We start from the raw sequence: 72,089 nt of genomic DNA on the forward strand, positions 1-72,089 counted from the left end.
GCCACGAAGGTATCGATAGAGCAGTACAATGCTACCCACATTCCGACGATGTTCAAGAGAAGCAATAGAGTTGGATACTCTACTGTACCCAATCAACACCATCGATCTCCGTTGAACCAGGTCAAGTAGCTCCAAGGATGATTTTGGAGCTCCTGCCCATATATGAGGGTTATATTCCATCCTCGGCCTGATGTAAATAGTATAGATATTGAGAAGATCAGAGGAGGTGAAATACTTCCTGCACTGCTTAACAAAGCCCAAACACTTGAATGCTTCTTTTGACACTTCGAATACGAGTTTTGACCAACGGACATCACATTGTATCTTCATGTATTCTTCCTCAATATCTACACCGTCGATAGATATCGACGATTGTAGTGGGTCAGTGAATCGCTTGTGAGACAAGAAACAGCACTGCGTTCTCTGTATGTTAAAGTCTACTCTGCTCATTCTACCCCATTTGGAATTGGCCAACAAATTCTGGGAGAGCGTCTCATCCATAATGCGCCTTTTGTCCACAATTTCTTGAGGACAGGGCCTATGGTCGAATGATTAAGACAAAAATAACCTTCGTCGCTCTATGGACGAAGCGCGCGATAAACTTTTTTTAACAGAGCACTCATTTTGATCATAAAATTCAATAATTTGCATGCGTTGTTAGTTTGTAAGACGATTTATGATTAAATTATAGACCAAACTGAAGATGTTTAACAGTGAAACAAAACATGAAACGTGTGTAAGCTGTTTAAACCTTACTTTACTTTAATTGGCTATGACTGAATATTTGTTCCACTAGCCGAACGTAGAGTAGCGTTCTAAGCGCCTCGATCTCCTGCGCTCATTCTAAAATCTCTGACACCAAGTTTCGAGGTGTCTCCCACCTCTTGATCTTTCCATAGGGCTTTTGTTCTTCCCGGGCTTGCTTGTACCACCGTGTTTGCCTTCAAAAGACTTCTTTGCTGGAGCTTCTTCATCCATTCTGACAACATGACCTAGCCAACACAGCCGTTGCATTTTGGTGTGTGTAACTATGCTATCGTCGTCATACAGCTCATGTTTCATACGTCGCCTATATTCTCCATTATCGCAAACTGATCCATATATTTTACGAAGAATCTTTCTCTCAAATACTCCAAGAACTGCCTTATCTGCTTTTACAAGTACCCATGCTTCAGAACCATATAACAACACGGGTAGTATCAGTGTCTTGTATAGTGTAATCTTCGTCTGTCGAGAAGTGGGCTTGTTTCTAAACTGCTTACTGAGTCCAAAGTAGCATCTGTTTGCCAGTATTATTCTTCGCTTAATCACATAACTGGTGTCATTCGTTTCGGTTACGGCGGTGTCGAGATAGATAAAGTTACTGGCTGTCTCAATGATGTGGCTCCCAACTTTCTCCATTTTCTGTATCTGCTCGGTTGGGCAAGGCTTTTTGGGAGTTAAAACCATCCATTTCGTCTTATCTCCATTTACTGCTAGACCCATTTTCGCTGACTCTCTTTCGATTCTTTCAAAGGCTGCGTTACTACTTCCGGTGACCGACGATGTCGTCGGCATAGGCGAGTAGCATGTGTTCTCCTGTGATTAGTGTGCCATATCTATTCACATCTGCATCTAGTATATTCTTCAGCAGGATATTAAAGAGATCACACGATAGGCTGTCTTCTTGTCCGAAACCTTGTTTGATATTAAATGGTTCGGAGAGATTATTTCCTATTCTTACTGAGGAACGCAAGTGTCATCCTGCAGAGTCTTATAAATTTTGCAGGGATACCAAACTCAGAAATGGCTTGAAATACCTTTGAACGTAAAGGAGTATCGAAGGCGGCTTTGTAGGCAACAAAGAGATGGAAGGTGTTGATTTGTCCTTCTCGGGTCTTTTCCAGGATTTGGCGCAGTGGTGGATTTACCTGGCCTAAAGCCGCATTGATAGGACCCAATTATCTCATTGACATTAGGTTTTAATCTTTTATACAGTACGCTCGAGAGTATCTTGTATGCGATGGGGAGTAGACTTATTTCTCTGTAGATGGCACATTCCGTCTTGTCTCCTTTTTTGTGTAAGAGACATAGTATGCTAAGGTTCCAATCATCGAGTTATGTTCTTCTAGCCAGATTGCGCAGATAAGCTGTTGCATACGCCTTATCAACGTCTCGCCTCCAATCTTAAATAGTTCAGCGAGTAACCCGTCGGCTCCTGCTGACTTGTTGTTCTATAGTCGGGTCACTGCTACTTGGACCCCATTCTGACCAGGAGGTAAACATTCTATACCATCATCAGGGATTGGTTCTGCGGTATCCTCTTCGTCGCCAATATCGTTAACTAGCAGTTGGGTAAAATGTTCAGTTACCAGATTTCCTTCTTTGTCTCTGAAGGAGGATGTGCCTGCACAATAGCCATCGGTTTGATGTTTAATTCTTTGGTAGAACTTCCGGACTTCATTCTGACTCCTGTTCATCTCAAATTCGCTCACACTCACGTCTTTCCATTTCCTTTTTCTTTCTGCGGAATAGACGTTTCTCCTCTCTCGTTTTCTCTCGATACCTCTGCTTCATCTGGCGCGTTGCTACTGATTGGTAAACTATATGCCGCATTCATGGCTTCAGTAGCATCTCGACACTCTTGGTCGTACCATGGGTTTTTTGGAGGAGGCTTCCGGTACGCAAGTACGGATTTCGCGGGAATTTCCATGGAGTGGGTTATAGTTTGCCACTGCGCCATTATATCATCGGAACAAGGAGTGCTTTCACCAAGCAGTTGGGTCAGTCGAGTGGAGTATGCCGTTGCCATTTGTTGTGTTTGCAGCTTTTCAATGTCCAGCTTCCGTGCAGTGTCAGATCGTACTTTCCTCGCCATGTTCAAACGGGTGCGAAGCTTTGCTGCAACAAGGTAATGAATCTATATTCGCTCCACGGATCGATCGCACATTTACACGCTGGATGAATACCTTCCATCTATCACAACGTGATCAATTTGGTTCCTCTTGTCTTTATCGGGTGACAGCCATGTGGCTTTGTGAATATTTTTATGTTGAAATCTGGTGCTACTAACGACCATGTTTTTTGCCGCGGCGCAATCAATCAACCTCAATCCATTGCAAATGCAAATTTTGCCCATGAACATTCCACTAAGGAACAGAGGCAAACTTCTCACATATCACTGGCATGCCGCAGTGCGACACCTCTGTGGAGAGAAGTTTTTCATGGCATAGTACCTCATAAATGTTGCCAGCATTAGGAGGGGAAAACCACCGCTGAAAATTTTTCTGATGGTCTCACCAGGATTCGAACCCAGGCGTTCAGCGTCATAGGCGGACATGCTAACCTCTGCGCTACGGTGGCCTCCATCAACCATTACTAGACGTTATCTAGTGGAGGCTAAACTTTCCGACTGTTGGACCAAAAATCTCTTCCTTCCATATCTTCGCACTAAAATCTCCCAGAACGATTTTAATGTCATGGGAGGGGCAGCGGTCATATTCTCTCTCTAGGCGCTCGTAGAAAATATCCTTGGTCTGCTCTTCTTTGTCTTTCGTCGGGGCATGGGCACAAATAAGTCTGATGTTGAAGAATATGGCTTTTATGCGGATTGTGGCTAGCCTCTCATCCACAGCCACAATCCGCATAAAAGCCAAATTCTTCAACATCAGACTTATTTATGCCCATGCCCCGACGAAAGACAAAGACCAGCAGACCAAGGATATTTTCTACGAGCGCCTAGAGAGAGAATAAGACGGGAGTAAAACTGGAGACAAGGTGTTTCAGTCTCCGACTAACCACCAATCCACAGTCAAATTCATGTCTCGTGTTATGGCAGCTATAGAATAGTTCGTCACCGTTTGGTGTTGTAGTGTCGCCATTCCCAGTTCATCGCACTTCCTGTAAGGCGGTAATATCTGCCTTGTACTTCTCTAATACATTCGCCAGCGCGTATACTGCACCTTCTCTATAAAGAGTGCGGACATTCCAGGTGCAGATCCGCAAATCAAGGTTATTTTTTTCGTTTTTTGCCAAAAAGATAACGGCTAAAAAATCACCCTTTACATTAGGTAGATTTCGAAGTAAGGCAGTATCCCCATTGCAGTATCGTAGCAGTTTGTTTTTTGACTTGGTAGCACAATGGCAAATTTCTCGGTATTTCAAGTTTTTTTTTTTTTTTTTGCTTTTGCCTTGCGGCAATCGTTTTTCTAGAACATTTTGCGCCTCTGGAACCTTCAAAATGTCCTGCATGGTTTATGTGGCCTTCTTTATTTTTTTAACACATTTAATGGTTTTGATATAATAAAAAAATGTCTTAATGTGATGGCATTATTGCGTTTTTACTATATCTAATACTTATTAATTTTTATTTATCGTCTTGAGCTGTCGTCAATTTTGTTCGGTTATAAAAACTTAAGAACGCTACGATGAAGACAACAAAAAAAAATTAAACAATAAATTTTATAAAATTAATTGTGCGGGCAATTTGAATAGTCTGCAAAATGATTAGCGCGCAGGCATGGCAAAATAAAACAGAACACCACAAACAAAGCTCATTTTTTATGATTCATGGCTTTTGTTGTTGTTTGGTTGGTCTTCACAGATGCTCGCGTTTAAAACAAACCATGAAGCAAATAAATTTTTAATTTTTTGTTCGTTGGGGATTGGTGGTGTATAAAAATCATTAAAACTAAAACAAGCCAAGCCAGGCGAACCAACACTCGTCCAAAAAAATAAAAACATGAACTCCATCAGCCTTAGATTAGTCGATGCAATCGTATGTTGTGTCTACAACGGCCGTGGTGGGCAGGGGGTTGCAGCTGTTGTAAGCTGGCCTAGGAGGTCGAGAAGACCTCCGAAATACGTATGTGTGACTAGAGCTGGTGCTGCTGCTGCTTCTGCTGCTGCTGCTGCCGTTCGAGAATTCCATAGCACACCATATCAAATGCCATCCACGTTTTTGCCCTTTAGTGCTAAGACTGTCAGTTTGACGAAGGGGGCCGGTCACTTCATTAATCAACTAATCGGCTCATTTGATAAATATATAAAATTAACTAATTAATCGTCAAACTAGTCAGCGAGTGATTAATTGATTATGCCATGTTGTGAAAGACTGATTAGGCGGCCCCTTTGATTTGTGCTTGGGATTCGCTTAATACGGGTTATCGATCGATTCAACCCAGTAATCAAAAGATTTCAATTTTTCCACCCAGCCCTAATAGCTTGAAGAGATTAGTAGACTTTAACAGATAGCACTCATCTCAGATCGTCTCCAAATGAGTTACTCAATCATTTGAGTATCAATGTGAAGGGAGTTAAAAACTCAACCATCAAAGGCACAAAGGAGCCTAAGACATTTTCATTATGGATTTCAGCTAAGAGAGAAATCCCGTGGAATTTCGCAGAAAGGAAAGTAATCTAACTGGACGTTATTGAAGAAAGCAAAGTAGAATGATCAAGTAAAAGCTTGCTACGTTCGGTCGGGCCGAATCTTGGGAACCCACCACCATAGATTCTGCTAAAATTTGGGAGCTATATCTAGTTATAGATCGAATTGGATACTACTTGGCGCAGTTATTGAGAGTCATAACAGAACACTATATGCAAAATTTCAGTCAAATCGGAAGAAAATTGAGGCTTGTAAGGACTCACGAAGTCAAATCGGGAGAGATCGGTTTATATGGGATCTAGTTGTTGGAAGTCAAAATAGAAGACTTTGTGCAAAATTTCTGCCAAATCGGACAAATATTTGCGGCTTTCAGGGGCTCAGGAAGTCAAATAGGAAATCGGTTTATATGCGAGTTATAGACCGATTCGGACCGCACTTAGCTTCGTTGTTGGGAGTCATAATATAAAATCGGATGAAAATTGTGGCTTCCAGGGGCTCAAAAAGTCTAACCGGGAGATCGGTTTATATGGAAGCTATATCAGGTTCTTGACCGATTTGAACCGTACTTGAACAATTTTTGGAAGCCACAACATAACACTATCAACAAATTATAACACGCCTATTCCTACTTCGTGATCGTATTCGTAATATACTCCCGAATACCTTTTATTTGAGTCCCATGTTGTCATGATCGTCAAATAAACCTATTTTAATGGGTTTTGGGGCTGGGGCGGCCCCCCAGGTACTTGGGCCCAATTTTTATTATAAAATTCGTACTCTACTCTTGATTGCCTTTCATATGAATCCCATATTGGCCCGATCGGTCCACTTTTATTTTTGGGTAGTACTTTTGGGGTAAGGGGGAGGGTCCGCCCCCCTCCCGATATAAAAAAAAAATATATAGTCTAAAGTCTCTGAAGAAAAAAGCTATCGAGCTAGTCGCGTGCCTCCCAAACTAACTCTATCTTCTTAAATATTGGAAAAGGGTGAGTGGGAGACTAATAGCGACGAACTTCGATAAGGCACAACACGCATACCTCGAAATGGTACATGAGTTCAAAAGAGCATTTAACAACAGCATATAGGGGGCCATCCCCCCTATATGCTATGTTCAGTAGTTTGAGAATTGACTCATATGCAAGATTATGTCTTGAGCCTGCAGTTCATTTTGGGACTCCAGGCTCAAGACATGGACTTACATACGTTGCAAATCTCGAACTACCGAACATAGCATATAGGGTGAATGAGCAGTGCATGAAGGAGGATGAAAGGGCCGATTTAATGTCCGGGCCTAGAAAATAAATGGTTTTCTTCGATCTGGGTGAACTTCCCTGTAAGATGCCTTCACAAATACTTGGAGAAAATGAATTGGTTCGGAACATGGGCCAATTTGAACCATTTACAAATTCGAACAAATTACGCCAACAAATATTGGGTTGCCCAAAAAGTAATTGCAGATTTTTTAAAAGAAAGTAAATGCATTTTTAATAAAACTTAGAATGAACTTTCAAATATATAATTGCCATTTTGTTCGATAACCTTTTGCCATCTTCCTGGCAAATTGAGTATTCCACGCTCATAGAACTTCTGGCCTTTATCTGCAAAAAAATGAACCAAGTGCGATTTTATAGCCTCATCATTGCCGAAAGTTTTACCATTTAAGGAGTTCTGCAAAGATCGAAATAAATGGTTGTCTGATGGTGCAAGGTCAGGGCTATATGGTGGATGCATCAAAAGTTCCCAGCCAAGCTCACTCAGTTTTTGGCGAGTGACCAAAGATGTGTGCGGTCTAGCGTTGTCCTGGTGGAATATGACACCTTTACAATTGACCATTTCTGGTCGCTTCTCCTTGATGGCTGTATTCAATTTGTCCAATTGTTGACAGTAAACATCCGAATTAATCGTTTGGTTCCTTGGAAGCAGCTCAAAATATACCACACCCTTCCAATCACACCAAACAGATAGCATAACCTTCTTTTGGTGGTTATCAGCCTTTAAAGTGGTTTGAGCTGGTTCACCATGCTTGGACCATGATCGTTTTCGACTAACGTTGTTGTAAACAATCCATTTTTCATCTCCAGTTATGATTCGTTTTAAAAACGGATCGAATTCATTGCGTTTAAGGTGCATATCACAAGCGTTGATTCAGTTTGTTAAATGAATTTCTTTCAATAAATGTGGTACCCATATTAAAATTGACGCCAAACAAACAAATATAAACAAAATTTCGCGCACTTTTTTTCTAAAGCAAGCTAAAAGTAACAGCTGATAACTGACAGAAGAAGAAGAAAATTTGTCAACGCCGACTATATTACCGACAATTACTTTTTGGGCAACCCAATAGTTTTTTTGCAAATTCAGGAGGCTAACTAAACGCGAAGCCACCATAGCGCAGAGGTTAGTATGTCCGGCTATGACGCTGAACGCCTGGGTTCAAATCCTGGCGAGATTATCAGAAAAAAATTTTCAGCGGTGGTTTTCCCCCCTAATGCTGGCAACATTTGTGGTACGCCGTTCGGACTCTGCTATAAAAAAGAGGCCCGAAATTTGCATTTGCAACTAAAATCGTTAAAAATCTAGTATGCTGTTGACAAATAGATAGGGGCTAGATCGACTAAAATCTCATGCCGTTCAGGAATGTATTACCTTTTGCGATTATAGAGCATCGCAATTTCGACATGATAAGCGAATATATTAGACGCCATATTTTAGAATCCCGTCTCTGCAGTTTTCGAAGAAACTAATAGGTTCTAACTTTTAAATTTCATTCGAACATCACAGTACATTGCGGAAAAGAAATTACATGAATTGTTTTCGAAGAAATTGCGGAAGTTATTGCCTGATCTTAGGTGATAAAATGGTGCATTCCAAAGGAATTTTTAATTCTCATAATGTCAGTTGGAATGGAGATTTTTCTATCTACATGGCATTTCTTGCAGACTGATCGTTCAATTTATCATAAAACAATGGAGATGACGTTTTTTCCAACATTGTCACCATCGTTTATGGCTTCTAACGGAGTCCAGGTGGCTGGGAGCCTCTGGCAATTCGACAATGGCCACGTAATACCCTATGGCGAAGGCTTCTGTTTGCTAAAAGAAACAGCCTTCTTGGATTCTGTTTGTCGACACATGCAACTGCAAATACAGTCAAGTTCAATTACATTTTAAGTCATAATTACCAAACTATTAATCACTGAACATCGTAAAGTGTTTTTATTTCGTTTGCGTTTCTGTTCTTCGTTTTTCGCAGGTAAGTAAGTGGCTGGTTAGACGGATGGCGATTAATGATGCTTTTCCTCACCCATTTGATGTTTTTGCTCATCATCATCACAGTAAGGCATAGTGTGGCGCTTACAAAAATTTAAAGACAAAGTTTGCTTCATCGGATATTGGCAACCTCAGCTGGATTTTAGAAAATAGGGACATTTCGGAGAACTGCTTAATGTATTGGGTTGCCCAAAAAGTAATTGCGGATTTTTCATGTAGTCGGCGTTGACAAATTTTTTCACAGCTTGTGACTCTGTAATTGCATTCTTTCTTCTGTCAGTTATCTGCTGTTACTTTTAGCTTGCTTTAGAAAAAAAAGTGTAAAAAAAGTACATATATTTGATTAAAGTTCATTCTAAGTTTTATTAAAAATGCATTTACTTTCTTTTAAAAAATCCGCAATTACTTTTTGGGCAACCCAATATTATCTTATAAACTATATAAACAGGCGAGCGTCAGAGAATAAGCGGCTCGCGACAACGACGGATACATTTGCAATCCCACAAAACCCATGCGGTTGGGGGCTGAGCCAGTAACAAGCTCACGGAAAACTATGAGAATCACTGTGAGAAGCACTATGAGCAACAAAGGAATAGTAAAAGCGCACCCCCTAATGTTGACAACCCACGCAAACAAAAAAGAGACCATGATTTGCTGATATGTACCAGAAATGAACGCACTCTCTATAGAGAAGGTGCAGTATATGCGCTGGCGGATGTATTAGAGAAGTAAAGACAGATATTACCGCCTTACAGGAAGTGCGGTGGTCTTGGAACACCACCAAACGGTGACGAACTATTATATAGCTGCCATAACACGAGGCATGAATTTGGCTGCGGATTTGTGGTTAGTCGGAGACTGAAACACCTTGTCCCAAGCTTTACTCCGATGGATGAGAGGCTAGCCACAATCCGCATAAAAGTCAAATTCTTCAACACCAGCCTTATTTGTGCCCATGCCCCGACGGAAGACAAGGACGAGCAGACCAAGGATATTTTCTACGAGAGCCTAGAGAGAGAATATGACCACTGCCCCGCCCATGATATTCAAATCGTTCTGGGAGATTTTAATGCGAAGGTAGAGAAGGAAGACATCTTTGTTTCTACAGTCGGAAAGTTTAGCCTCCACTAGATAACGTCCGGTAATGGGTTGAAGCTGATAGATTTCGCCGCGGCAAAAAACATGGTAGTTAGTAGCACCAGATTTCAACATAAAAGTATTCACAAAGCCACGTGGCTGTCACCCGATCAAAACACGAGGAACCAAATTGATCACGTTGTGAAAGATGGAAGGCATTCATCCAGCATGTTAGATGTAAGATCGATCCGTGGAGCGAATATAGATTCATTATCTTGTTGCAGCAAAGGTTCGCACCCGTTTGAACATGGCGAGGAAAGTACGATCTGACACTGCACGGAAGCTGGACATTGAAAAGCTGCAAACACAACAAATGGCAACGGCATACTCCACTCGACTGACGCAACTGCTTGATGAAAGCACTCCTTGTTCCGATGATATAATGGCGCAGTGGCAAACCATTGCCCTCTCCATGGAAAATGCCGCGAAATACGTACTTGGGTACAGAAAGCCTCCCCCAAGAAACCCATGGTACGACCTAGATTAACGATATAATACTGAAGCGGCATATAGAGCATCCCTGCAATCAGTTGCAACGCGCCAGATGAAGTAGAGAAAAAGGAAATGGAAAGACGTGAGTGTGAGCGAATTGAGATGTACAGGAGTTAGAATCAAGTCCGGAAATTCTACCAAAGAATTAAACATCAAACCGATGGCTATTGTGCAGGCACATCATCCTGCAGAGACAAAGAATTAAATCTGGTACCTTGAAGTTTGCCCCTGTTCCTTAGTGGGATGTTCATGGGCAAAATTTGCATTTGCAACTGACATAATAGCGTGCTAGGGATATGGAAAAACATTTTACCCAACTGCTAGTGTCCGACGTTAGCGGCGAGGAGGATACCGCGGAACCAATCTATGATGATGGCAAAGAATGTTTACTTCTTAGTCAGAATGGGGTCCAAGTAGAAGCGACCCGACTAAAAAACAACAAGGCAGCAGGAGCCGACGGGTTATCCGCTGAACTATTTAAGTCCGGAGGCGGCACGCTGACAAGGCGTATGCATCAGCTTGACTGCGCAATCTGGCTAGAAGAACGCATACCCGATGATTGGAACCTCAGCATGCTATGTCCCGTACACAAGAAAGGAGACAAGACTGAATGTGCCAACTACAGAGGAATAAGTCTGCTCTCCATCGCATACAAGATACTCTCGAGTGTACTGTGTGGAAGATTAAAACCTAAAGTCAATTAGATAATTGGGCCCTATCAATGCGGCTTTAGACCGGGTAAATCCACCCTATACCAGATATTGACACTGCGCCAAATCCTGGAAAAGACCCGAGATGGATAAATCAACACCTACCATCTCTTTGATGACACAAAACCGCTTTCGATACCCCTATACGTTCAAAGGTATTTCAAGTTATGTCTGAGTTTGGTATCCCTGCAGGTTGACACTTTCTGATACGCGTTCCTCAATAAGGAAAGAATCTCTCGGAATCATTTAATACCAAACGAGGTTTCAGACAAGGAGACAGCCTATAGTATGATCTCTTTAATATCCTGCTGGAGAAGATTATACGAGATTCAGATGTGAATAGATATGGCACACTAATCATAAGAGAACACATGCTACTAGCCTATGCCAACTACATCGACATCATAGGTCGGTCACCAGAAGTAGTAACTGCAGCCCTTGATAAAATCGAAAGAGAGTTAGTAAAAATGGGTCTGGCAGTAAATGGAGATAAGATGAATTGGATGGTTTCAACTCCCAAAACCCCTTATATAACCTAGCAGATAAAGAAAATGGAGAAAGTTGGGAACCACGAATGACACCAGTTTTGAAATAAAGCGAAGAATAATTCTTGCAAACAGATGCTACTTTGGATTAAGTAAGCAGTTTGGAAACAAGGCCACCTCTCGACAGACGATGATTACACTATACAAGACGCTGATTCAACCCGTATTGTTATATGGTTCTAATGCATGGGTACTTGTGAAAGCAGAATGGATGAAGAAGCTCCAGCCAAGAGGTCTTTTGAAGGCAAACACGGTGGTTCACGCAAACCGGGACGACCAAAAGCCCGATGGAAAGATCACGTGGTAGGAGACAGCTCGAAACTTGGCGTCAGAGATTGTTGAATGAGCGCAGAAAATCGTGGCACTTATTCTACGTTCGGCTAGTGGAACAAATGTTCTGTCATAGCCAATTGAAGTAAAAGTAAGTCTTATAAACTGAGGAGTCCTCATATCTATGAAGCTTTTTATGATTTACCTCTTACTATAGGAAATATTTTTGAATCTGAAATCTTTCAATCTATACACATAAGCACCATATATGTAGGTACATGTATTGTCCGATCCACACTCATACAGCAGATGTCAACAAATTGGTAGCGTTTATCAGTTACGGAACACCGTGCCGTAATTTTACTCTGTCGGTGGTTAGCTGGAGGCTGTTCGTTAACTTATTTGCACTTTTTTCTTTGTTTTTTTTTCACCTATAATTGATGTAATAATTGTTTAGTGTTTTTCTTCAACTCGACAGCGACATAAAAACGTTGAAATATGAGCCTTAGACGGCAAATTTTTAAAATGTCATTGTAAAACTACAAAATGATTTATACCAGATGCTGATCATGTGTGTGGTCTTCTTAACGCAATTGTTTGCTGTGGCTAATAACCATAATTGCAAGTGTGAATGCAGATGCTTTTATAACTACTCGGAATAATTAACTGAAAGGCATTTCTGTACAGCTTGGAATTCAAGTTTAACGAATTTTTAAACTCTTCATTTAAGTACCATAGTGAGTCTTTACGTTAACAGAACAGAATTTTAACAAAGAGGGTTCAAAGGTTTTACTGACTTATGAAAATGGCTAAAACAATTTTTCAGTTTCAAATTTAGTCTTCCCCTTCTTATAGCGAATGTAGCTATAAAATAATTATTTAGCCATAACATACAGACATGCAAATCAAACTTATGAGCACCACTTCTATACACCTTTAACTTCGAGAGGAAAGTCTTTATGGAGGTACCGAATCTTACTTAAATAGGGATGGTACCGGATAGTGAGTGTCTATGATACTCGAAATGATAAATCGAGTTATTGGCGCCTTTAAATTAACAATGACCGTCATCAAAGCCTGATTCGCAATATCAAGGGATACATATGCGATCGCTCAAAATCCGCATGGGGTTGTTGAGCTAGATTGATAACCTACACTCGTTGAAAATTCAATTACTCTGTTAAAACGAACAAAAGTAAAAAACGGACTCCCCAAATGTTGATGATCCGCGCAAAAGAATTATCGACCATAATTCCTTTGGTATAGCATGTTGTGTTCGGCTTCTCGACATCGCTGTTCAATACGGCTCAGATCGGTCCAGATTTGGATATTGTGAATTTATGAACCGATTTTGCTGAAATTAGGCACAATGAGTTGCATTGGGCCCCTCGACATTCGTACCAAGTATGGTAAAGATCGGTCTATATTTCGATATAACTGCCATATAAACCGATCTTTCAATTTATGGTGCGTATTTATTGTCCAATTACGCTGAAATTTGGTAATTCGAGTTGTGTTAGGCTCCTTAACATCCCTGTTCAATACGACCAGATCGGTTAAAGTGTTAGGCTCTTTGATATTTATGTTCCTATGGTTCAGATCGGTCTATATTTGGATAAAGCAGCTCTTAGGCCCATAAAAGGTGAATTTTTTATCTGATGAATGATGATGAAGAGCAATTTGTGTTTGCCTCTTACACAGCCTTACTGAAAGAGGTGGAGGTCGGACTATATTTAGGCACAGCTGTATGGGTTCATGCAAATGTTGACCGTGACTGCGCCTCATATGGTCCATCCGCTTAGTCCAATTTTGGCATACTCTTTCCAACATTTCGCCCTGTATCTCACGAATAAATGCTTCAATGTTGTTTTCCAATGCGTCAATTGAAGCGGGCTTGCCTGTATAGATATAAGCTTTAATATAGCCAACAAAAAATAGTCTAAAGGCGTTAAATCGAACGATCTATTCGACCAATTGACATGTACCGAACGTGAAATAAAATGTTCACCGAACACGCCTCTCAAGATGTCCATTGTTACATGTGCTGTGTGACATGTGGCACCGTTTTGTTGAAACCACATGTCATGCAAGTCAAGCTCTTGCATTTTGAGGAAAAAAAAAACTTTGATATGATCTCACGATAGCGCTCACCATTCACAGTTACGTTACGATTCGCATCATCTTTGAAGAAGTACGTTCCAATGATGCCACCAGCCCACAAACCACAGCAAATTGTGACTTTTTCTGGATGCATTGGTAGCTCTTGCAATGCTTCTTGCCGATCTTTACTCCAAAATCGACAATTCTGTTTATTTACGTACCCATTAAGCCATAAAATGAGCTTCGACGCTCAACGGAAGAAACGCGCGATGAACTTTCTTAATAGAGCACTCATTTTGATAATAAAATTCAATAATTTGCAGCGTTGTTCGTTTGTAAGACGATTAAAGGTTAATTTTAAGACCAAACTGAAGATGTTTGACAGTGAAACAAAACAAGAAACGAGCGTGAGCTGTTTAAACCAGTGTTGCCAAAAAGATAATAGCTAAAAAATCACCCTTTAGTTGTTCATTATTTGGGCTGTGAATTTCGGAAATCCTAATTTTGGTCAACGTGCCTCTTTTCTTATATGTTTGAAGGATTCATGTTAGAAACATGAAATCAACGAATAAAAAAGCAAGTAAAAAGGCGTTAAGTACGGCAGGGCCGAACTTTGGATACCCACCACCTCGGGAATATATGTAAATCACTTTTCGTCAAAATCCGGTAAAAATTCCATACCTTATGCCCCATAGCAGTTATATCGAAATATGATCCGATTTGGACCAAATACTAATAAGTTGTTCAATTGTGTTAACAAAATATTGGTCTTTTTAGTAGCTATATATAAAAATAAACCGATTTGAACCATATACAACATGGATTTCGAAAACCCTAACATAAGTCAATGTGTCAAATTTCAGATAAATCGGATTATAAATGCGCCTTTTATGCGGCCAAGACTTTAAATCGAGATATCAGTCTATATGGCAGCAATATGCAAATCTTGATCGATCTAGACCATATGCAGAAATATGTGGAGGGGCTTAACTTAACTCTATGTCCTAAATATCGACAACATCGCAAAATAAATGCGCCTTTCATGGGCCCAAAACATTAAATCGAGAGATTGGTCTATATGGCAGCTATATCCAAATCTGGACCGATCTGAGTGAAATTGAAGAAGGATGTCGAGGGGCCTAACACAACTCACTGTCCCAAATTGCGGCGACATCGGACAATAAATGCGCATTTTATGGCTCCAAACCCTAAAACCGAGAGATAGGTCTATATGGCAGCTATATCCAAATCTGGACCGATCTGAGCCAAACTAACGAAGGATGTCGAGGGGCCTAACACAATTCACTGTCCCAAATTTCAGCAAAATCGGATAATAAGTGTGGCTTTTATGGGCCTAAAACCCTAAATCGGCGGATCGTTCATATGGGGGCTATATCAAGATATAGTCCGATATAGCCCATCTTCGAACTTAACCTGCTTATGGACAAAAAATAATCTGTGCAAAGTTTCAGCTCAATATCTTTATTTTTAAAGACTGTAGCGTGATTTCAACGGACGGACATGTCTAGGTCATCTTAGATTTTTACGCTGATCAAGAATATATATACTTTATAGGGTCGGAAATGGATATTTCGATGTGTTGCAAACGGAATGACAAAATGAATGTACCCCCATCCTACGGTGGTGGGTATGAAAAAATTGGAAAAGATGTAGATTATTCTGCCAAAAAGAGCTTAAAGCTTGTTTGACGAACTTAAGCTACATATTCGCTCAAGGTGAAAGTGATGACAATTGACGGCTGGGTAATGCGATTTAGCCATGTCCGTCTGTCCGTTTGTCCGTCAGTGAGTCCATGTATTCTTGTAATCAAAGTGCAGGTCGTATTTGTCGCCCAATCATCACGAAATTTTGCATATATCACTTTTTTGGGCCAAGGACGGACGCTATTGATTTCGGATATAGCTCCCATATATATGTATCGCCCGATTTGCACTTAAATTGCCGTAGTAACAACAATTTTTAACAGATCTGCACAAAATTTGGCATGATCATAGCATTTTTGCAAGATTTCCTCAAAATCTGTTCAGATTTGGATATAGCTCCCATATATATGTATCGCCCGATTTGCACTTAAATGGACGTAGTAACAACAATTTTCAAACGATCTGTTTAAAAGTCGGTTCAGATTTAGATATAGCCCTCATATACATGTATATTTATATATTGCCCGAATTTATAATTGTAGAGTAGATGAAGGTATTATATAGTCGGCTCCGCCCGACTTTTGCCTTTCCTTACTGGTTAGTCTGTATATATGTGGTCTGAAACTTCTAGAATGTAATGTTCAACTCAAATAGTGAAATTGGTGTTTTAATGTATGAGTTATTCAACGGAATGCTAACGAAAATACCCCCAACCTTTCGGTGGTGGAAATAAAAATGTTCTCACTTTTTAAACCCTCTATTACAAGAGTTTAAAAACTTTATAAAAGTACTCACAATAAGAGACTATAGAATAAGCTCACATTATCAAGAAATCCTTACATTCGCAATGACCATTTAATGCCATTACTGCAATGCCAACTTCATACATTTGTAATGTGTTCAACACTTAACATTAACATTTTTGTCCTTAAGAAATATTTGTGGATTGTCGCAGTAGTTACAACAACAAATTGAATTGTAGAAAACGATTCAGAAATCTGAGAAAAAAGAATAAACAAAAAAAAAAATAATTGCCCTCAATGATAATTGCCAAGAATGCCGTAGGAATAAATACAAGTAGGAACGCTGAAGAAACTGTGATAATTCTCATACCTCATAACTGAAGAAGGCGTTGCAATTGAAGCGAAAATAATGCACATAAATTGAATCGTTCTTTGTTATTAAGGGCTGTTTTTACGTACTACCTTTACTCAAGACTAGAAATTTTTGGGTAACAATTTGTTGGTAACCTGTTTTCTTTTAGTACTCGACCCTCTAGGGGCGGAGGAAGTATTGTTGATTAGGGAGTTCTGTTTATATGGGAACTATATCTAATAATGAACAGATTTGACCCCTTTATAAACCTCAACGACGTACATCAATAAGAAGTATCTGTGCAAAATTTCAAGCGAACTGCTTTACTAGTTAGACGCTATCCTGATTTCCACAGACTAAAGGGCGTGACTAAATCGGCTTAAAATGTCATTAAGATTACGAATGTTTAAAATATATTTTATAGGGTAGCAGATCAATTATTTCGATATGTTTTAAACAGATTAAATAGATATGTATGTATACCCCCTGTCGTATGGGGGAGTGTATTTCTTCATCATAAAAAGAGTCCAAACTTGAAATTTAAGTTTATTTAGAAAAAATCACAAATGATAGGCATTCTTGTACAAAGTACCTCCAACTCATTGCCAATAGTTGTAATAATAAAGTAACAATTGCTTATGGAAAATCGCATACAGCCATCATTACTTGCAATGGCTTATTCGTTTACTCTGCATACTAGTTTTTGCTCCCCATTTCGTTGTTTTTTTCGTTTTTTTCCGTTGTTTGCCGTCATAAAGCCAAAAATGTGGAAAAACAAAATGACAACAAACAGCAGACATTGGCTTGGCATGTAATTTGTGTAAATTGACACACCTTTTTTTTGTGGAATTGTAACAAAATAGCGCTGCAAAGGGGCCAAACAAAACTCCAATCCAAGACAAACTAAATTAAGCAATAAATTGTTTTACACAAATTGGCGTAATGTCTCAAACTGAGAAATCAGAAATAACGATAAGGGAGTGATAGTGCTGCATAGGCGAGTGCGCTGTTTCAGTTTGAGTTGAGTTAATTCTGGTCTTTCAAATAATAAATTTTTGTAAAGGGCTGTCACCGCCAATCGCACCGATATCTAACCCATAATTATAAATGTTTTTATACCCTCCACCATAGGATGGGGGTATACTAATTTCGTCATTCTATTTGTAACTACTCGAAATATTCGTTTGAGACCCCATAAAGTAAAGGGTGATTTTTTTGAGGTTAGGATTTTCATGCATTAGTATTTGACAGATCACGTGGGATTTCAGACATGGTGTCAAAGAGAAAGATGCTCAGTATGCTTTGACATTTCATCATGAATAGACTTACTAACGAGCAACGCTTGGAAATCATTGAATTTTATTACCAAAATCAGTGTTCGGTTCGAAATGTGTTCATTCACCGTAACGTTGCGTCCAACAGCATCTTTGAAAAAATACGGTCCAATGATTCCACCAGCGTACAAACCACACCAAACAGTGCATTTTTCGGGATGCATGGGCAGTTCTTGAACGGCTTCTGGTTGCTCTTCACTCCAAATGCGGCAATTTTGCTTATTTACGTAGCCATTCAACCAGAAATGAGCCTCATCGCTGAACAAAATTTGTCGATAAAAAAGCGGATTTTCTGCCAACTTTTCTAGGGCCCATTCACTGAAAATGATTTGCAAGCGTTGCTCGTTAGTAAGTCTATTCATGATGAAATGTCAAAGCATACTGAGCATCTTTCTCTTTGACACCATGTCTGAAATCCCACGTGATCTGTCAAAAACTAATGCATGAAAATCCTAACCTCAAAAAAATCACCCTTTATATATATTCTTGATCGTCGCGACATTTTATGTCGATCTAGCCATGTCCGTCCGTCTGTCCATCCGCCCGTCCGTCCGTCTGTCTGTCGAAAGCACGCTAACTTCCGAAGGAGTAAAGCTCGCCGCTTGAAATTTTGCACAAATACTCTTATTAGTGTAGGTCGGTTGGTATTGTAAATGGACCATATCGGTCCATGTTTTGATATAGCTGCCGTATAAACCGATCTTGGGTCTTGACTTCTTGAGCCTCTAGAGGGCGCAATTCTCATCCGATTGGAATGAAATTTTGCACGTAGTGTTTTAATATCACTTCCAACAAGTACGCTAAGTATGGTTTAAATCGGTCCATATTTTGATTTAGCTGCCATATAAACCGATCATGGATCTTGACTTCTTGAGCCTCCAGAGGGCGCAATTCTTATCCGATTTAACTGAAATTTTGCACGTAATGTTTTGGAATCACTTCCAACAATTGTGCTGAGTATGATTCAAATCGGTTCATAATCTGGTATAGCTGTCATATAAACCGATCTCGAATCTTGACTTCTTGAGCCAATAGACCGCTCATTTCTCATCCGATTTGTCTGAAATTTTGCATGAGGTGTTTTGTTATGACTTCCAATAACTGTGCTAAGTATGGCGTAAATCGGCATAGAACCTGATATAGCTGCTATATAAACCGATCTGGGATCTTGACTTCTTGAACATCTAGAGGGCGCAATCCTCATCCGATTTGGCTGAAATTTTGTACAACGGCTTCTCTCCTGATGTTTAACATACATGTATAATATAGTCTGAATTGATTAATAGCTCGATACAGCACCCATATAATCCTATCTCCCGATTTTGCTTCTTGAGCCCCTACAAGGCGCAATTCTTATCCGAATGAACTGAAATATTACACAATGACTTCTACAATGTTAAGCATTCATTTATGGTCCGAATCGGACTATAACTTGATATAGCTCCAATGGCAGTTCTTATTCAATATTATTTGTTTGCCAAAGAAGAGATACCGCGCATAGAACTCGACAAATGCGAGCCATGGTGGAGGGTATATAAGATTCGGCCCGGCCGAACTTAGCACGCTTTTACTTGTTTGATTTAACTGCATCAACCGCATCTTATTGCGATGTAAGGGCTAAAGCCCTGTTCTTGCCGCTTCTTAATTTTTTGACTGAATATCGATTGTTATTTTTCCGGTACTATCGCAAAAGTTACAATTTTTGCAAAATTAAATAAAAATAAAAAAATCTGATACATTGCGCCTATAGAGGGCGCAATTTTCATCCGATTAGGCTAAAATTTTGTACAATGACTTGCGACGGCAAAACAAGGTGACCAAAGGTTTCCTTTTCGCAGTAGGGGAAAAATGGGCTCTTCCTTCGTGTATTGGCCGTACATCACTCTAGTGCTGCAGGGAATTTAATGGGATTTTTCTCACTTATAGGATTGATTCGATCTAGCAATGTCCGTCCGCCTGTCGAAATCACGAAAGCGGTCGGACGCGTAAATCTAGCTGCTTGAAATTTTGCACAGATACTTAATATCGACGTAGGTCATTGAGGATTACAAATGGGCCAATTCGGTTTAGATTTGGATATGGCTCCCATATAAACCGATCGAGCCCCTGGAAGCCACATTTTTCGTCCGATTTGGGTAAAATTTTCCATGTAGTGTCTTGTTATAACTTACAACATTTGTGTTCAGTATGGTCTAAATTGGTCTATAACTTGGTATCATAAATATAAAAATCAAATTAAAATTTGTGTGTTCCTTATAGACTCAGAAACGGCTGAACCGATTTTCTTGAAATTTTCACAGATGGTGCATAATGATACCGTGGTGAAAATAGGGTACTACATTTTTTGATATCTAATGGGGGGCGGGACCTCTCGCTTAGCCCAATTTTCTGAAAATGCCAGATTTCAGAGATGGGTGGTGCGATATAAGCGAAATTTTGTGTACACTCATATAGTACCCTAAAAATAAAACTTTGGTATCCAAATTTCCACCCCTTTCCCAAAACAACCCCTAAACAGGACTTATTTACTGACCATGGGAATATAGGGCTTAAATAACAGGTATTTAAGTATAGAATTCGAATCTGATATCCAAATATGGGACCAAGAGTTTGGGGGCCGCCTCTCACGAAAACATCCCCCAAAGGGGACAAATTTACGACCATAGCAATATGGGGCACAAATGAAAGGTCTTTGGGAGTAAAGCACGAATTTGATATCAATATTCGGGAAAAGTGTCTACGGGGCCACCCCAACCCCACAACACCACCAAAATAGTAAGTATTTTCTGACTATTGCAATATGAGTCTCAAATAAGAGGGTTTTTTAGAGTATAACACGAATCCGACATATATTTCCAAGGTCAACTCACTGAGTGGCCGCCCATCCCCAAAACACCCTCCAAGCCCGTCATGTTTGCCGACCATAGAAATATGGGGCTCAAATTAAACGTATGTGGGAGTAGACCACGTATTTGATATCAACATTAGGGACCAACTGTCTAGAGGACGTCCCACCACCATAACAACCCCCAAATAGGACGTACTTGCGCATCAAGACAATTTGGGTCTTAAAGAGAGTGGAACTAAATGTTTATAGTTTTTAGGGCCAATACCCTAAACCGGACATATTTGCTGACTTTTGCAATAAGGAGTTTAAGTGAATGGTATTTGAGATGAGAAAACAAATTTGATATTCAAATTTGAGGGCAATGGCAAAATGGGGTTCAAATAAATGATATATAGATATATGAGAATAGAGCACGTCGCTGATATATTTTCCGGGCTTAGTGTTTAGGGGACCACCCCAAACCCCAAAACACCCCTAAATCTGCCATATTTACCAACCATGTCAAAGTGGAGCTTAAATATAAGGTATTGGGGGGTTGAGCAAGAATTGATACCCATTTTCGGGACCAATTGTCTGGGGGTCTACCCCTTTCCCAAAATACCCCACAAACAGTAATTTTTTAGTGGCCATCGCAATATGGGGCTCAAATAAAAGTATTTGGGAGAAGAATACGAATTTGATATCCAAATGTAGGACCATGTATTTAGGGCATCACCCCTTTCCCAAAACAAACTCAAAGGGAAAAAAATTTTCGACCATGCCAATATGTGGCTCAAATGGAAGGTATTTGAGATCAGAAAACGAATTTGATAACCTATTTTGGGGCCATGTGTTTGGGGGACGCCTCATCCTGTAAACTTCTTTTAGTCCAATGGCAATATGGGGTTTAAATAAATGGTATTTGAGAGAAGAGCACGATGCTGATGTTTTTTCAGGGCCAAGTATCGAAAACACCACTAAATCAGACATCATGAGAAAATCGGGCTGAAATGAAGTATTTTAAGAATGGAATACACCTTACATCCAAACTTAAATTCTTAGACCATTGTTTCATATAAAGTAAAAGAAGGCGCAGCGGAGCGGGCACGGGTCAGCTAGTCTTATATATAAAATTCAATTTGTGTTTGTTTGTATCTTTGTTTGTTTGTCGGTTTGTTCCGTATAGGCTCAAAAACGGCTGAACCGATTACCTTGAAAGTTTCACAGATTGTGTAGGTTGGCCTGGAACGAAACAAAGGCTATATATTTTTTTGATATCGAGAGGGGGGCGGACCCTCCACCTTACCGTAAAAGTACTACCCAAAAATAAAAGTGGATTTAAAAGTAGGGTACAAATCTTATATATAAAAATCAATTTGTGTTTGTTTGTTTGTATGTTTGTGTGCTCCTTATAGACTCAGAAACGGCTGAACCGATTTTCTTGAAATTTTCCAAATGGTGCATAATGATCCCGTGGTGAAAATAGGGTACTACAGTTTTTGATTTCCGAAGGGGGGACGGACCCTCTCCTTACCCTTATTTTCAGAAACGCCAGAACTCGGAGATGGGTGGTGCGATTTAAGCGAAATTTTGTGTGCCCTCATATAGTACCCTAAATATAAAAATTTGGTTTTCAAATTTCCTATGGGGTACCTAGGGGGGCCGCCCCACCCTAAAACCTACCAAACACAGATTTAGACCAATCACGACAATATGGGACTCAAATGAAAGGTATTTAGGATAAGAAAACGTATCTGATATGCAATTGTCGAAGCAAGTGCTAGGGGTACCACCCCAACTCCTAAAACACCCCTAAATCGGACATATTTACCGAGCATGGCAATATGGGACTCAAATGACAGGTATTTGCGAGTAGAATACGAATCTGATATCTAAATGTGGGACCACATTTCAGGGGGTCCACCCCTTCCCCAAAACACCCCCCAAATAGGACTTATATACTGACCATGGGAATATGGGATTTAAATAAAAGGTATTTGAGTGTAGAATTTGAATCTGATATTAAAATATCAGACCAAGTGTTTGGGGGCCCGCCTCTCGCCAAAAACATCCCCCAAAGGGGTCACATTTACGACCATAGCACATGTGGCTCAAATGAAAGGTCTTAAGGAGTAAAGCACATTTCTGATATCAATATTCGGGAAAAGTGTCAATGGGGCCACCCCACCCCCACAACACCACCTAACCCCCAAAACACCCATAAATCGGACATATTTACCGACCATGGTAATATGGGATTCAAATGAAAGGTATTTGCGAGTAGGATACGAATCTGATATCCAAATGTGGGACCACGTTTCTGGGGTCCACCCCTTCCCCAAACCGGTCACGTTTGCCAACTATGGAAATATGGAGCTCAAATTAAAGGAATTTGGGAGTAGACCACGTATCTGATATCAATATTAGGGACCAACTGTCTAGAGGACGTCTCACCACCATAACAACCACCATAACAACCCCCAAATACCCCTAATTGCTCACCAAGACAATTTGGGTCATAAAGAGAGTGGAACTAAATATTTATAGTTTTTAGGTCCACTAACCCAAACCGGACATATTTGCTGACTTTTGCAATAAGGAGTTTAAATGAGATTTGAAAACGAATTTGATATCCAATTTTGAGACCAATGGCAATAAGGGGTTCAAATAAATGATATATAGATATATGAGAATAGAGCACGTTGCTGATATATTTTCCTGGCTTAGTGTTTGGGGGACTACCCAAATCACACCTAAATCGGCCATATTTACCGACCATGTCAATGTGGAGATTAAATAAAAGGTATTGGGGGGTTGAGCAAGAATTGATACCCACTTTCGAGACCAATTTTCTGGGGGTCAACCCCTTTCCCAAAATACCCCACAAGCAGCAATTTTTTAGTGACCATCGCAAAATGGGACTCAAATAAAGGTATTTGGTAGTAGAATACGAATTTGATATCCAAATTTAGAACCATGTATTTAGGGCATCACCCCTTTCCCAAAACAACCCCTAAGGGAAAAAAATTTTCGACCATGCCAATATGTGGCTCAAATGGAAGGTATTTGAGATTAGAAAACGAATTTGATAACCTATTTTGGGGCCATGTGTTTGGGAGACGCCTTATCCTGTAAACTCCTCTTAAGCCAATGGCAATATGGGGTTTAAATATTGGGTTGCCCAAAAAGTAATTGTCGGTAATATAGTAGTAATATAGTCGGCGTTGACAAATTTTTTCAACGACTTGTGACTCTGTTATTGCATTCTCACTTCTGTCAGTTATCAGCTATTACTTTTAGCTTGCTTTAGAAAAAAATTGCGCAAAATTTTGTTTACATTTGTTTGTTTGGCGTCAATTTTAATATGGGTACCACATTTATTGAAAGAAATTCATTTAACAAACTGAATCAACGCTTGTGCACCTTATCCACCTATATGCACCTTAAACGCAATGAATTCGATCCGTTTTTAAAACGAATCATAACTGGAGATGAAAAATGGATTGTTTACAACAACGTTAGTCGAAAACGATCATGGTCCAAGCATGGTGAACCAGCTCAAACCACTTCAAAGGCTGATATCCACCAAAAGAAGGTTATGCTGTCTGTTTGGTAGGATTGGAAGGGTGTGGTATATTTTGAGCTGCTTCCAAGAAACCAAACGATTAATTCGGATGTTACTGTCAACAATTGGAAAAATTGTATACAGCCATCAAGGAGAAGCGACCAGAATTGGTCAATCGTAAAGGTGTCATATTCCACCAGGACAATGCTAGACCGCACACATCTTTGGTCACTCGCCAAAAACTGAATGAGCTTGGCTGAGAACTTTTGATGGATCCACCATATAGCCCTGATCTTGCACCATCAGACTACCATTTATTTCGATCTTTGCAGAACTCCTTAAATGTTAAAACTTTCGTCAATGATGAGGCTATAAAATCGCACTTGGTTCAGTTTTTTGCAGATAAAGGCCAGAAGTTCTATGAGCGTGGAATACTAAATTTGCCAGGAAGATGGCAAAAGGTTATCGAACAAAATGGCAATTATATATTTGATTAAATTGATTGAATTGATACCCACTTTCGAAACCAATTTTCTGGGTTTCCAAAATACCCCACAAACACCAATTTTTTACTGACCATCACAATATGGGGCTCAAATAAAGGTATTTGGGAGTGAAATTGATATCCAAATGTAGGACCATGTTTCCAGGACATCACCACTTCCCCAAAACACCACCCAAAGCGTAAAAATTTTTCGACCATGCCAATATTTGGCTCAAATGAAAGGCATTTGAGATTAGAAAAGAAAATTTGATAACCTAGTTTGGGGGACGCCTCATCCTGTAAACTCCTTTTAGGCCAATGACAATACCCCATTAAATGACAATACCATTAAAATAAATGGTATTTGAGAGAAGAGCACGATGCTGATATTTTTCAGGGCCAAGTATCGGGGTGACTACCACTCCCTCGAAAACACCACTAAATCAGACATCATGAGAATATCGGGCTGAAATGAAGTATTTTAAGAATAGAGTACACCTTACATCCAAACTTAAATTCGTAGACCATTGTTTCATATAAAGTAAAAGAAGGCCCAGCGGGCCCGGGTCAGCTAGTCTTATATATAAAATTTAATTTGTGTTTGTTTGTTTGTCGGTTTGTTCCGTATAGGCTCAAAAACGGCTAAACCGATAACCTTGAAATTTTCACAGATTGTGTAGGTTGGCCTGGAAGGAAACATAAGCTATATATTTTTTTGATATCGAGAGGGGGGCGGACCCTCCACCTTACCCTAAAGTACTACCCAAAAATAAAAGTGGACCGATCGGGACAATATGGGATTCGAATGAAAGGAACTCAAAAGTAGAGTACGAATTTCATAATAAAAGTTGGGTCCAAGTACCGGAGGAGCCGCTCCAGCCCCGAAACCCCTTAAAATAGGTTTATTTGACGATCATGACAATATGGGACTCAAATGAAAGGTATTCGGGAGTAGATTACGAATATGGTCCCAAAGTAGGAATAGGCTCTTTAATTTATTGATAACGGAAGGCGTTACCACAAAAACACCACCCAAAATCAAAAGTGGACCGATAGGACAATATTGGTATCAAATGAAAAGTATTCGGGAGTAGATAACGAATCTGGCAAACAAATTCATGTCGAAGTACAGGGGGTCACTCACCCCCACAAAAACGCCCGAATTGGGCACATTTCAACTTTAAACTCAGTGATAAGGGACCTTTTTTACAGCCGATTCCGAACGGCGTCCCGCAGTGCGACACCTCTTTGCGGAAAATGTTTTAAATGACCATACATGGCATTGTACCACGCAAAAGACGCCAACGTGAACACCGTTTTGTTCTCGCCAGGATTCGAAAGCGTTCAGCATCATAGTTTACAATGGCACGAATTTGATATCCGCATTCAGGGCGAGGTATCCCCACCCTTAAAAGATATAAGAGAGTTAAAGAAGCCGCAGCGGAGCGGGACCGGTTCGGCTAGTTCTATATAAAATCTACCATATAAACTAACCATCCTACGAAGAAATCGTTGAAAGAACCTCACTCTTGCCATGCATATCGGAGGTTAAGTAAGATTGGATCCGGCCGTGCTTTACTTACATGTTTATTTTGAACTTGTTCAATAACCTTACATTTGAATCCCATCCAAATTGTTTAAGACACTAAACTAGGATTCGATGAATTTTTATGCTGAATGTTTTGAAACTCTCGCTCTCTCACAACGATCTTTTTCTTAATTTTTATAAAAATGAAATTCAAAGTCTATATTGACAAACGTGATTCGGAGCGAAGCAAGAGCCCCACGATACGAGACCATTAAGCCGGAAAAGTTTACAGCATAAAGATCCTTTAAACTGCAATATATCTACATTTCACACGCACACGAAACACAATTCAAAGGAACCAACTTGTAATTTGCTGGAACAACGGCAAACAACAACCAGTGGCCAACGACATTGGCATTGTAATGTGGCAATTACAAAGACGCCAGAATGACTGGCAGTCTTGAAGAGGTGCTGTTGTAGCTGCATCTATTGATTACTGGGACAAGAGTTACTACCAAGGAAAAAACTTAAGGAAAAATGTAATAAATCTGATAATTTGTTTGCGTGACCGTGACAAAATGTCTACAACAGCACAGTCAACAAAAACATAGGAATTTTAGCAAAAATTCATTGATGACAAAAAACCTACCGCCACAACAGCACCATTGGTAGCACAGAAACGTGGCAAGCCTTTAAGTTGGCTGACTAACAATCAGCGATGGTCGAAACATCATTTTAAGGAACTCGCCAAGAATCAAAGTCGCCATATAACCATTGACTGCCTGCTGATTATTATATGTTGCAGTGTTATTTTGGTTGGCGTTTCTGAAAATAGTTCCTTTTTTCCTAGATTACGATTTCGCTTTTGTTGCTATGTTGGTTCCTGGTGTGGCATGGTTTCGCATTTTTTGTCATTATTGTCGGACAGGAATTACTTGTAAATTACGTGATCTAGGCGATTATCACGTCCGACTATGTCTCCCTCTGACTTTCACAGTTTGATTTCAATGAAAATGCAATATTTCGATTGTTGCATGAATGCGTTCGTTTTACTGTACTTTCTTCCCATGACATATCCAGGACTATCCTCGATGCATAACTATTTTTTAATAAGATTTATTTGGTATGTATGAAATCGTCAATAATCAAATCTTCACGCCAAATATAATTCTTATAGCCATTCAGCTTGACTCCACTTTGGAGAAAGAACAAAGAAAGCAAGTAAAACCATGTTAAGTTCGCATGCGCTGAATCTTATAAAAATTAAATTTTAATGATAATCACTTTTTTGATGGGTATACCACCGAAGGATATATTTTGTTACTCCGTTTGCAACACATCGAAATATCCATTTCCGACGTCATAAAGTTCTATTTTCTTGGTCGTCGTCAAAATCCAAGACAATCTTGTGACGTCGGTCCGCCCATCTGTCTGTCTGTTGAAATCACGTTAGGTTAGGTTAGGCTAGGTTTAAGTGGTAGTCTGCCATCAGACTCACTTAGACGTTTTCGTCCATTTTGATACCACAGAAACAAAAGAAGGAAGATGCCTTCTAGTTCCTACCGTTCAACCATCCAGACCGCTTTAAAAAGTAACTTGCGAATGTTCACAACTGCTAAATCAGACAGGTTCTCAAAGAAATGAGAACCTAATGTGGAACTCCTTCTAACTGCTAGTGCGGGACACACACACAGAAGGTATTCTTCTTCCTCGATGTCCCTACAGCTTCTGCAAAAGTCGTTGCTGACAACCTTCAGTCTGTCAGCATGTTTTCCGATTAGACAGTGACCTGTCATGATGGACACAATGATTGAGACGTCTGTTCTAGCCAATGACAACAAATCAGTAGACCTCTTCAAGTCTAGATGAGGCCACATAGTTTTCTATCACTCGTTGCCCTTCGGGCCTGGTCCTGAAAACTTAGCTTACATGCCGCTAGAGACATACCCACGGATTCTTGTGTCCCTGAAGTGTGTAAGGTAGTTCCCAGTCTCGCAAGCTCGTCCGCTCCAGAATTCCTTGGGATATCTCTGTGTCCCGGCAACCAGAGCAGGTGAATTTTGAACTGTTGAGCCATCTCGTTGAGATATCTGCGACAGTCGAGGGCGATTTAATGGCTGCCTGGCTGTCCGAGAAGATATTTATGCCAATCGTCGTAATGATATTATATTCTAGCCATTCCACCACTTCCTTAATTGCAAGGATCTCTGCTTGATACACACTGCAGTGGTCGGGTAACCTTTTCGATATGACCAGTTCTAGATCTTTAGAGTACACCCCAAAGCCTAACTGGCCGTTTAAGTTGGAACCATCCATATAGAAGTCTATGTAACTTCTTTTACCAGGAATATCGTATTTCCAATCGGTTCCACCAGGAATAGTGGTACAGCAATTTTTATCAAAAACCGGCTCAGGTAGGGTGTAATCCACACTGCCTGGAACATGGGATAATGTGTCAAGTATATCACAGTGTCCGTGGCCGCCACATGGCCAATGAGAAAGCTCGCTTAACCCCACGGCAGTGGTCGCTGCAATTTGGATAGGTCTGACAACTGCAGTATATACCCAATTCATGACACGAGGTCTAAATCCCCAACTTTTGCAAATGGCCCTCTTGCTGGTGTATATTGAAAGAGTGGCCTTTCTTGCCCTTTCCAAAATGTTGAATTTGAAGTCCAGTTTCCTGTCCAGCAAAACACCCAGGTATTTTGCGCTTTCTGTAGATGGAACATTCTCTCCACCCAAGGAGACAGGTTCCACTGTAGGTAATTTGAATCTCCTACTTCTGTCTTGCACGGATTTATACCCACTTTCGGCAGCCCACTTTACTGTTGCACGTAGAGCTTTCTGAAGTATATCTCTTAGAGTGCTGGGAAACTTTCCCCTAACCGCAATTGTCACGTCATCAGCATACGCTGAGACAATAATATATTGTTAATGGCTATATTTTAAAGTCGAGGAGATAGTATACCTCCTTGAGGTGTTCCAACTCCTTGAGGCGTTCCTCTGCTGACCCATCTTTTTAGATTCAGCGATCCCAAGCCTGCCGTAATGAAATTTGGTAAGTAATTTATTAATAAACTTTCTTAAGGTAGAGTTGATGCCTAGAAACTCCAACTCCTGCATGATTGACGTCGGTTTTACATTATTAAAAGCACCTTCAATGTCAAGAAATGCTACCATTGCATATTCCTTGACAGTGTAGCCGACTAGGTCGTGAAGGGATGTTTCAGTGGATTTGCCTTTACTATATGCATGTTTCTGCCGCGACAGGCGATCTCCAGGGAGCTTTGCCCTAAGATAGGTTTCTATGAACATCTCACGAGTCTTCAGCATAAAGGATGACAGACGAATAGGACCAACTTTCGGAATGAAAATGACCTTCGGGTCTCTCCATTCCACAGGTATTAATGACATTCTGATACAAGCAGAGTGTATCTTCCTAAGCCAGGGAACTAGTCTATCAGACATAGCTTGCAATGACGGTGATACATCGTCAGAGCCTAGCGACTTAAAGGAGTCGAAACTTTTTATCGCCCAAAGGATTTTCGGCTTAGACACAATTTCTCTAATGGCCTCTGGCGAATGCATATCAGTGACAACCTCTTCTGGCGCCACGTTGTCCGTTGGAGAATTTCCTGGGAAATGTGTATCAACGAGTTGTTCTAGTGTTTCCTCACTCAACATTTTCCATACGTTTTCTGACTTAAGGATATACCACACCGTAATAGGTCTCGAGGACAGAATCTTCCTTAGCCTATAGGCCTCAGATGTATCCTCCACGGAGCTGCAGACTTCTGTCCAGGATTTGTTCTGAGCCTTTCTAAGCTCGCCCTTATATTTTCTTTGTTCAGCCTTATAGATGCCCCAATCGTGTGGTGCTCTTGTGGCTTTTGCTCTGTTGAAGACCAACCAGTTCTGGGGTCCACCATGGCGGTCACTATTTGCCCCTTGACTTGGCACTAGAACATGCTGACACAAGGGAGTCAATCAGGGCCTTCGTGATGCGCTTGGCCAATGTGTCTATATCCTCCGTAGTTTTCACTTCCTTTTCTAGTCTAGAAGGGATAGTGGTGCAGATTTTGTGCCGAAATTTATCCCAATCCACCTTTCGTCTGTTTAGCCGAGGATCCACTACTCCAGTATTTTCTCCAAGGCTAAAACTAATATAACGAAGATCAGAGAAGCTGTGGTCACCAACACTTCCCAGTCGCATATTCTTCCACTTAGATCTTCAGATACAAAGGTAATAGCTAGTACCTCCTGCCTGTTCCTGGTAATAATGGTCGGTTTATCTTCTTTATTACAAATCGCCAGATTGCAACTTATAATATATTTAATAAGCAGCTCACCCCTTTCGTTGACATCCGAACTTCCCCATATCTGGGGATGTGCATTAGCATCACTTCCTAGAATGAGGCTTTTCTTCCCTACAGAAGCGGCTTCAACCAGCGACTGAAGTTTTGATGGAGGGCATCACTGAATTGTGTGCCATATATAGGGAAGCCAGCCAGTTATGAGACTTGTTTATTTCAAGGCTGGCTACTACTAATGCAGTGCTTAGCGGCGGAAGAAAAAAAACATTTAGACTACTCTTCGCAAGAATACAGGCTCTGTGTCTTCCTTTCCCCGTACCCTTGAGAAGTTTAAATCCCGGAATTCTTAGTCCACGCACCATTCCTCCATACACCCATGGTTCCTGGATAACAACCACGTCCAATCCCCCAGTTATCAAGAAGACCTTTAGTGCCGCCGAAGCGGCCTTACAATGGTGGAGATATATCTGTAGAAACCGGACCATAGTCAGGATTCGGAACTTCCACCACTGTTGTGTTAGCCTTGTCTTCTGACTCCACCAGGAGTTCATCCTCACAAGATTCGTTAGAATTTGCCATGATGAGCTTTCGTACGCATCCAGGAGCAGGTGCGAAAGCTGTAGAACCACTCTTCCTCAGGACACTGAGCACTTGCGGTGTGGACGATTTCTACTTAGATTCTTCACTAACTGCTGCTGTCAAAGTACTTTCTGAGTTTCGTGCTTCCCCGCTGGCGCGCACTTTGAGCCCAGTCCAACTTTGTGACCCACCCACACAGAGCTTGTCGGGTCCCATTTCGATGCCATCCCTTCCTGTATCGATTGTGGCAGGGGGATTTTTAGTCTCTTGCAATCCACCAGACTTTAGCAATGTGGTCGATAGTTCCTTAAGCAAGTATTCAGCAACAACTGCTGAGACGTCTCCGGATTCCCCAACCCCACCGCTTCTATAGACCTTCAGTTTCAACTTGTTGAATCCGTAGGATACAAACCCTTCAGACTTGTTGAGGTCTGCGAGACAGCCGGATTTAGTACGAATGCTGCATGCGAAGCCAATTAGTTTGTATCGGCCTCGATACCAGCCTGCATCGTCACAAACTGGAGGAGACCCAGGAAATTCCGCAAGGACATCGGAGTATACTGATGACAGTCCGTTGACTATCCCACTCCAATTATTCCTAGGCATGCAGCCCTGTTCTTCTCCCTTTATCGACGACTGTCATTACCAAACTGTCCGTAGCAACAAAGGTTCGTGGACCCATCTTACTGTTGTTCGTCTTAGTTCTTTGAGGCATGGGATGCCCTCCAGATGACCGCAGACTTTTGGCTGACTGCGTTGCAGTTTCCGAATGTAGACGTGTATTTTTTGGGGTAGCCTGTGCAGCGAATTTCCGAGCCTAATTTAGGGAATCTCTCTCCCTATTATTGAGAGTCTTAAGATCATTCGCACCAAGCCTCTCAATAAACCTGAGAGCGATGCGTCTTCTATTATTCCAACCTGTTGGTTTGCCGGAGAAGGCCGATGGCCTAGGCAAATTATAGGCATGCGAAGAAAGATTAGGTTCGGCCTTGTCCTTTGGACTCGAAGCAGGTGTCTTTGACAGCCGCTCCACCAGTCGAGGTTTCAGTAGCAGACAACATGCTACGGCCTGATACCACCATAGCAGCTGTTGGGTCTTTGGATTCTATTCTAAGCCTACTCCCGGGCTCAAGATCTGCCGCTCCACTGCAAACAGATGCAGATCATCAACCGCCCAATAGATACCTCTATCGCTGCTATCCTTGAGTGACTTAAATTTTTCTTCCAAAAATTACCTATTACGAGTTACAGGAAAATTCTTGCGGAGTGAAATAACAATACGTCCGCTCCACTCAAAGGTTCAAACAAGAATGAAATCACGTTACAACCTTTGAGTGGTGTTAAGATCTCCAATATGCGCGTCGGGTATGGTCTAGATTGGATTATATTTTAATAGAGTCCCCATATGGACCGATCTTCCCGATTTTAGGAGTCAGGCCCAAAAAGTCGCATTTATGAACCGACTTTCAAGAGGTCGCTGAAAAGGGTACGCCCTCTTACTCTAAAGTGGCCAGGAAGCACAACAGAGACGAGCTTACGAATGCAGTCTTAGATATACACTCAGAGAAATTTGTTAGTAAAATTAGCAAAAACGTTTTCTGCAACAGCAGAAAGTCTGCTATAAACGGGACAGCAGTAATTCGTTACTAAAACACCAAATATTTTCTGCTGTTTTCAAGTGGTAAAAAAAGCAAAAAGGCTCAAAAGCATCATAAATATTTAACAAAACTTTATACTCCATCTTATCTTTAAATTTTACAAGCATTGTAGCAACTGATTAGCTAATTCTACAATTTGGCAATTTTTAAACGAAGCTATACATTTTTTATATGGGAGCTAAATCTGAACCGATTTGGCCCATTTGCAATCTCCAACCACCTATATCAATATTAAGTATCTGTGCAAAATTTCAAGCGGCTAGCTTTACGCGTTCGAACGCTATAGTGATTTCGACAGACGAACGGACGGACGGACATGGCTAAATCGGCTCAGAACGTCGAGACCATCAAGAATATATATACTGTATTCGGTCTTAGACGAATATATCGAGGGGTTACAAACGGAATGACTAGATTAGTATACCCCCATCTTATGGTGGTGGGTATCAAAAGGTCATAAAATCCAACCGGCGTTCTGCCCAATTTTTAGGTTGTCATAATGACCAAAAAAATATTGGCCAAAAATATTTTTGGGTGTTATGACCCCTGGGCGTTATGACCGGTCACCGTGTTGAACTCTAAATTATGAGTTGCGAGCATAGAGGGTGCATCTTGATTTTGCGCTTTGCGTCAGCAGAATGTATTGATACTGCCAAAAACCACGTCGGAAGTATTCACTCTCCATGGGAGGGCGGAAAACCCAATCCGTTGAGAAATATGGATATCCCCCAGCTCACAAAAGCGACGGTCTTCATCTTAGGATGAGGTAGCAAATTCATGAATGAAAGCATGGTGAAAGTCTTCAGCAAGCAAAACCAAGGTTTCGAAGGTCAAAGAGAAATGACAGGTCTTCCACATGGAGGAGAAGGAGGAAGTTACTCTCCTTGTGATGGGTGTTGACCTAGTCTCTACTACAAGTTTGGGTTAGATTAAAGGCACGGCGTTCTACGCCACCGAGGTTATCTTTCTCAAAATTGGGAAGACAAGAATAGACAAAGATCCTTATATCGAGGCATCAGGCAGTGCAGCGACGAGAGATTCAATACTGTCTAACGAATAGGGGCCGAAGACTTAATATTGGCCACTCTTGTTAATAGGATGAGGGAGAAGGTTTTATGTATGACAATATCTTCGGTAATTGGGATGTGTATTACACACGTATCAAGGAATACAACAAGATTAGCAGAGCGGCAAACGTGCCTCTTGGAAGCTTTTCTGCGAACAGGCTTTAATGACGCCGTCAAGATGAAAAAGTTTCTCCCAAAAATCCATCCAACTGAAACATTAGTAGACGACATGGAAGTGAGAGATGGGGCAACAGAGGACATGTTGATGAAAACTCATTTTTCACATGATACGCCGAGACGGACTTACGGAGGCACTGGAATAATAAGGTTGATCGATCGGCCTACTCAAAACGAAGGAACGTTCCTTGGATACCATGATGAAAAGTACGACATCCATCGAACTGCTCAAATGCAAACAGCATGCCTACGTCAAGGAAAGGTCGGTGGAGACTGCATTGCACGAGGTTGCGAACCAGCTATGCAGAAGAGCAGAAAGGGTATTGGAGATGGAATATGACTGGGCTAGACCTACGGTTCTTAATGTTAATCCAGGGAAGACTTAATCTGCCTGTTCACGAGGAAATTGAAGGTTGACCAATTTTTCGCACCACGTTTCCTCAATAAAACGATCTCGATATCTGAAAGGTTATATACTTGGGAGTGATCTTGGACAGGAAACTGAAATGGAAGCGTCACATTCAGGAGCATACCAAGAAGGCTCACAGATGTTGGGCGAAATGGGACCTGAATCCACTGAGTCCACTGACTCAATAGGAGCGGGAACAGACCAATACTTCTTACGCCTTAGTAGTTTGGTCGACAGTGATGGAGAAAAAGTGTAACGTAAGGACAATAGACCAGGTTCGGAGAACACGTTGTCTTGGCATAGGCGAAGGGATGAGGACCACGCCCACTAGGGCTCTGGAGACTATTCTAGATATCCGAAACATAGATATACAGATTAAGTGTGAGGCAGTCACTGCGGCTATGAGACTTATGGCGATGGGAGGATGGATTGAGGATAGAAGCAGATCATACCATCGCGATATAGTCGAGGCGACGATAAGAAACCTGGAAGGAACGTAAGAGATTTCCGGTCAATTGCGAGGCAATTTCATCAACGAGATACTTTTTTTTGGGCTTATATGATCAGTGGTTAAAGTCTTTAAGATATTGTTGTTAGTCATGAGCCGCCATTGTTTACCGATTTGACTGAAGTTTTGCACGTAGATTTCTGTTACGTCTTCCAACAACCGTGCCAAGTACGACCCAAAATCGGTCTATAATCAGATGTAGCTCCTTTATAAATTGATCTTGCGATTTTAGTTCCAGAGTTTGTAGAATTGTAGTCGATTTGGCTGAAATTTTGCACGTATTGCTCTGTTATGACGTTCAACGTCCGTGGGAAGTATGGTCCAAATCGGTCTCTAAGCTGATATTGCTGCCGTATAAATCGATCTATCGTAAATCGTCTACTTCTTCAAGTAGCTTCAATTGTTGGCAGATTTTCTACAACATTCACACCATTCGTAAACATTGATGTTGGTATCAAATGTTTGACCTAAAATAGATTAAGGATCGTCTTCATTTATGTTACACGTATTTTAAATTCATTCAAAGAAAACGATCCCTTTCGACAAAACCCTGTTTTCAATTGATTTTTCCAGCCAACATAGGAGAACGCAATTTTCAATTAACAACAAATATTGAAATACCCTGCCAGAGGGAAACATGTGTAGAAACATTTGCTCTGAGCATATATATGTCCTTAAACTAGCACCAATCATTGTGTCCTGCCATCAACGATGCAGTAGGCCGGTGTTGTTGGGGGAATGCCCACCACATAAGGCCATGAATACTAACGAAAAGTGTTACACTTAAGGTGAAAATGTAATAAAAACAAATGCAAATCCGTGGGAAACCCCACAATACAGGTCTAACACATGCCAGACAATATGACGGTGTACGCAGCATTCATACAAACAAAATGTGTGATGTGTGAATCATACCTAGAAGCGATGGTGCACTTCATCATAAAATCTAGAAATTGGCTTTTTGGCGCGTCCTTATCGATGCAATGATGTTGTGCGTTTGCTCTATCGCACATGTAGATGCCAACATTCTTTGTTGCGATTCTAGGTATTCGTGAATAGCCGCGACGGTTTGTTCTACCTAAAATTTCAACATTGCCTATCAATAGGGCGCGTGAGAAAATCCTTTGAACGACTACTAAGCAGGATTTCCATTTTGCATTCAAGATAAGATTTATGTACACGTATTGGACTTTGTTCGTTTTACTAATCGAGGGGGAAATCCACTTTAATACAACGTTAGGACGGCATAACAAATAATTACGGGTACGCATGCGCCCATGTGTTGTTATTTAAGGTTTTACCATAAATTAATATGAATAGATGAACACCTACACACATAAAAAAGGGACAATTCGAACCATGACATGTGCAGGCGAGAAAAAAGGAAGCAAAATTATCGTAATACCACGTACTGCCCTTGCAGCACATACTAAATGAAAATAGACTGTTAACACTTTAGAATCTATCATGGGAATTCCATTATGAACATTGTCTTTAGGATTATTTTCTAGAAATTTCAGCAATTCCTAGCTGCACCAGTTGTGTACGGCTTCATACAAATTCGTCATGTGCATTTAATTCAAATAATCATCACAAATAGCAGCTTTATCGAAATATGGTCCAATTTGGACCAAATTCGACATGGATATTGAGTGCTCTAATAAATACAAGTCATTGTTCAATTTAGCAAAACAATATATTACTCTTTTTGGTAGCCATATCCAAATATAGACCGATCTGAACCATATACGACACGGATGTTGAAAAGCCTACCATAAGTCACTGTGTCAAATTTGAGCGAAATCGGCTCATAAATGTGAATTTTATGGGGCCACGACTTTAAATCCAAGATCGGTCTATATGGCAGCTATATCAAAATCTGAACCGATCCGGGCCAAGAAGGATGTCGAAGAAGCCAACACAACTCATTGTACCAAATTTCGGCGAAATCGGACAATAAATGCGCCTTTTATGGGCCCAAAACCTTATATCGAGAGATCGGTCAATATGGCAGCTATATTCAAATCTGGACCGATCAGGACCAAACTGAAGGAAGACATCGAAGAGCCTAACACAACTCACTGTCTCAAAATTCAGCGACATAAGACAATAAATGCGCCTTTTATGGCCCTAAAATCTAAAACCGAGAGATCGATCTATATGGCACCTATATTCTAATCTTGACTCAGTGTCCTAAATTTTGGGGAAATCGGACAATAAATGTGGCTTTTATGGGCCTAAGACCATAAATCGGCGGTTCGGTCTATATGGGGGCTATATCAAGATATAATCCGATAAAACTCATCTCCGAACTTAACCTGATTATATTAGTAACACGAGTTTATATGGTTTCCTCCCTTTAAAATAATATAACTGCAAAATAAAGAGATTTTGTTTCAATTATTCGATATTTGGAATTATGCGCAGTTCGTGTAGTTGAAATATGCTTTAATTAAGAGAGGTTTGTATAACATTTTTAAATTAGGCAAACTTTTCATCAGTGCTTTACCCCATCGAAAGTTAGCGTGCTTTCGACAGGCAGACGGACTGAGGTTCAGACGGACGGACATGGCTACATCGACTTAAAATGTCATGACGATGAAGAATATATATACTTTATGGGGTCTTAGACGAATATTTCTAGGAGTTACCAACAGAATGACGAAATAAGTGCACCTCCATCCTATGGTGGAGGGTATAATAATCTTCGGCTTAACAGGCAAAAAAGCTTAAGAAAAATAAAATTCGGCGTAGTCTGGATTCGAACCTGGCCACTCTGAGCAACGGCGAGAGCCGCTGCCGTTGTCCAGCGTTCGAAGCCATTGACACAACTTTCAAAAGATGTACATGTGTATATATGCCTGAGAGTAATGTACTTGAGTAGAAATAAAGTCTGCCAATACCATACACAAACGCATGCATTGAAAAAGGAGAGCTAGCAGACAGGGTGTCGAGCTTTGTTAGTGTAATGTGTCATAATGGCGTTTTCGTAATGAATTCCATATAAGTACAATCTACGAATGATCGTCCCTTGAAGCCTTCACACCTAAAAGTGTCCGAAGATGATCTACCTTAACCATTGCATAGAAAAGTTATTCGATCATTGAGCTCGTTTCGAAAGAGATATAGAAACAAAAATTAAAGCTTTTTAATTAAGGTAATTACAATTATAAAGGGTGATTTTTTAAGAGCTTTAGGAAACTGTTTTCAAAAAATAACACATAAAATGTCATGCAAATGCCGGGCGTGAACGCATGCAAGTCAAACTCTTGCATTTTGAGTAAAAACAAGTAAAAGCGTGCTTAATTCGTTCGGGCCGAATCTTGGGAACCCACCACCATGGATTCTGCTAAAAATTTATACAAAATAAATTTAATTGAAGGCCATAGTTATATTCTACATACCAAACTTCTGTAAAACCAGCAAAGATTAAAGCTTCTAGGAACCGAACAAAGATGATCGAGAGACCGGTTTACATGGGAACTATATCAGGTTATAGACTGATTTGGACCGTTTTTGGCACAGTTGTTAAAACTCACAACAAAGCACTACATGGTCAATTTCAGCCAAATCGGACAAAAATTGCGGCCTGTAAGAGATCAAGAAGTCAAATCGGGACATCAGTTTATATGGGAGCTATAACTAAATCTGAACCGATATGGCCCATTTGAAAACTCCTACGACCTACATCAATATTAAGTATCTGTGCAAAATTTCAAGCGGCTAGCTTTACGCGTTCAACCGCTATCGTGATTTAGACAAACGGACGGACGGACATGGCTAGGTCGATTCAGAACATCGAGAGGATCAACAATATATATACTTTATGGGGTCTTAGACATATATTTCGAGGTGTTACAAACGGAATGACTAGATTAGCATGCCCCCATCCTATGGTGGTGGGTATAAAAAGAAAATCTAGGTTAAAAATTCCGTGCTCCTTACAAAATCCTTAATTTTGTCCACATCCATCTCAAATATTGGGACACAATTTGACTTCATGAGCCCCTAGACGGCGCAATTCTAATCCGATTTGACAAAAGCAAATATGGTGAAGTGTTTAAAAGATTTTATTTCCATTCAATTTTACATATTCCTTCCTCAATAAAATGCAGCATTATCTGAAATTTTCTTAAGCACAAAACCTGTACCCTGTTTAAATGACACCTAGGAATTGAAGAAAGATAGTTTAAGAATTCTTTACGTTCATATATAAATTCAAAATATGAAAGCTATCTGGCTGATTCAACGGTAGGAACTGGAAGGTATCTTCCTTTTCCTATGGTATAACAATGGACAGAAATGTCTAAATGAGTTTGATTGCAGGCTGCAGTCTTAAATCTAATATATGTTGCGGAATTGGCAACCTACAAACCATAGTTTCCAATATGATTAGGTAAATATTGGAAAAAAAAACTTGTGAAACATTCGTTTCAGTTGATACTTACCTTACTTCCGACACTGATCCTAAAATCATGCCATATTATTTAGTTATAAGATTTTTTCTTTAACTTTATGTAAAAAGAATGAACATTCTAGTGATTGTAATGTAGCAAATCGCATTGAAGCGTCGATGCAACATCTCATTTTCCTTTAGATTGCCATGGCTTGCTGTGATATCTGTTCCATCAACGAAACTCGACGTAATATTGCTGATAATAGTCTACCACTGGGTGAAGAATGAACGCGATGAGTCCCATGATAAATGTCTCAATGATGAAACAATTGCTCTCCAGATAATTAATAATTACGCAACATGAAGTTCTTTCGGCCTTTCCCCTACCCTTCTCATTCCATTCAAGTCATTTGAAACCCCAACCAACATAGGCGATGTCCACACCAAAGACAAGTGATTGAGAGAATGTAAACAATAATCAATGATTTTTATCAATCTTATTCGGGTCCCCTCCTGTGGCTGTGTATGTTGTCAGCATTTCAATTAAACCAAATAATTAAGCTGGAACCCTAGAAGAAGGAGCACATCGCAGAAGTGCCCAGTGCAGTCGATTTAACTGAACTGATGGATGCAAAGAGGGAATACTTGAGAAACCACCCATGGATTCGATCATCCTATGATTGTCTACAGATAGCCGTCGAATACAAAACAAACGGCAAAAACATCTTCATTATCATCATCGTCGTAATCATTGTGCCATCGAACAACACCACTTGATGTCCCAGGAATACCAACATCAACGCCCACCCCTTATCCACATGTCCGCGTGTAACCACTTGAGATCAATTAATCCCTTCAACTTATGCATGGAATTCTCGCTGGTGGCTATGTTGTTGGTGATAGTCGTCGATCAGTCCCTCCATCGGCCTGCTGCTGATTGTGTTGTTAAAAAGACCCTCCTCTCCAAACTTCTTGAAATTCCTCAAAGTAATTAGTGGGGAAAATTTATATCGAGTCACACTTTGGCCTCAACCAATTTAATGCGCCCGAATAAGATGGAATATCTCAGCACTAAGTGTTTACTCTCACTCCCGTGGAGATCTTGTCAAATACTAGTCTTAGACTTAGATATGATTTTAGGCTGTGTGTGCATTACGACGAATGCAATGGCTTATGGCACTTCCTACATGCTTTAGATTACTCGTATCATTGGAGTTTGTTGATGGATTTTCATGCCTTGACTAAAAGGATAAATGTTCAAGGGATTTGAGCAGCCACCACATTCTATTATACCCACCACCGAAGGGTGGGGGTATATTCATTTTGTCATTTCGTTTGCAACACATCGAAGCATCCATTTCCGATCCTATAAAGCATATATAATCTTGATCAGCGTAAAAATCTAAGACGATCCAGCCATGTCCGTCCATCTGTCTCCGTCAGTCTGTTGAAATCACCCTACACTCTTTAAGAATAGAGATATTGAGCTGAAACTTTGCACAGATTCTTTTTTTGTCCATAAGCAGGTTAAGTTCGAAGACTGGCTATATCGGACTATACCTTGATATATCCCCCATATAGACCGATCCGCCGATTTAGGGTCTAAGGCCTATAAAAGCCACATTTATTAAGCGATTTTGCTGAAATTTGGGACAGTGAGTTCTGTAAGGCCCTTCGATATTCTTCGTCAATTTGACTCAGATCGGTCCAGATTTGGATATAGCTACCATATAGACTGATCCTCCGATTTAGGGTCTTAGGCCCATAGAAGCCACATTTATTAACCGATTTTGCTGAAATTTGCTACAGTACGTTGCGTTAGGCCCTTCGACATCTTTCTTCAATTTGGCCCAGGTCGGTTTAGATTTGTATATAGCTGCCAGATAGACCGATCTCTTGATTTAAGGTCTTGCGCCCATAAAAGGCGAATTTATTGTCCCATTTCGTCAAAATTTGAGACAGTGAGTTGTGTTTGGCCCTTCGACATCCTTCTTCAATTTAACTCTCAGATCGGTCCAGATTTGAATATAGCTGCCATATAGACCGATCTCTTGATTTAAGGTTTTGGACTCATAAAAGGCGCATTTATCGTCCAATGTCGCTGAAATTTGGGACAGTGAGTTGTGTTAGGCTCTACTGTGTTAGGCATAACACAGCTAAAGCTCTGAAGAAGAAAAAGAGCTCCCCGCTTTCAAGTACTCTGGGAAAACCAAGCCATCCCCCGCAATCGAGACTCCCGACAGTGTCCCGCGGAGATAGACAAAGTCGGAACAGGAACGAAGGAATAGTATGGAGCCGCCCTCTTACGCCAGAGTGGCAAGGAAGCACAACAGAGATGACCTGACTTATGCAGTCATCAATATCGGCAGTGCCTCCGGTAGGATTCCACCAGAACATCGGTCCCAAGTTTGGGATCTGGTTAACGAGCGGATTTTCGAACATGTATGGAACTCTGTAGAGGGTTCACCCATACAAATGATGTGCTGCAAGTATAGAGGGGACATCTTTACGCTGCGCTTTGCGACAGTGAAATGTATTGATTCCTTCAAAAAGCTCTTTGGAAGTATCCACACTCTCTGGAGCGCAAAGTTCGATCTTGTGGGAAAGATGGACATCCCATAGCTCGCAAAGGCGACGGTCTTCATCAAGGGTGTAGACGGCGAAATCGCTACGGAACTTATGATGGAAGTCTTCAACAAGCAAAATCAAGATTTGGTCGTGGAGAAATGGGAGGTTTTCCACAGGGAGGAGAAGGAGGTACGGACTCTTCTTGAGGTAGCCATTGATCAAATCTCCGTAACTAGTTTGGCTAAGACTAAAAACATGGCGTACTACGGGGCAATTGCTGTATTTTTCAAGATTGGGAAGACTAGGATAGGCAAATAACCTCATATTGAGTCATCTGCTGATGCAGTGGCGGGACACTCGATACCGCCAAACTGACAGGGGGGCCGACGACGGGACAACCACCGACTCTCTCAATATTGGGAAGATTAGGATAAGCAAAGATCCTTATACTTAAACATCAGGCAGTGCAGGGGCGAGAAACCCAACACAGCCTGAAGAACAGGGCACCTACGACGGAACAATCAACGACTTTCTCGAGACTAGGAAGACTACGATGGATAAAAATCCTAATGCTGAAACATCAGGTATTGCAATGACAGAGCAGAGAGCAGACGATGAGACCATGACCTACTCCCAAGAAGTCCATTTACTCAAGATTTGGACGACTAGTATAGGCAAAGATCCTTATATTGGAACATCAGGCAGTGCAGGGGCGAGAGACCCAACGCAGCCTAAAAAACAGGGCCCTGATGATGGAACCATTGGCGACTTTCTCAAGATTCGAAAGGTTCAAGATAAATAGGCAAAAATCCCAATATTAAAACATCAGGCAATGTAGTAATGGAAACTCAATGCAACCTAAAGGAAAGGTAGTAGACGACGAGACCATCACCCACTCCAAAGAAGTCCATCTAATGGTGGACCAATAATTGAGGTCATCCAGATAAACCTCCACCGGACCGAGACAGCTACTCGCGCTCTGATGGAGAAAATCAGCAAGGGCAAGATTCATACTGACTTAACTCAGGAGCCATGGACGACCCGGAACAAAGTTTCTGGACTAACACTGGTACTCACCCGCTAACCTGCGTTATTTGTCATACAAATTTAAATTATGTATTTTCTCCACAGTTATCAACGTCGGATGCAACAGTGATCAGACAGGGAGACGGTGGAGCATACCTGGCATTACTTTATCTGCCATTCGACTCTCCAACACCGCCACCTACGTCGGAGCGGGGCCAGGCCCGGCAGAATTTTTGAATACTAACGACCAAATAACTCTTAATATTGGTAACACCGCTACCTTTGTTATTAGAATTAGGAAGGAGGTTTTAGATGTGACAATATGTTCGGAAAATCTAATCGATGAGGTTCAGGGTTGGAGGTCTCCATGTAGCATTCCTTCTCAGACTATCATAACATTAGGTTTAGAGTAGCATGGCTAGCGCTGAATCCGATAAAATTCCGGAAAAAGTTTAAACCAACTGGACAAAATTCGGAAGACTTATCAGAAGAAGACTTGGGAAAGATTATTTAGATTGTCCAGACATAGAAGAAATTGACGACATTATCAACAGGATTACGACTGTAATATTGGGCTCTTTCGAAATAGGAAATCAGTTCAAGAAAACCCCTATATCATCGGAGAGATTCGTAATATTGGGAAATGGTCCGCAGACTTCAAGGAATGTAATAAGATTATCAGAGCAGCAAAACGAATATATGAAGGGACTCACGGAGACACCGGAATCTTGGAATAATGACGTCGATCGAAGGTTTATGGTAACGGAATTTATGGTGAAGGAATCCTTGAGGAGCTTCAAACCATTGAAGTCACCCGGACCTGATGAAATATTACCGGCGTTATTACAGAAAGAGACAGACTATCTGGCGCCTCGTCTGGCTAACATTTTCACAGCGTGCCTAGGACTTGCATATACTCCGCAAGCCTGGCAGGAAGCAAGGGTGGTGTTTACACTCAAGCCCGGCAAGGCAAGTTATGCGACACACAAAGCCTACAGACCCATAAGCCTTACGTCCTTTCTACTCAAACCATGGAACGTATTGTGGACACCATGATAAAGAGCATGACATCCAGCGAATTGCTCAATACAAACAGCATGCCTATATCAAGGGAAGGTCGGTGGAGACTTCTCTGCACGAGCTTATGCATAAAATAGAAGAATCTTTCGATGCCAAAATGAACACAATGTGCGGACCGACACACTGATCCAATCCTTAGACCAGTACCGGGTGGACCCGGTCCTTAGAGACTGGATAAACCATATGCTAAGGAACAGGTGGAAAAATTGTGTGTCCCATGGCATAAATATTAGGGAGAAAGTGGCACAGGGCACGCCACACGCCACTATAAATGAGCTATTACGGATGCTGACTGAGTATTTGAACCCATCTGCTAACAAGACGATGTTATAATACTTCTAAGGGGTAAGGAGACCAATCTAGACATCCGACCCATTGACATACAGATCAAATGTGAGGCAGCCATAGCGGCTATGAGACTTAAGGCGATGGGAGAATGGACTGAGGATGGGAGCAGGAAGGAAGGAGGAAGAAGGAAATCTGGAAGGAAGGAAAGAGGTTTCCGATTGGATACCTGAGACGATACTTGAGGTCGAGTACAAGCCACTGATGCCAGCGGCACTGTCTTGGACTGACGGAATCCTAGAATTGCCATCTGGAAGATCATGTTATATGGATGGATCAAAGCTAAGGGACAGAGTGGGCCTGGGGGTCTACATTGAGAACCCATGGAATGAGATCTGTTTTAGGCTGCCTGACCATAATGCGGTCCTGCAGGCAGAGTTTCGGGCTATCATGGAATGCGTGAGGAGGTGTGGTACTAACGCGAGGACGTCGAGTGTGAACATCTTTACGGACAGTAAAATGGCCATAAGGGCAATAACAACCAGGACGGTAAGATCACGTACAGTCTTGCAGTATAAGAAGAAGATTAACGTCTTCTCTGAGGATGGTAAAATCCGTTTGGGTGCCGGGTCATAGTGGATTAAAGGGGAATAAAAGGGCAGACGATTAGGCAGTGAAGGACAGAGGACTGCCGTCAATAAACTTGGTTAACGTAAGCCTTTCGGTCGAGTCGGAGTTAAGGGCGTGGGCGACGAACGCGCATGTAACACAGTGGAAAAGCGAAACAGTCGGTAGGACGACGGAAGTTATTGGGTTGCCCAAAAAGTAATTGCGGATTTTTCATATAGTCGGCGTTGACAAATTTTTTCACAGCTTGTGACTCTGTAATTGCATTCTTTCTTCTGTCAGTTATGAGCTCCTACTTTTAGCTTGCTTTAGAAAAAAAGTATAAAAAAGTATATTTGATGAAACTTCATTCTAAGTTTTATTAAAAATGCATTTACTTTCTTTTAAAAAATCCGCAATTACTTTTTGGGCAACCCAATATATGGGGTGATCCAGATTGTGAGAGGACTAGGCTATTAGTGAGTGGAAGTAAGAAGGAGGTCAGTATAGCTTTTGGTATCATAAATGGACCCCTAAGACTACGAGCCCATTATGCAAAATCGGCGGTGCAGATGATGAGACGTTGGAGCATTTCCTTTACATTGCCCGGCTTCCGCGGCTAACAGACAGTCGGTACTTAGGAGGGGACACTATACCAGACATGAACCAACTTAGTGGCGTGGCATCGAAAACAATTAAGGATTTTGTAAGTAGCACGGAATTCCTTACTTAGATTTTATTTAAAGCGCACAACAAACCGATTACTGGCTTAGGTGTATATACTAACCTTACCCGACGTGCTAACGATAACCAGTTGCGAAAAGAAGGTCCTAGAATGAAATTCGTAAACAAAGTACACATTTATATGACATTTGTGGCTATAGTATTAACTCTACCCTGCGACTCTACTGTGGGTGTGTTGGAGTGACTGGTCTGATTCAAAAATTTGTCCTGATTCGGTTTGGCCATGTCCTTCTGTCCGTGTCCTTTCTGTACTAATATCCGTCTATGGTTTGAAATCAAGATGTAAATCGTTTTTGTTAACCAATAATCGCAACATTTGTCACATATCACTTTTTTTGGCGCAAAGACAAACCTTATGAGGTTTGATGAAAATCGATTTATCTTGGTTGCTATTATGTACATGCAGTATATTGCTTTGTGGAGAAAAGTTGAAGGTCGGAGGGTGGGAGAGGGAATAGTGTTTATTGACATTTGTTTTGTATTTCTCAGTGTCACTTCTTTAATTTTTACAAAACAATAAAAAAATTTAATTTTTTTTGGAAAAATTTTGGTTATGAAGCGAAAACTTTTAGGAGGAAAGAACAATCTGCACCAGTTTTTATTAAAATGCTTGTAAAATTTTGTAACGCTTCCAATGATGTACAAAAATTTTCTAACAGTTCACAAATACTCCGACAATTTAAAAAAAAACCGACATTAACTTCACTAAAATTTTCAAAAAAAAATGCTGTAAGTCTAGTAACTCATAAACTGTTTGAAATATTCCAAGCATTTCAACAAGCTTTTTGCAAAAAGAGAATCCTTCAAAAAAAGAATCCAGAATAAATGACAGCTGGGCAAAAAATTCAAAATTGGACATGTTCCCCAAGGATCAGCCTCTGGGACCCAAATATTGCATACTTATTGAGAAACACTCAACATTGACTATGTAGAGTTTCGTATGCACATCTATATCCCTTCAAAAGTTCTAGAACTATGCCCAAGATTTGTCCATTTGGCAACACTATGCCACGCCCCTTTGTTTATGTCTGGTATTGTGTTCCCACCAAAGTGCTGGTGTCTGTAAGCCGCGAAAACCGGGCAATGACATAGGAAATGCCCCAACGTCTCATCATCTTCCCCACATGCTCTAAATATGTTATGAATTACTCACAACCTTAACTCGGACTGAATCTCCCCGAAAGTCTTCGTCGGTTTAACCAAATTTATTGAAGGCAGGTCTCTGGCCTTCATTGCCAAATCGTCTGCTCTTCTACTGTCATAAAGACGACCACAGATGACGTCCTCGCGTTAACACCACACCACCTCACGTGATTGCTCGGAAATCCGACTGCAGGACCGTATTATGGTCTGTCAGTCGAAAACAGTTCTCAGCCTCTGGGTTCGCAATGTAGATCCTCTAGCTTTGATCCAACCGTATAGAATGAACTTCCAGATGGCAATACCAAACCAAACAACCGCCGTATATATCCACACTGTTCCTGGCATGATACCCCAGCTCCTTCCTATCGAGTTGCGACAGGAGTAGAGCGCGATTAATTTCATTTTGACACTTTCCTCGAAGTTTCCCCTCCCACTCAATAAAATGGACTGAATGAGTTAGTTAGAGTGCTTGGGCATTCTCCTGTTCTTCTGGTGGATACGGCTTGGTGACATGCAATGTGCATCGTGACTGAGAATATACGAGGGGAGTCCTTCTTTGTTAACGGATTCGAGGTTATTTTCAAGTGAAAGGATCTGTTGGCTGGAGGAAACCCGACCTACCCGATTCCTTTTGTATACACAAATGAGTCTAAATTGGATGGTTGGGTCGAAGCACCAGGCAGGAGTCTTCATTGCATTTCTTGGAGTCAGGGAATCCATGGGGTTCTAAAAGAGCGAATCTTTTCTGCAGTGTGATAACGGGTTTCAAATGGTTAGAGTTGAGGTGCTAGGGAGTTCGTGTGCAAAATTTCAAGGTCCTTGGTTGTACGGGCGCCTTTTGGCAGGCCCCTAAAGTTGGTCTCCTTGGTATTTTGAGAATTTATTCGGGCTGCCAAATCTTTGTTTGTAGTCCGATTCCGAAAATTGTTTTTGCTGGATGGTGGACAAAAATTCCTACAAAAGAGCCCCCTTGATGTCTACAATATCTCGCCTTGTTTCGGGAATATTAAACTTTTAATATTTTTGCAATTTTTACGATGACCTGCTTCGTATTATGCAATTTATGATAGCATTTGTGTTTTTTCCATTCATAATTTGGATTTGTGACAAAATTTACATGACTTTGTTGCAAAAAGTATTCACATCTGATGGTTCAGTTAAAAGTTATGCTGTTTGGAAGTCAAAAAATGAAAAAAAGTAAATTTTTTGGTCAATCAAAAGTATTTTCATTGATTAGCCTTTATTGAAAAAACTTGCTTAAAACCCTTCTTCTTCTTTTTTTTTGTGAAGAAGACATATTGAAGATGCGTTTTAAGTGAAATTTGAACCAAATATGTCAAATAAAACGTGTGCTATATGTACTTCAAAATAAGTAATTTTTTATAAAAAACAAGAAAAATCCATAAAGTTCTCAAAATTCCGAAGTCTAGATCCCGCAGGGGGTCTATATATCCACTAAACCCATGCAAAAAAATCCTTGGACCAAACAATATTTGTAACCTCCACAGCAAATTTACTTACTATGCCGATTTTGAAACTTCTCCCCAAAGAGGTGTCGCACTGCGGCTAGCCGTTCGGCCGTGAAACCATCATTACCCGCAAGGGGTATTTTGGGGACTTTTTGTAAATAAATTCGGGCAAAATTTATTTTTGAACACTTTTGTCTGCAAACTTCAGAAAAAAACTATTCAGATATCTCTACTCGTTTTTTCTTAGAATTTAGAGATATATCTACCCGTTCTCCGTGCAAGACAGAAGTAGTTATAAGTAGTTATATAAAAGCGCAAAATACCTTGGTTTTTGGCAAAAAGTATCTATAGACTTAATAATGAAAACAACGCGTGTCATACACAACTGCAGTATGCAGTTGTCTGATCGATAATGCTATATGGTGTTGTGGTCTGGTGGATGGCGCTTCAATAGTCCACCTACTGTTCAATATTCACCGGATCCAAAGAATGGCTTGTATGTGCATCACAGCCGCACTGAGGACTACACCATCTAATGCACTAAATTAAATCCTATACTTAACGCCTCTGGACATTGTAGCGAAACAAATTGCTACGACCACTGCTGTGAGGATAAGGGAGCTGTGTTATCCTTGATACAATATTCGATGTGCCAGGCAATGTGTGCCTGAGCAGCTTTTTCATATAAAGGTCTGTACCACTCTTCTTGATGGAACCGATTGGAACTACGATATTCCTGGTAATAGAAGTTATAGAGACTTCTACACGGATGGTTTCAAACTAGACGACCAGATGGGCTTTGAGATATACTCTGAAAAACTAGAACTGGTTATACCGAGAATGTTACCTGACCACTGCAGTGTGTATCAAGCGGAGATCCTTGCAATTAAAGAAGTGGTGCAATGGCTAAGATATAATGTCATAACGACCATTGACATAAATATCTTCTCAGACAAGCACTAAATCCCTGGAGAACGTCGCAGATCTCTCAACCAGATGGCTGAATAGTTCAATATTCAACTGTTCTGGATGCCGGGCCACAGAGATAATCCCAGGGAATTGTAAAGCGGAAGAGTTTGCGAGACTAGGAACTACCTTACACATTCTAGGGGAACTGGAATCTGTAGGTATGCCTCTAGCGACATGAAGCTAAATATTCAGGATCAGGCCCGAAGGGCATTCCAAAATTATGAGGCCTAATCTAGAGATGAAGAGGTCTACCGCTTTGCTCTTACTGGCTAGAACAGACTGAAGGTTGCCAGTAACGACTTTTGCAGAACCTGTGAGGACGTCGTTGAAGAAAAGGCTTTAGCACATCTGCTGTGTGTGTGTCCCGCCCTGGCAGTCAAAAGAAGTTCCACCTTAGATTCTCATTTCTTTGAGAACCTGTCTGATTTAGAGGATGTTAACATTCGCTCGTTATTGAGCTTTTTTAAACGATCTGAATGGTTCAACGGCAGGAACTAAATAGAAGGTATATTCCTTCTCCTGTTCCTATGATATCACAATGGACGAAAACGTTTAAGTGAGTCTGATGGCAGGTGGTATTTTAATCTAACCTAACCTACCCGTTCTCACACGTCATATTTTTTACAGTTTTTTTTGCGGTTCTATCCCACTGTGGGTCGGTGCGGTTGTGGCGGCCCAACAGTACTGGACGCTGGGAGAGTTTGACTCCTGTAAGGTATGCGATGACGAGGAGGAGTTGGAGCCGCTCGGGCACCTTTTGTGTCACTGCCACGCTTCGAAGGAGTAAAGCTACCCAACGAGAAAAAGCAGCGACTTTGAGTCTTGATATATGGCCATTAATAAACTGTTCAGTGTGTACAAGCTGTCTCCATCGAGCTCTATCGTTGGCCAAATCTTTGGCTTGATTCCAAGAAATATGGGTTGATTCCAACTCCCTTTTCGTTCAGCAGATCCATGTATTTTTCTGGCGTTCCCTCCCTGACTGCCCTTGCGGGTTCCAGTCTCGGACATTTCACGCTACATCATAGCGCAGTCAGCATAAGATATGACCCAACCATGTCCATTTTCTCTTCCGGATTTCTACATCGACAGGGGAAGTGTTTGTTTTCTGGTCAGAGCAGAGGAGCTAATGTGGTCGGGACAAGAACGTCCTGGCCGAAAATCTGCCGGTTCCTTCCTCAAAACGCTGTCAAGTGCAGCCGAAATATGCTGCAGAAGAAGACTTGCCATCACTTTATTTTTTGCGTTTAGTCCTCCTCCAGTTTTTACTTTGGGATTGTGACCATGATCCCTTTTTTCCATTCCGAGGGGACAGTTAGTATCCTAGACTGCTCTGATTATTGGGATAAGAGCTTGAGCTATGGGGTATGCCCCATACCGCAAAAGTTCAGCAGGTATATTATCAGGGCCGGCTGATTGGCCGTTTTTAAATGAGACCAGAACGGTCTCAATTTCTTCGCAGGTGGGTGGGGCCGTTGATATATCCCTGCGTGGGTTTCGGTGCACAGGAAGATTAAGAGGGTCGGAGCTTACGTCCTCGGTTGCTGGTCCTTCGGAGCTAAAGAAACCGCGTCATCGCTCTAATTGCAGTTGTTAATTCCGATCCGTCCTCATCTTTTATTATTGCCGTTGACCTTGTCGTTGCCACTTATTTATTTAGTGACTCGTAGATACCACGAATATTAGCTGCATTTTAGGCTTGCTCTGCCAGCATATTAAAGTATATTCGCTTATCTCTGCGAACTAGGCGTTTAACCAGCGAGGTAGAGGCGAGTAGTCCTGGCTGCGCTTTTTGCTACATTTGATTTTGTCCGTAGCAGAGGGTTGCCTAGACGCGCCTGGTGTTTTATATCCTCTATAGTTTCGTTGCTTATTCATGGCTTTTAGGTTTAAAAGGTTCAACTTTGTGCTTTTTGTTTGAGTCCTTTTCACGACGGCTGGGCGTAGATGTAGAGCGGCTACTAAGCGCAGGTGGTCACTATCGTTTCGGCTCCTCGTCTAGTTTACCCATCCATCAGCGAACCCTAGAAAGAGTTTGCTGATAAATACGTGGCCGACTTGATTGTGGGTGTTTCCATCTGGTGAGTATACTTTTATGGGCGATATCTTGGGCCTCTACATGCAAAAAACCAACGAGATGTGACCACAATTTTTGGATTTTACTGCCTTAAAAGTCCATATCGGATGAAATATACACATTGGAGCTATATCTAAATAAGTACTGATTTTAATGAAATTTTGCTCACATATTGGAACGTCAATTTAATTGTGGCTTCTATAGCCTTAAAAGGCCATATCGGATGAACGATATATAAGGGAGCTATATCTAAATCTAAACCGATTTTTATGAAATTTCGCACACATGTGAGAATCTTAAATAAAACACTCCTTGCTAAATCTTGTAAAGATCGGACCGATTTTTATGAAATTTCGCACACATGTGAGGATGTTAAATAAAACCCCCCATGCTAAATTTTGTAAAGATCGGACCAGAATTGTGGCTTCTACAGCCTTAAAGGGCCATATCGGATGAAATATATATAAGGGAGCAATTTCTTAATCTGAACCGATTTTTATGAAATTTTGCACACACATGAAGACGTCAAATAAAACACCTCATGCAAAATTTTGTAAAGATCGGACCAAAATTGTGGCTTCTACAGCCTTCAAAGGCTAAATCGGATGAAAGATACATATGGGAGCTATATCTAAATCTGAACCGATTTTGATGAAATTTTACACACATATGAGGATGTTAAATAAAACACTCCTTGCTAAATCTTGTAAAGATCGGACCGATTTTTATGAAATTTCGCACACATGTGAGAATGTTAAATAAAACCCCCCATGCTAAATTTTGTAAAGATCGGACCAAAATTGTGGCTTCTACAGCCTTAAAGGGCCATATCGGATGAAAGATATATAAGGGAGCAATTTCTTAATCTGAACCGATTTTTATGAAATTTTGCACACACATGAAGACGTCAAATAAAACACCTCATGCAAAATTTTGTAAAGATCGGACCAAAATTGTGGTTTCTACAGCCTTAATAGTTCAAATCGGATGAAAGATAGATATGGGAGGTATATCTAAATCTGAACCGATTTTGATAAAAATTTAAGATCAGTAAAAAAACAGTCCGTGCCAAATTTTGTGCAGATCGATTGAAAATTGGAGCTACTACGGTCATTGAAGTCCAATTCGGGCGATATATATAAATATATGGGAGCTATATCTAAATCTAGACCGATTTTTATGAAATGTTGCACGCGTATGGAGACGTCGAATAAAACACCCCATGCCAAATTTTGTAGAGATCGGTAAAAAATTGTGGTTTCTACAGCCTTAAATGGCCATATCGGATGAAAGATATATATGGGAGCTATATCTAAATCTGGACAGATTATCATTAAATTTTCCACACATATTAGGACGTCGAATAAAACACCTCTCGCAAAATTTTGTAAAGATCGGACTAAAACTGTGGTTTCTACAGCCTTAAAAGTCCATATCAGATGAAAGATATATATGGGAACTATATCTAAATCTGGACCGATTTTTTTCAAAACCAATAGCGTTTGTCCTTGGGCCTTAAAAGTGGCATGTGCAAAATTTCGTGACAATCGGACAACAAATACCACCTGCACTTTGATTACAAGAATACATGGACTCACAGACGGACATGGTTAAATCAAATCAGAAAGTGATTCTGAGTCGATCGGTATACTTATTACAAGAATACATGGACTCATAGACGGACAGACGGACATGGCTAAATCAAATCAGAAAGTGATTTTGAGTCGATCGGTATACTTATCAATAGATCTAGCTCTTCTCCTTCTTAGCGTTGCAAACAAATGCACAAATCTACAATATAATACCCTGTACCACAGTGGTGGTGTAGGGTATAAAATCCAATGCGAGCTTGGTTTACGTGTGAGCTACATGGACCGATAAGGCCCATGTCGATATCGAAAAAGGTATTTAACAGCTTTAAATTAAAATCACAATTTCCAATGAACCCTCCATATAGCCATCGAATACAATATTTGCTTCGCTCATAAGCTTTTTCCTCAGACCCTCGTATCATTAGACACATACTCGTAGTGATAAAGAATCCGCCCATTAAGCATTATTATATTTTGAGATGACAGGTTTGCGATTATTTCTATGTTTTAGTTTGGTTTCTTCTTTTTTTTGTGTTCAGGGGCATGAGCACGCCGTTGTGTGCTGGTCTCCTCCCGAAAATTTGGCCACCCATGTGTGTTATTGGTTCATTGCCGTTTTCTTGGGTGCAATTAAAAAGCGAAAAGACATGTTTTTACCATAAAAATTTATTTAAATTTCAACAAATAAACTCATCAATTTTAAATTAAACACATTATAAAACAAATCGTTAACGTGTTTACGGTGGATTGGCGCCAAATGCTTTTTAAATATTTATTTCCATTTCATTTCGGTGTGCTTTTTGCACAAATTTTGTGGCCAGACTTTAAGTATTTGGAGCAAGTATTTCAACGCCTGATCTTCATTAGATATCATGTATTGACGTCTTCAACACCCACATTGTGTATGTTTCCAATTTGATTTGCTTAAATGCCTTATTATGGTTGTTCTTAATTCGCTTTCAATTTCCCGATATTGAAAGTAATCGAAAAACATTTACAAACGATTAAAATGTAGGGTGCAGCGGCAGCAGCCTCTTCATTTTCTTGACGTTGGATGATAGCGAAGATAACACCTCTAAAAAGTGATCGAAGCCCATTACGATAAAAATTGAACATTCATAGAAAGATTACTTGAAATGGGATGTTTAATGCTGGGCTAATTCATCATGCTTCGTCTGTGTAATGTATATTCACATTGGGCAAGAATATTCACATTGGGCAAGAGTTGCGCTCCTGGGGCTAAAGAAATTAAATCGGAAGATAATCTAATGTTTGACCCATTCCAGCAAAAGCTTAGTAAGCACATAAAATCTTTTGTAGCATTACCATTTCTTGATATATCGTTACCCACAGCATCACTAGTGGCCTAAAAATATTGATTTAAGGTACGTTCAGATTAGTCAAATATTTGACCCAGCTTGTTTATCATTTCGCCAAATTCGTACATTCACGATTTTGAATTTATATTAGACACTTTTATTTGACACATTTTGTTTATCCAAAATCAAACCAAACAGCGTTAACCATTAAATAAAAGAAGCCGACTATACTAATCTATTCATTCCGTTTGTAACACCTCCAAAGACTCCAACAACTGTGTTAAGTACGGTCCGAATCAGTCTATAACCTGATATAGCTCCCATATAAACCTATCTCTTTTTAACTTCTTGATTCCCAACAAGCCGCAATTCTTGTCCTGTCATAAAGCTAAGTCTTCAGGATCAGGCCCGAAGGGCAAAAAATTTCCGATGGTCACAAAGTGCGGATTGTGAACACTACAAAATGTCTCAAACTAGACTTGAGGATGGACCGATGGAATCCTTCATCGGCAAGGGCTGCCGCCTCAATGCACGTGTTTGTCCTTTTTTCGTCATGGGGAGTCACATCCCGTAATGTCGTCTCCCCACGCTTCTGGTCCGTGACGGGATTGGCACGGGCCAGATCTAGCCATGTCCGTCCGTCAGTCTGTCGAAATCACGATAGCGGTCGAACGCGTAATTTGAAATTTTACACAGAAACTTAATATTGATGAGGTTCGTTGGGGATTGCAAATGGGCCATATCTGTTCAGATTTAGATGTAGCTCCCATATAAACCGATATTCCGATTTGACTTCTTGAGCCCTTGGAAGCAGCAATTTTTGCCCGATTTGGCTGAAATTTTGTTCGTAGTACAGTCCAAATCAGTCTATAACCTGATATAGCTCCCATATAAACCGATCTCCCGATTTGAATTCTTAAGTCCTTGCAATCCACAATTTTGTCCGATTTGGCTCAAATTTTGTTACGACTTCCAACAATTGTGCCAAGTATGGTCCAAATCAGTCTATAACCTGATATAGCTCCCATATAAACCTATCTCTTTTTGACTTCTTGAGTCCCAACAAGCCGCAATTCTTGTCCTGTCATAAAGCTAAGTCTTCAGGATCAGGCCCGAAGGGCAAAAAATTTCCGATGGTCACAAAGTGCGGATTGTGAACACTACAAAATGTCTCAAACTAGACTTGAGGAAGTTAGAACGGAAGTCTTAGTCATTGTTTCCGTCATGGCATGTCGTTATCTGTTCGGAAAAATGCTGTCAAACTAAAGTTTGCAAATAACGACTTCTGCAGAGCCTGTGAGGATGTTATAGGTTAGGTTAGATTAGGTTGAAACGAAGGTGCAGATATTAATCCGCCCCATGCCACTATGGACATACACCTAAGCCAACAAACGACTTGTTGTGCGCTCTGAAAACTATAACCTCTAAAAAGAAAATTTTAAGTTAGGAATTCCGTGCTACTTACAAAATCCTTAATTGTTTTCAATACCACTCTCCTAAGTTGGTTCATGTCTGGTATTGTGTCTGCACCTAAGTGCCGGTATCTGTTGGACGCGAAAACCGGGCAATGACAAAGGAAATGCTCCAACATCTCATCATCTTTCCCGCATGCCCTACACATGCTATCACTTGCCGCACCGATCTTACATAAGTGAGCTCGTAGTCTTATGTGTCCCGTTATGAGGATGTTATAGTCTTGCAAATTTATTAGAACCCAACCCTAGAACTCTTATTTAAAATGTTCATATTCTTTAAATTGCTTGACTTGACATATTTTTATACCCAACACCATAGGATGGGGGTATACTAATCTAGTCATTCCGTTTGTAACACCTCGAAATATTCGTCTAAGACCCCATAAAGTATATATATTCTTGATCGTCTGAACATTCTGGGTCGATCTAGCCATATACGTTCGACCCTCTCTCCGCCTGTCGAAATCACGATAGCGATCGAACGCGTAAAGCTATCTACTTGAAATTTTGCACAGATATTTAACTTTGATCTAGGTCGTTTGAGATTGCTAATGGGCCATATGGATTCAGATTTAGATATAGCTCCCATGTTAACCGATCTTGCAAACCGATTTGATTTCGTGAGCCCCTGGAAGCCGCAATTTTTGTCCGATTTGGCTGAATTTTGCACGCAGTGATCTGTTATGACTTTCAACAACTATGCTTAGTACAGTCCGAATCGGTCTATAACCTTATATAGCTCCCATATAAACCGATCTCAAGATTTGTCTGCTTTAGCCCTTACAAGCCGCAATTTTTGTCCGATTGGGCTGAAATTTGCATGTAGCATTCTGTTATGTCTTTCAGCAACTGTTCCAAGTACGGTCTATAATCGGATATATATCTCCCATATAAACCGATCTCCAGATTTGACTTCTTAAGCCCTTAAGTTCAGGTCAGGTTTAAGTGACAGTCTGCCGTCAAACTCACTTAGACGTTTTCGTCCATTGTGACGCCACAAGAACAGAAGAAGGAAGATGCCTTTTAGATTCCTACCGTTAAACCATCCAGATCGCTTTAAAAAGCCCAATGTTCACATCCGCTAAATCAGACGGGTTTTCATAGAAATAAGAACCTAAAGTGAATCTCCTTCTGACTGCTAGTGCTCGACACACACACAGAAGGTGTTCTATAGTCTCTACTTCTTCGATATCCTCACAGCTTCTGCAGAAGTCGTTGCTGGTAGCCTTCAGTCTGTCAGCATGTTTTCCGATTAGACTGTGACCCGCCATAAAGTGCGGTTTGTGAACACTCCAAATTATGTGGCCCAAGATGAACTACAACAGGTCTACCACTTTGCTGTCGCTAGCCAGAAAAGGCGCCTCAGTCATTCTGTCCATCAAGACAGGTCACTGTCTGATCGGAAAACATAATGAAGGTTGCCAGTAACGCCTTCTGCAGAACCTGTGAGGACGTCGTGGAAGAAAAGACTATAGAACATCTGCTGTGTGTGTGTCTCTCATTGGCAGACAGTAGGGTTTCCACTTTAGGTTCTCATTTCTTTGAGAACTTGCCTGATTTTGCGGATGTGAACATTCGCATGTTGATGGGCTTTTTAAGGCGATCTGGATGGCTCAATGGTAGTAACCAGAAGGGATCTTCCTTCTTCTGCATTAGTCCTATGGTATCACTACTGGTCCTATAGTATCATCTTATAGCCATAGGCTTACATGCTAAACTATGCGCCACGGTGGCGCCGTGGTACATACAACAGAAAAAAACGCCGATGCGGCACTTTGACAATGAGTGATAACTTGCCGAGCTGACGCAAGCAAAACTCATAAACTCTAACAATTCCTCAAATGTATGCTGAATTAAAAAGCTTGAATGATCTTTATCGCACGATCGTAAAATAAAAATTCAAGCCCATTCACATCTAAATTATTTTCGAGACACATTAAAAAACCACTCACAACTTCATTTGGAGAAAATAAAATGGAACTTAGTAGCAAAAAGATTCTGCGAAACCATTCAAAGTTAATTTAAATTTTATAACTCAATCACCCTAAAATTAAGAAAATCACCAGCTTTATCAGTGGCGGTAATCGATTACTTTTTGTGGTGATTGCCTCAAATCGAAAGAGTCACACATAATTATCTCGGCACCTCGTTTAGTGGATGGCGTTGTATAATCACCGTGTACCATGGAACAGCATTCGAATATATTCCAAATTTAAATTTAAATGCTGCCACCACATCCACTGACTTGGATTGGACCGTTCTTCTACTTAGTTATTCAATTTTGTTGTTCTTGGTTGACACAACGTATATGAGAATATTCGTAGTGGTTGAAGAAGGCATGAGCTGCCTGATAAGCACTCCAAAAGGCGCTCGCTTTATCATATGTAGAAATCTAATAAACGAGTTATCGTGACTATCAATCGAAATGGACTGATTATCACTCACACTTTATAGGTCAGGGTTTGATTGTGGTAGTGCTAACCTGGATGTAATTTGTGATCAAGGTTATTTGAAATAGAAATCAGAATATATGACTTTTTGCATCGCTAAAGAGAATTTCATCCACTTCTTGTCTAAATAGGCAGTTTTGTCGGAATTTAAACTCTCAAAATAATTGTGTTTGCTTAACTGTGACCATATACGAGAATTTGAGCCTGCGAACGGCCATCTGGAAAATTTTCCAACTCAAGAAAGAAATATCGGTCTATATATATGTATGGGAGTTGTATCCAAATCTGAACCAATTTCTATGAAATTCACCAGAAGTATTGAGAGTCATAAGAATACCCAAATGCGAAATGAATATGAACACTCCACTAAGGAACAGGGGCAAACCTTTCACATATCAATGAGTGCAGTCCGATTCAAGTTTAAGCTCAACGATAAAGGGCCTGCTTTTTATGGCCGAGTTCGAACGGCGTGCCGCAGTGCGAGAGAAGTTTACATGGCATAGTACCTCACAAATGTTCCCAGCATTAGGAGGGGAAAACCACCGCTGATAATTTTTTCTGGTGGTCTCTAGGTCTAGGCGGGCATGCTAACCTCTGCGCTACGGTGGCCTCCCATTAGAATATCCTTTCTCTCAAATTTCGAGAGAATCGGTTAACAAATGTTGTCATTTGTTGCAATATTAGTTCAAATCGGACGAACATATATATGGGAGCTATATCCAAATCTGAACCGATTTTTTCCAATTTCAGACAGACGGACATAGCTAAATCTAATCAGAAAGTGTTTCTGATCGATCGGTATACTTATCAAAGAGTCTAGCTCTCTTCCTTCTGGGTGTGTACCATCCCACGGTAGCACGCGTTGACCCGATGGAATCCTTCATCGGCAAGGGCTGCCGCCTCAATGCACGTGTTTGTCCTTTTTTCGTCATGGGGAGTCACATCCCGTAATGTCTTCTCCCCACGCTTCTGGTCCGTGACGGGATTGGCACGGACCAGATCTAGCCATGTCCGTCCGTCAGTCTGTCGAAATCACGATAGCGGTCGAACGCGTAATTTGAAATTTTACACAGAAACTTAATATTGATGAGGTTCGTTGGGGATTGCAAATGGGCCATATCTGTTCAGATTTAGATGTAGCTCCCATATAAACCGATATTCCGATTTGACTTATTGAGCCCTTGGAAGCAGCAATTTTGCCCGATTTGGCTGAAATTTTTTTCGTAGTACGGTCCAAATCAGTCTATAACCTGATATAGCTCCCATATAAACCGATCTCCCGATTTGAATTCTTAAGTCCTTGCAATCCACAATTTTGTCCGATTTGGCTCAAATTTTGTTACGACTTCCAACAATTGTGCCAAGTATGGTCCAAATCAGTCTATAACCTAATATAGCTCCCATGTAACCGGTCTCTTGATCATCCGTGTTCGGTTCCTAGAAGTTTTAACTTTTGCTCTTCAACTAAATTTCTTTTGTATAAATGTTTAGCAGAATCCATGGTGGTGGATTCCCAAGATTCGGCCCAGCCGAATTTAGCACGCTTTTACTTGTTGTCACTCGATTCCATATAGCCAATTCAATGAAAACAGCTATTTTCCCTTTAAAAAATCAGCTGCATTCAATGAATTGGGGTATGAATCCAATGAAAAAAGAAAAAAAAAGTTAGTGGTCTAGCCCTGTATTGTTTAATTGAAATAGATACAATTTTCAATAACATTTTATAAATAAAATTAAAAAATGATTGAATCAATAATTTTTTAATTCAAAATTTCAAAAGTTCGATCACGATCCCAAAAAAAGTTCAGGTTCAATTAAAAAAAAAATATTGAATCAATTAGTTTTTTAATAGAAAATTGTCTGAATATCAATCACGATCGTAGTTAAAAGAAAACCCGGACTCAATTAAAAAATGGTCATGCGAAATTTAGATAAGTTCCGCACATTTTTGTCATTTGAATCAGTTAAAATATTTTCTCACACCATAGTTGTATTGGTCGTTGAATTGGTAACAGTTCGAGACAGCTACCCTGTATTTGCCTGCGAGAAACTTGCCAGAGAATCTAACTTATTTGAAAGATCAATAAAAACAAAAGTACTTTAGTTCTGGTTTTATTTCGTTTTTTGTTTGAAAATACATCCCAATTTTTTCCATGCTATCTTATAAATGACATCGGGTAAATAGCGACCCCCATTTCGCATACACTTATTAAGTCGATTTTTGAAACTTGGGTCCACTTTTTGCAGTATATCAATCGCTATATTGGCAATGGCATCGCGAATGTTGTTCTTGAGGTGTGGTACGGTTTGTGGTCGGATTTACACCGCTCCCATAAGGTTTTTTTTTGTTGTTTTGCTCATTGACACGGCCGGAAATGTGAAGTGAGCCTCGTCTCTGGAAAAAACTCGCACGTCTTCAGATAGATTGTCAATCAGCTTTTCACATGCATTTTGACAGGCAACAAAATCGTGTCATTTAATTCTTCCACAACAGCCAATTTTTAAGGATGACATTTAAGGTCTTGGTGGGGAACTCGTCGAACATTGGTATCAGAAATTCCCATAGCACACTCAACCAAATTTGTTATTCAAAACAGCAAAAATGTTTGCTAAAATAGCAGTTTTTGTCTGCTGAAAATGGGAAAGCAGACATTACTGCTGCTTTAGCAAACATAAGGCTGCTGTATTAGCAAAAATTTCGATCAGCTAAATCAGCAAACAAAATCAGCTGTTTTAAGTACAAAAATCTGCTGAAAAAACTGTTGTGCAATGTTTTTTGTTTGCCTGTTACTTGTTTTTATTCCTTTAGGCATTTTTTTAGAAATTTTTTTGGAAGAGATTATTTTAATTTGTGGAATATTACTGTAAAGAAGCTACCTGATCCATGATATTCATTTCGAAATGTGGCTGAGCTCGTTCGCATTTTTTGTTATTCTTCTACCAAGGTGTACATGACTGGCATGGCCTTTTGCATCTAAATTTAAAGAAAAAAGATTATGGAAAGTATACATTCAGTTGTGATTATAAACATCCTCTGACACACACATTTACAAATGTGTTCTATTTTTCCTTTTAACATCCCCTTCATAATCAAGCAGCAGTCATTTCCAGTAAACAACAGACTTTTCAGCAATAAGCCCCGCACTGAAATTGCAGAACTTCTACTATTATAGCAGTACTACTGCTACAATATCAGCAAAATTGACTACCAATATTCAGCAGACAGTGTTTGCTATTTCGAGCAATTTTTTTTTAGTACAGCTCCGTGTGTGCGAGCCGAACACCGGGCAGAACGCAAAACTGGCTGCCTTACTCTTTCAATATTTTCCAGTGTTCGATGATGCGGGTATGGCTAAGTCGAATCGGCAGGAATTTCTGAGTCGAACTACACATTTCATCACAGCTACAGTAGTGGTGCAAGGTACAGTTTGCGGTTTTGTAATAAATTTCATATAAGTTAGTATTTTGTTTACCATTATTTATGCTAAGACCTAAAATACTCAACTAGATTCCTTAGAAAGCATTCCATCCAATTTTGGACGTCGCACAGTGGGCCAAATGGCAAAAAAATTGGAAATAAGTCTACAACTTTTTATCTGTTGATTTTAGCCATACAAAATGTTCTAGACATTTGTAGAGGAGGACATAGGCTTTCAGAAAAGTGCTGTTGTTGGTCCATATCTTTAATACAGGGTGAGCTACAGGGTGTCAAAGTTGACCACTTTTGACTTCTCCAAGCTTCTGGGGGCCATAACTTTTGATCTACTCAACCGATTTACATGATTTAGGACTCTAGAGAAAGAGCTTGACAAGATCTAAAAAACTTATGCATAAAGTACCATGCCATCGTGTACTGTTAAGGAGTTATGAATTGTTTAATTTTAAAATATGAAAATTTGGCCTTGGTTTTTTTCAGTGTTTTTTAAATAACTCCGTCAATTTTAAAGCTATAAACTTCATACTTCACACAAATTATGCCAGCATATGTGTGCATAAAATACAAAAGGAATCACGTGAATATCTTTGGCGGTTTAAAAATGGCATCGTTTTCAATATGAAAAATATTTTTTTTGTCAAAAAATTGCAAAATTTTTCAAAAAAGATACTCCCATTTCCTTTAAGTTTTCGCAAACTTTGGCCGTCAAAGCATTATCATTTCTTTCCATTTTCACAAAGTCGAGGTATTAAGAAAAGTTTTAAGTGCTAATTTGGCTAATTTCGATATCAAACAACACCGTTATCTTAAGACCAAAATGGCCAATTTTTTTACTAAACTTCAAAAGTTTCTCACTGGAAAAAAAGTTCCACGGGGATTTTTTCGCTTTTTTTGAACTTAAATGAAAGCTTAAAATGTTCCCAACATTTTAAGGTATGTCTCGCCATATCCTAGCCATAAATGAGATCGTAGCGATCAAAATACTGAAAAAAGTCAATTTTCAAGTAGTGCTATATTCATTGCTAAAAAACAAGTATTACGTCACATTTTATTGCAAAGATGTTAAATAAACTTTTATTTGGTAACACTTCTTCTACAAAACACAAAAAGAATCATGGAAATATCTCTATTCTATTCCATTTTATGGAACCGGCAATAAAAAAGTCAATTTTTCAAAAAAGTCGAATTTCCCAAATTTTGTTTTTGTTGTCCTAATTGCACATGACACACTATAGCCATATTTACGCAACATACCTTATCGTAAAGGAAATTTTCATACCTTTCCAACAATGTATAAAACATTTCTCAACTCGGATTCTATCTACTCTAAAATTCATTTACACTTCATTAAACTCTATATAAAAATGTCTATTTGTGAAATGGAACCTTATATGGGGCCTACACTAAAACATTGATAGATTTGCCCAGGGTTTACAATACAAATGTGTTAGAATAAAAAAAGGTCTCCTGCCAAAGTTTAAAAAAATTGGAATAAAAATATGTGTTTTAGAGCGAAAACACTTCGCATCGGCGTGCGTTTATATGTATATTAGCTACTCCCAAAATAAAAAAGCATTTTAGTTTTGTATTATTTGATTTTATTCTCTACCAAATAATCTAAGGTATCAAAATTTAAAAGCTCTTTAATTTGAATGGCATCGGGATCGTCCTTATCTATATCGTCACATATTTTTGGTAGCCATTTAGTTCTGATGCTGTATAGTACCGGATCAGACGATAACAATAAATATTGAAGTAAATCATAATTTTGGTTAAATTTGGTGCTCTTTCGGGTATTGAAAAGCCGGAACTGTTTAACATCTCTATTACGGGATTCCTGAGCTTCTTCTGTAAGTTCTCCTAACGGAAGTATGTTGTATTCCACAATTTCCTTGCCATGATGTAAGACTTTATGTACTGTCGGTGTTAAAGCTTTCCACGAATATAAATCAGATAAAATGTTTTTTGTGTCATTACTATAAGCTTCAAATTTGGTTGAATTTATCATCTTTTTGCTATTGATTACAGCCAAAATCACTTTGAATCGTCTTAGCAAGTGTTCATCAAGACCGGTTATTTTAGATGTCGATACGGGGTCCTCAAAAAACCGCCTTGCCGAGTTGCCATCATTTGTGCTTCCGTATCCGTAAAGAGGTTTATCTATTATAAGTCCCTTTTGTTTAAACTCCAACTGGATTCGATTCTTCTCTTCCTGCCTCATTTTGTGAAGATCTTGGTTGTTTCTAGCAGAGACATCGCGGTTTCCAGGGCTAGTCCGATATTTAAGGTCATACGATAAATGCAAACAATACTCCATGAATCGAATTCTACAGTGCAGGGGCGAAATACCGAAATTGAGCGCATTTTCGTTTACTAAATTTTCATCAGACTTGTCCTCGAATTGCCCATTCTTCTTGCCACAAATATTGCATCTCCAATTGGACATAACGCCAGTTAATGCGTTTGCCACCTTTCCATCGATCATAGTGAGTTGTAGTTGAAACGAAACTTTTATATTTCTTCCCAATTGGTTTATAACAATCATGGGTAATGCAGCAATTTCTTCCTTTATTTCGTTCACCAAAGATCGTGTTGTGTTCCGGTCTTCCTTTGTATACTCAAACCGAATTGGGCGACATAAATATTTTGACCCAGGTGTTCTATTTATCCATATATCTTGAAATGCATTTTCTTTCGATGATGAAGATTGGTCCTTGTACAATCTCATTCTCAATGGTACTAATGATGCCATGAAAATTGATGCGAAGTTGGTATCTATTTCTGTTTGTTGCTTATATTCGGAAAATCCAGATGATCCATCACAACCCCATTTGCTGATCAAAACCACTTCGGAATTATTACATGTGTTCAACTGTTCTTCAGTAAAATTAGAAATAATTCTAACAGCTGTATTTTCAACAAGATCAGCAAGTTTCACTCTTGCTTTTAATTCGTCCACGTATATATTTGATGGCACCATTTTCGTCCTGGTGTTGTACAATTTATGTTTTGAGGGTAAACAACCCCATCCTTTTTCACGAAGAGCCTTCCTCATTGTTGAGTATTTGTTTCTTGAGAGGCCTAGGTTCAAAATCAGGGCCAGTGCATCTTCCTCCGTGAATTCTGTAGTCGATTTTGGAGTTGGAATACTTTCTACCATTCTCTTTACCCTTTTCGGAGATGCTAATGGTAAAACATCGACAATTCGTCCAACATTTTTTGGTTGTGTTTTTAACAATGCTGTTTTGAACGTATCTTTTATTAAATTTGGCGGATGTGCCGCCAATAGTTCCTCTTGTTTTTTCTTTTTGGTTTTCTCCGTAACTTCGTCGTATGCTTTGCTAGGCCGGCCGGGAATCAGCGGTTTAATTTCAATAAGTAGATCCGATTTCAGCCACTTCTCATACATTTTGAAAAACTTGATTTTTGCGAATGAACATTCTGGCAACCTTCTCTCAAATGATTTGTAGAATTTTTCAAGTTTGTCTAAAGCGTCTTTATTTAGCCTTATTCCATATATGTGGTCCAAAGTGTAAACAAGTTCCTTAAATGACTCCGTGTATGATTTGGAATCATTTTTGATGTCCCATACAATTTTCGAAAGAGTGGAATACTTCAGTATGACTTCCATAACTTATAAATGTCCTTTACGCCTCTACAAAATATAATGAAGAAAATTTGGATTTTGTTCAAATATTTATGCAATATATTCACAATTAATGACCCATTTCAGGTATCAGACGCAATCGTAAAAAGGGGTCCAAAGTGCCTCTTTTTACTTACTCTTCTATAATTATTTACCTGGACTCGAATTTGGTTAAAAAAAATGACAATGAATTTTTTATGGGTAGGTTTTTTCACATTCATTGATACGGTGGATTTCCTGGGAATTCGACATAGCGAAACAGGTAACATTTGTCTGCATCAAATCTTAACACAAATATATATATATATGCAGGTATATTTCTAGGTTACTTTTTATTCAAAAATCATCAGCTTACATTAAAAATAGATGTAGGTACTATACAAACGCACGCCGATGCGAAGTGTTTTCGCTCTAAAACACATATTTTTATTCCAATTTTTTTAAACTTTGGCAGGAGACCTTTTTTTATTCTAACACATTTGTATTGTAAACCCTGGGCAAATCTATCAATGTTTTAGTGTAGGCCCCATATAAGGTTCCATTTCACAAATAGACATTTTTATATAGAGTTTAATGAAGTGTAAATGAATTTTAGAGTAGATAGAATCCGAGTTGAGAAATGTTTTATACATTGTTGGAAAGGTATGAAAATTTCCTTTACGATAAGGTATGTTGCGTAAATATGGCTATAGTGTGTCATGTGCAATTAGGACAACAAAAACAAAATTTGGGAAATTCGACTTTTTTGAAAAATTGACTTTTTTATTGCCGGTTCCATAAAATGGAATAGAATAGAGATATTTCCATGATTCTTTTTGTGTTTTGTAGAAGAAGTGTTACCAAATAAAAGTTTATTTAACATCTTTGCAATAAAATGTGACGTAATACTTGTTTTTTAGCAATGAATATAGCACTACTTGAAAATTGACTTTTTTCAGTATTTTGATCGCTACGATCTCATTTATGGCTAGGATATGGCGAGACATACCTTAAAATGTTGGGAACATTTTAAGCTTTCATTTAAGTTCAAAAAAAGCGAAAAAATCCCCGTGGAACTTTTTTTCCAGTGAGAAACTTTTGAAGTTTAGTAAAAAAATTGGCCATTTTGGTCTTAAGATAACGGTGTTGTTTGATATCGAAATTAGCCAAATTAGCACTTAAAACTTTTCTTAATACCTCGACTTTGTGAAAATGGAAAGAAATGATAATGCTTTGACGGCCAAAGTTTGCGAAAACTTAAAGGAAATGGGAGTATCTTTTTTGAAAAATTTTGCAATTTTTTGACAAAAAAAATATTTTTCATATTGAAAACGATGCCATTTTTAAACCGCCAAAGATATTCACGTGATTCCTTTTGTATTTTATGCACACATATGCTGGCATAATTTGTGTGAAGTATGAAGTTTATAGCTTTAAAATTGACGGAGTTATTTAAAAAACACTGAAAAAAACCAAGGCCAAATTTTCATATTTTAAAATTAAACAATTCATAACTCCTTAACAGTACACGATGGCATGGTACTTTATGCATAAGTTTTTTAGATCTTGTCAAGCTCTTTCTCTAGAGTCCTAAATCATGTAAATCGGTTGAGTAGATCAAAAGTTATGGCCCCCAGAAGCTTGGAGAAGTCAAAAGTGGTCAACTTTGACACCCTGTAGCTCACCCTGTATTAAAGATATGGACCAACAACAGCACTTTTCTGAAAGCCTATGTCCTCCTCTACAAATGTCTAGAACATTTTGTATGGCTAAAATCAACAGATAAAAAGTTGTAGACTTATTTCCAATTTTTTTGCCATTTGGCCCACTGTGCGTCGTAGTGGCACTGGATATCGTTAAACGATCGCCGTAGTATTTCATATTTTGCTTGTAAGTATCAAAATGAAAAAAATGGAGGGCATGCGTTTCAAAAAAAAACGATTTGTTTTTTTTGACACTCTAATATATGTCAGAAATTCGGTGCTACTCACAAAATTCCTAATTGTTCTCCATTCCATGCCCCTATGTCGGTTCAAGTCGGCTATGGTATCCGCTGCCAAGTATCGGAGTCCGTTTACTGTGAAAGCCGGACGTTGACATAGGACTTATTCATATGTCCTCTATCACTTATAGCGCTATACTGACTTTCTGTCTAATTCCTCTTAGTAATAGCCTCGTCTACTCACGATTCGAATCCCCCATCGGATTTTCATTGTTCTTCCCACTGTTCCACAGTGCAACATGCACGTTCGGCACCCACGCTCTTAGCTAGAACTGCGTCGCCCCCAGAGGCTTCTTATTCACCAAATTCACCGAGGGCAGTCTTCATTCTCCTATGACCAGTCTCCGTCTGCATTTTAAAACTCAGTCCCTGGGCCTTCAATGTAGACCCCCAGGCCCAATTTGTCCTTCAGCCCAAGATTGTGCATCTGGCAGCAACGCTCCGAACTCGACTTCAAGTGTGATCTCAGGATGATTTTCTGATTTTCCATTACCTATGTTATTTCAAACGAAAATGAGAAGTACCAAATAATAAGGCATGAAGTTCGACCGGACCGTACTTTGGATACCCACCACCTTAGGTGTATATGTAAACCAACTTTCGTCATAATCCGGTAATAAAATATGCATTATGTATGCACCCATAGCACCTATATCCAAATGAGGTCCTATTTGGATCAAATTCGGCACGGACATTGAGTGGTCCTAAAAACTGTTCACTGTTCAATTCTGGTTCAATGTGGTTCTTTTTTATACCCACCACCGAAGGATGGGGGTATATTCATTTTGTCATTCCGTTTGCAACACATCGAAATATCCATTTCCGACCCTATAAGTATATATATTCTTGATCAGCGTAAAAATCTAAGACGACCTAGACTATTCAAATCGCTTCAGTCTTTAAAAATAGAAATATTGAGCTGAAATTTTACACAGATTCTTTTTATGTCCATGAGCAGGATAAATTCGAAGATGGGCTATATTAGATTATATCTTGATATAGCCCCTATATAGACCGATCGGCCGATTTAGGGTCTTAGGCCCATAAAAGCCACATTTATTTTCCGATTTTGCTGAAATTTGGGACATTGAGTTGCGTTAGGTCCTTTGACATCCTTCGTCAATTTGGCTCAGATCGGTCTAGATATGGATATAGCTGCCATATAGACCGATCCTCCGATTAAGGGTCTTAGGCCCATAAAAGCCACATTTTTTATCCGATTTCGCTGAAATTTGGGACAGTGAGTTGTGTTAGGCCCTTCGACATCCTTCATCAATTTGGCCAAGATCGGTTCAGATTTGGATATAGCTGCCTTATAGACAGATCGTCCGATTTAGGGTCTTAGGCCCATAAAACCCACATTCATTATCCGATTTTACTGAAATTTGGGACAATGAGTTGTATCAGGCCCTTCGACATCTTTCGTCAATTCGGTCCAGAGTTGGATAAAGCTGCCATATATACCGATCCTCCGATTTAGGGTCTTAAGCCCATAAAAGCCACAACTCAACTCACTATCCCAAACTTCAGCGAAATCGGACAACAAATCCACCTTTTATAGACCCCAGACATTAAATCGAGAGATTAGACTATTGTCAGCTATATCCAAATCTGGACCGATCTGGGCCAAACTGAAAAAGGATGTCGAGTGGCCTAACACAACTCACAGTCTCAAATGTCAGCAAAGTCAGATAATAAATGTCGCTTTTATGGGCCCAAGAACTTAATTCGCCAGATCGGTCTACATGGGGGCTTTATCAAGAAGTCCGATATAGCCCATCTTCTAACTTAAGCTGCCTATGGATATTAGGAGATCGATTTATATAAAAACAATATTAATGCACAGATCGAATAAAACCAAAATTACAAAAGTCATTTGGAAGTTATGATAGAAAAATTAAACCCAATCAATCGGATGAAAATTGTCCCTCTATAAGCGCAATGTATCTTAAAGGATACACTCAGTGCCGGATTGCTTATTTTTGTTAAATTTTGCAAAAAAAATTAACTTTTCTGATAGTATCGATGGGAAAAATTTCACTCGATATGTAGACAAAAAATAAAATATCGATAGTGCCATCGATATTTTGCCAGATCTAATGATATAACCTGCCCCCATCCTCTATTCATTCACCCATCACCGTAAACCATACTTAACTCGTAAAGATTAAATGATAGATAGGTTTGGAGTTGTTCAGACCACCTCTTACAAAAACATGGAATGGGTGAAGAGTTTGGCTTTATGACCGTCGCCGATAATATTCAATGTAATATGCATTACCATGGAACCGCCCCATTAAAGTCTCAAAGTTGAAGGAAATTTAACAAAACATTTTCGATAAGATCATCGCTGCAATGTCAAACGAGACCGAAATACTAGGAAATATAATACAAAAAAATTGCCTTAAACTAAGCTGAAGCATTGACTGGATGCTGCTTTGGTATTTGGGCATACATCCATGCCAAAAATGTGGAGTATTTTTTATTCGTAAAACTTCCATGATTTTGACAAAGACGGCAACGCTGATAATTATGGCATACTACGCCATGGCGATGGCATCCATGCTGTAGTTGTAACAGCTGCGCTAAAGAGGTTTCACACCCATTTTTGCGGAAAGTAACGAATGAAAGAGCACCACCAATTGCTGTGTATGAATCTTCAAGTGTAAAAAACTGTCAGCATATTATGGGTTTCTTTAGTCAAGCTGTTTTCTACGCGTCAAAAATGTAGACCGCGTGCCTTCAAGCAAATCCATATTCATCGTTGCCAAAAAATTATAATTTCTTCCTTAGCTGAATGGCCAACCCACACACTCTGGGTTAGGTTAACTCTTTCATGTGCTAAGATTTTATTTCTTCTTCTGGCTAAAATGATAAAGTTGCTCATAGTACATATTTTGTGTAATAAGTACGAGTACAACTACAAATCTAGTCAGTCACTTCAACCATCTTCAAAGTCACATTACTTTGAACATCAACTAGAACACCAACTTGTGCTCACTCCACCTGCAATTACGGCTACATTCGCTTAACGCACGACAGTGGGTAATTTCTTTTTGTCCATTGGATTGACAAGTTTTCGTTTACGAAATACAGGCACTTAGGTGGCCAGAACAGAATAAATGATTCGTGGGTCGAGCGAAATAGCTTTCTCAAAGGGCTTAAGTCTTAGGCGCTTCTACTTCAATTCTTAACAACAATTTTTTAAATTTCCTTCACGGATATATACTCCCATAGAAATTTCGGAATTTCCTGTCTACATTAACCATCACGTGCGTTTTAAATTGTTTCCTGGTAGCTCATACTGCTCGTCGTCAATACCATACCGATGTTCTCCGATAACGCAAATTCCATACATATAAAAGAGTTCCGTGACTGATCATTGCCCTGCCCAAAACAGCTAAAGCTACAATAGAATCAGGCAATTTTCACGAATGTTGATCTTGGATCAAAGGCATGGTATAAGACTGGATATGGTTGTTGTCGCCACCTCCACAATTACACGTCAAACTCCTGTAGGTGAGCAAGCTCGTTCCGGTGCAAAGCACCGATTGCTGCGGGAACAGTGTGGCCATTGGTTATTCAAAGGCGCCAATAACTCCCCTTGTCATATCGAGCACCATAGACACTAAGTATTTGTACGAGAGCCGGTGCCGCCCGGCCTCTCACTGAGACTTTCCGCTAGATATCGCTGATTCTCCGCGACTGCCGTTGCAGCTACTCCGTATGGAGCACTCCACTATCCGCAACCTTTGGACGTGCCCGGTAGCTCGCAGCTAAGCTTCTCGTGACAGCAATGAACACCACACAGATGAGACCTCAATGTTCCAGCCTGTGTGGTGCTCACAACTGGATTTGGTAATATTCGTACGTAAAAATAGCAAAAGGTACGAAATGGTACATATTTGCCAAGCGCGAACGGAAAGGGCTAGAATAATGTTCTTGGGCTCATATTAAAGGGCGTCTCAAAAAAATTAGGTTCGATAAAAAAAATCGTACGGGTGGGGAAATAGTAGCACCATTGGCACTATTTGGTACTTTTTTGTAAATTGAACTAGAGCTCTGAACTTTGGAAATTAGGTACACTTTGGCAACTCTAATTGGGTGACTATAAGAATTTTTGAAAATTTTTACACTAGGTACTAAAAAAAGTACCAAAAACGTACGAAAGGGGTGAACTTAGTACATGGCGGATGGATCTGGTGCAAAAGTATGAAGGTGAAAACAAAAATGGAAACAAGTTATTATTTAACTGTGTACAACAAAATATTGACCCTTTTATTACCTATATCTAAAATTAAACCGATCTAAACTGTGTCAAATTTCAGTGAAATCGAATTATAAATGCGCCTTTTATGGGGCCAAGACTTTAAATCAAGATATCGGTCTATATGGCATCTATATCCAAATCTGGAGCAATTTGGACCAGGTTGCAAAAAATGTCGAAGAGCCTAACGCAACTCACTGTCCCAAATTTCGGCGACATCGGACAATAAATGCGCTTTTTATGGGCCCTAAACCTCAAATCGAGTGATCGGTCTATATCGCAGCTATATGCAAATCTTGATCGATCTTGGCCAAATTGCAGATGTATGTCGAGGGGCTTAACTTCACTCACTGTCCCAAATTTCGGAGACATTGGAAAATAAATGTGCCTTTTATGGGCCCAAAACCTTAAATCGAGAGATCGGTGTATATGGCAGCTATATTCACATCTGGACTGAT

This window comes from Stomoxys calcitrans, chromosome 4, assembly GCF_963082655.1.
Source record: "Stomoxys calcitrans chromosome 4, idStoCalc2.1, whole genome shotgun sequence".
Taxonomy (NCBI): Eukaryota; Metazoa; Arthropoda; class Insecta; order Diptera; family Muscidae; genus Stomoxys; species Stomoxys calcitrans.